Below are 72089 nucleotides of genomic sequence, written 5' to 3' on the forward strand. Positions count from 1 at the left end.
CTTTCAAAGTCTCCATTGAGAAATTGGGTGTTATTCTCATGAGTTTTGCCTTCATAAGTCACTTGGCCCTTTTCCATTGCTGCTCTTAATAGTCTTTCTTTATTCTATAGGTTTATTTGTTTAATTGTTATATGGCCAGGGGACTTTTTGGGGGGTCTAGTCTGTATGATGTTCTATAGGCTTCTTGTATCTTCATAGTTATTTCATTCTTTAAGTTGGGAAAGTTTTCTTCCATGATCTTGCTTAATATATTTTCTGTGCCTTTGAGTTGGTATTCTTCTACATCTTCTGTCCCTATTATTCTTAGATTTGGCCTTTTCGTGGCATCCCAGATTTCTTGGACCTTTTGTGTTATGACATTTTGGCTTAGGTATTTTCTTTGACTGATGAATCCATTTCCTCTATTGTATCCTCTACACCAGAGATCTTCTCTTCCATCTCTTATATTCTGTTGGTTATGCTTGCATCTGTGTTTCCTGTTAGTTTGCTCAGATTTTCTATTTCCAGCATTCCCTCTGTTTGTGTCTTCTTCATTGTTTCTATTTCCCTTTTCAGGTCTTGAACTGTTTCCTTCACCTATTTCATTGCTTTTTTGTGGTTTTCTTTAAGGGATGTATTCTTTCTTCTAATTTTTATTTGTCTTTTCTTCTATTTCTTTATAGATTTCTTCTAATTTATTTTGTTTGACTTTTTCTCAATTTCTTTATTGATTTCCTCCACTTTTGTGTTCATCTTTTCCTCAATTTCATTTGTTTTGAAAGGCCTCTAGCATCTTCATGAGGCTATACTTAAGGTTGCTTTCTTTTACTTCTTTTACCTTGTAATGTTCAGGTCTTGCTGCTGGAGGAGGGCAAGGTTCTGGTGATGCTATATTGCTCTCTCTGTTGTTGTATGTACTTCTGCCTTGATGTATGCCCACTCATCATCTAATAGGTATAAGAGGTACCTGTGTCTGAGCGAGTTGCTGTTGGTCAACTCTGTGCTTGTTGTGTCTGTGGCTCAGGGGGCCCTTCTGGGTCTAATCTTAGCTCTTGGTCTAATTGGGCAGGCTGCTTCTGTGTCTCGGGGAGCTGCTCTGAGGTCCACCCAAGTTAGTTGATTCTGTGACTCACATTTCATTCTTGATCTTATCAGGGCTCTTGGTCCAGTCAGGGCTGACAGATTCTGTGTTTCACAAAGCCTCTCTTGGTCCAATGAGAGGTGGCAGATTCTACTTCTCAGAAAGCCACTCTTGGTCTAATGAGGGCTGGAAGATTCCCTGTCTCCTGTGGTTACTCTTGTTCCAATGACAGTTCTTTGTCCAATGAGAGCTCTCTCTAGGCCCAATGTGAGCTCTTGCTCTCTGAGCTGGATGAGAGCTCTGGTTGGTTTCCAATGCTCAGGAAGCAGCAGGGGTTTGGTCGGATGGGTGTGGGGGCAGGGTCTAATCTTAGCTCTTGTTCTAATTTGAGCAGGCTGCCTTTGTGTCTCAGGGAGCTGCTCTTGGGTCAATGCAAGCTTGTTGATTCTGTGACTCAGGGATTTGTTCTTGGTCTTATCAGGGCTCTTGATCAAGTCTGAGATGACAGATTCTGTGTTTCTCAAAGCCTCTCTTGGTCCAATGAGAGATGGCAGATTCTACTTCTCAGAAAGCCACTCTTGGTCTAATGAGGGCTGGAAGATTCCCTCCCTGTTTGTAAAGGTTACTCTTGGTCCAATGACAGCTCTTTGTCCAATGAGAACTCTCTCTCTCTAGATCCAATGAGAGCTCTCATTCTCTGGGATATATGAGAGCTGGCGGTTGCTTTCCAATGCTCAGGAAGTCTTGGTAGAATGGGTATGGGGGCAGGGATTATAGATTTCAGGGTCCACTGAGGGGTCAAGGAGAAGGGGAACCTTGCTGCAGGAGCCCTGACTGCTGGGTGGCAACTGGTGCCAAGTTGGGCAGGTTTTACAAAGGAACAGCTAGGGCCCAGGCATGGGTCCTAGGGGCAGCCTTCCTGGGTATTCCCTTCCATCTCGTGTATTCTGTTGGTTATGTTTATATCTATACTTCCTGTTCATTTACCCAGATTTTCCAACATTCCCTCAGTTTGTGTCTTCTTCACAGCTTCTATTTCAATTTTCAGGTTGTGAACTGTTTCTTTCACATGTTTGATTGCTTTTTCATAGTTTTCTTGTCTTTTATTAAGGGATTTATTGATTTCTTCCAAGTTTTTGTTTGTCTTTTCCTCAATTTCTTCAAGAGAATTTTTCATTTCCTATTTGAAGGCCTCTATCATCCTCAAAATTATTTCTAAGGCCTCTTTCTTCTGATTCTTCCATGTTGTGATATTCAATTCTTACTGTTGTAAAACTACTTGGTTCTGGTGATTCCATATTTCTCTTTATGTTGTTCTATCTAATGTTTTTGCATTGGCATCTTTCTATCTCTTCCTCCAATAGGTGTAAGAGGTGCCTGAGTCTGAGTGAGCTGCTCTTGGTCCATTACATATTCATCACAGTAAAGATGCACCATGATGAAATCTCAATTCTGATCATGTATGCCCCAAATACAAGGGAACCCACATCTGTAAAAGAAACATCACCAAAGCATAAGTCATACATCAAATTCCATTTCAACACCTGACTCTCACCAATGGACAGATCTTCCAGACTGAAACTTAACAGAGAAATAAGGGACCCAATAGATGTCGTGACTAAAAATGGACTTAATAGATATCTACAGAACATTCTACCCTAACTAAAAAGAATATACCTTCTTTTCAGAACCCCATGGAACTTCTCTAAAATTGACCATATACTCAGTCACAAAGCAACTCTCAACTGATTGAGAAAAATTGGGATAAACTCCTGTATTTTATTGGACAACATGAATTTAAATTAGATTCCTAAAACAACAACAAAAATTACTGAAAGCCTACAATCTCATGGAAACTGAATACTGCTCAACTGAATCATCAATGGATCAAAGAAGAAATAAAGAAAGAAATGAAAGACTTCCTAGAATTCAATGAAAATGAATGTACTCCATACCCACTCTTATGGGACATTATGAAAGCAGTGCTAAGAGGAAAATTCATAGCACTAAATGCCCACATAAAGAAGTTCGAGAAATCTCACACTAGCTTCTTAACAGTACACCTAAAAGCTCTAGAACAAAAAGAAACAAACTCACCCAGGAGGAATAGATGCCAGGAAATAATCAAATTGAGAGCTGAAATCAATAAAATAGAAACAAAGAGAACAATACAAAGAATCAATAAAACAAAGAGTTGGTTCTTTGAGAAAATCAAGAAGATAGGCAAGCTCTTATCCAGAATAGCCAAAAAGCAGAGAGAGAGAGAGAGAGAGAGAGAGAGAGAGAGAGAGAGTCCAAATTAACAAAATCAGAAACTAAAAGGGAGATATAAAAATAAACAATGAAGAAATCCAGAGATTCATATTTCAAAAACCTGTATTCCACAAAAGTGAAAAATCTAAAAAAATGGACAATTTTCTGGATAGGTAACACATAACAAAGTTAAACCAAGACCAGAAAAAAGAATTTAAATAGTCCCATAACCCCTAAGGAAATAGAAACAGTCATTAAAAGCATCCCACTGGAAAAAAAGAAGCCCAGAACCAGATGGTTTCAATGCAGAATTCTACCATATTTTCAAAGAACTAATAACAATACTCTTCAAATTGTTCCATACAATAGAAACAAAAGGAGAGTTAACAACTCCTTTCCTGAGGCTACAGTTACTCTGATTCTCAAACTACACAAAAATGCAACAAAGAAGGAGAATTACAGACCAATTTCCCTCATGAACATTGATGCAAAAATAATCAAAAAATATTGACAAACTGACTCCAAGAACACATCAAAATCTTTATCCATCATGACAAAGCAGGCTTCATCCCAGCGATGAAAGGATGGTTCAACATATGAAAGTCTGTCAATGTAATCCATCATATAAACAAACTTCCACTGCCTCCTCCCACCTGTGCTGGGGGCAGACCCTTGCCTTCTTGCATGTTTCTTTTTTATTTTTAGGGCAAACTCACATCATAGCTAAAGCTGAGAGAGACCACAGGACTGGCATAGATGAGTTCCCGCCTATGGACTCAGCTGCTCTGAACCAAGCTGTTGTTCTGACTCTCTGAAGGTCTGTCCTGATTGTATGCTTCTGCTGGTTTCTGCCACCCACCAGATTCTAGAGTCTGCCTCTTCCTCTAACCACTGCTCTCTCACTCCACTGTACAAGTGTCTCTCCTGCTCCTAGAGCCTTCTATGCCTTACACCTACCCGCCTGGACACTCACCTTACAATTCTCTACTCTGGCCTGCTCCACCCATCCAGGTTATGCCCACATGGGCACATATGTCTACTAAATACACCTAGCCTCTCCCTTTTCCCCAAAGCCTCAGCTGCTCTCTCCTGTCTGTCTCACTCTCTCCCCTCTCTAAGTCTGACTCTCTGTCTGTGCATGTCTGTCTGTCTCTCCTCTGTCCTCTGTCCTTTCTCTTTGTCTCTGTCTCTGTCTCTGTCTCTCTCTCTCTGTGCATGCATGTGTGTGTGTGTGTGTGTGTGTGTGTGTGTGTGTGTCTGTGTGTGTGTGTGTGTCTGTGCGTGTGTGTCTTTTGCTAGGTTAAATATCATCCCAAGTTGCCTACATTGTCTACTATCACTACAAATCCTTACCATTGTGCCAGGAATCTCCTCTCACCCCCACTGGGCCCCATCAAAAGGACAAAGGACTCCTCTCCTCTGTGACAAGTTTTCCATTCCACTTAAGGTTGCTCAGGTGGACATTCTTGTCACAAGGACACTTTACCCACCTCAGCTCTGCTTTTTCTCAACTCCTCAAGAACTGCAGTCCCACCTGAGACTTCCTAAGACCCTTTCCTCGTCTCCTCCCTTAGGAGCTGCCTGCAGTCCATACCCACTGTGCTTTCTATCTCACCTCCCTCTTGGAGCTTATAGAATTCCAGAATTGCCTTTTGTGACCATATCATCTCCTCTTTGGACAACAAAGAGCTTGGCCTCAATGTGGCTCAATTGATGGACAAAGATTGGAAAATTCTCAATGCCCAAGTTCTCTCCTATGGTAACAATTGCCACTCTACAAACAAATGATGCCAAATATCTTCTAACTGAACCTGCTCTGCCCTCCACTTCCAAATGTCTCTTCTCTTTAAGGCTTCTCTACTTCCCAGTCTGAAAAATCTTTCATCTCTATGATTTCTCTGTGCTCTACCCTCAAAATTCTCTTAACACTATGCTGTTAACTACACTATAAGATTTGTAAGTTCATTGGGTATGGTTAAAAAAAAATCTATAAAATCTGTAACAAAAAATGGCTTAAAATTGATAATAAAAGGATTATACTTAAAAACATCTATATACGGGTAATGTTAATTTACTACAACTTACTGTATATAGGATTCAAATCTTGTTTAGAATATACTGTATATAGAATTTGAATTTAATTGTTATTTAAAAAATAGATCTACTAAAAGATAGATAGTTTAAATAATAACTGCATAGTTAGCAGCCATCTAAACAAAGGTTATAAGGTTCACTATTAAAAAGTTAAGAAAGTCACCAGTCTCTCTGTGGATGGCATTTGCAGTTTAGAGTTCATTGCAGTGTGGGTTTAAAGTTGTACTGAGATGCTGAAGATCTTCAATTCAAATTTTGACCTTCAATTTTCAACTCAAATCTTTAAGGCTCAAATTTAACAGGCATAAAATTGTAAAATCCTAATCTTATAAAAGCTACTAACTTGTAAACTGTTATGTAATTCATTCCGTGACAAGCTTTATTGAGTCTCTTGTTTGTGTTTTCAAGATTAAGCTAAAGCAAGTAACTAAAAACCTCCCTCCCTGTCCTCTTACATCTCTGTCTTCCCTACAGAGGCCTCTAACCCCATTCCCAGGGCAGCCACTGCTATCTGTCTGTGTGCTAAATGAGGGTGATAAAAGTCTCTTGTCCCAGTGACCCAGAGCCTGTCCCACTCCACATCTGGCTGAACTTTTAGATTTGGGAAATGATAGTGAAGGGACACTACAGGTTCCTACCAGAGGAGGGAGGGGCTGGGGACAGAGCTTTCAGCATTGCAGGCCAGGGCAGAGCGGTTCTCTGGGTAAGTCAGAGCCTAGAGATGCTAGATACCATTCTCAGGAGGACACAGGCTCAGAAATTCTTTTGTCTTCAAGAAAATTAAACCCTGGCATGAACATTTGTGACCAGATCAACCACACAGAAGCTGAGGCACCTTAGAATCTTCCAGAAGCAGCTGTGTGGGGGACAAGTGTGGTTCTCCTGAGCACCCAGACAGCAGTAGGTAGGTCAGAGATAGAGACCGAGTCTGGGGGATGCTCTGGGACCTGGGAAGTTAGACCACCTGGGTTTCTTTTGACTTTGCCTGGCCACGTGGACTCTGGATGGGAAAAAATAGAGGTCCCTGTGTCCAAGAAAAATGGGGTGGGTGGGGTGGGTTTCATGGACATTGAAGGACCTAGTAGTCAATGTGGTGGTATTGTGTTCCCCAAACTATTGTGCAACCTAAAAAATTTACCTGGGGTCAGAGAGCAAACAGCCACTAGATACAGAGGCTAGAAAATGGTGGCGCTCACGCCTTTAATCTTAGCATTCCAGAGGCAGAAATTTGTCTGGATCCCTGTGAGTTCAAGGCCACAAGGATACAGCCAAGCATGGTAACTCACATCTTTAATCACAGAAAGTGAGCCTTTAATCCCAGGGAGTGACGGCAGAAAAAGAAAGGTATATAAGGTGTGAAGACCAGAAACTAGAAGCATTTGGCTCGTTAAGCATTCAGGCTTTCAAGCAGCAATTCAGGTGAGAGCCATTGGGATGAGGACACGGAAGCTTGATGTCTTATTAATAAAATCATACATGAGGCCACTTATTGGGGTGAATGCTAGATCAGAGAAGCAGAACAAGTCACAGTTTCCTCACCTTGCCATTTCCTCAGCTGGTTTTGTTTCTTCAGACATCAAGTTAACCCCCAAATAAAATTCTTTGATTATTAATAAGACCTGTTAAGATTCCTGCAACAGGTCACTGGAAAAAGAACCAAACAGAGACCCCTTCCCATCACTCTGCCTGTCTGTTCTCATAGAAGTTAGCCACATGGAATTGCATAGAGACTCTCCCCTGTCACATGGGGAAACATCACCTAACAGCTGCTCCAGATTAGTCCCTTCCTACCACTAGGCAAGAGCTGCAGCCAGGGTGGAAATCAGGGACTATGCACCAGGTGGAGTGCAAATCTCACAAGCCTTGCAGCCAGGACAGCACCCAGTGGTCCTCACTCTCTCACACTCCAGGGTGGCCTGCTCTGGACACCGAGTTTCTCCTCTACCCACAAGCCAGTGCTCAGAACATCTTCACTTATGTGAACACACCAAGCAGGCCCATCAGGGAAGGACTGACAGTGGTGGCCCTAGTGTGTGAGGAGGCTTCAGGTGGCCATCCTGTGGGTCATGTTGGGGAAGGGACAACTTGTCCTGCCTTCATGAAGCATAGAGAGGTTTGTGTTGAGAGCCAGGAGGCTCTGTGTGGACACTGGTGTGTGGAGAAATCCAGGTTTGAAAGTGAGATCCAGTCAGGGGTGATGTGGACAATGACAGGGTTGGTAGTGTTAAAAACTAAGGGCAGTACTTACAGGACATTTAAGGAGGCTTGAATATGTATATGCCCCACTCTGCTTGGTTTATCTGATGGGCCTGCTTGTGTGTGTGTGTGTGTGTGTGTGTGTGTGTGTGTGTGTGTGTGTGTACCAGTTCTGTTCCTTTAGAGAACCCTGATGAATACAGACTGGTACCAGGAGTGGGATCTTGTAACTGCACAATAAAGATATTTGGAAAGATGCTGCTGAGATGGAGGACTTTGAAACCTCAGACTCTCAAGGGTATATTTCATTTGAGGAAGCAGCCTCTCTCATCCTTTGAGACCATGCCTCCCCACACGCACTCGCTGCAATATTGCCTTTTCCACATTTGCTGAGGAAATTAACCCTTCCTTGTCTGTTATACCAGCAGTGACTTTCCCTGAAGGAAATGCCAGGCAAGACAATACTGCTGCCCCTCAGGGCCCACCTATAGTTGCCTCTATACCTGTAACCAGACTTAAGCAAAGCAGACTCCTAGAGGGGAAATAGAAAGTGTAGTCCATGAGGAGATGCACCACAACACTAATGAGCTTAATGAGTTTGCTACTTCATTCAAGGAAAAGTCTGGGGAATATGTATTTAGGAATGAATGGTAAGGGTAGGGGATGATTGTGGAAAGAATTCCATCAAGCTGAGTTTATCAATATGGGCCACGGCAATTCTATCTTTAATATGGCTGAAGTAAAAAAAAAAAAAAAAAAAAAAAAAAAGCAGTTCTTTGAAGGTGTCCAAAGTTTGACTGGTTGGCTGAAGTATTCGTCATAGGATGGTCTACTGAAAAGAGTTGGAGATACCTCTTATCTGTTGGCGTAGTGTTGAGGCTCAGGAAAACTGCAATGCTAAAGTGGGTATGCTGTGTAAACCTGATCCTTCACAACTGGAAGGCCCAGAAGCCATGCCCTTCACTAATTCTACAAATCCAAAATAGTGAGAAGGGCATGGACACATTTGAAGAGCTCTGTCATTCTTTTCCTTGTGCTGGACCTTCGGGTAGGATTTGCTGCTGCCCAGTTGAAAATTACACATGATGAGATTAATGGGGACATGATAGAGTAGGTGTTTTCTACTTCTGGTGTCTTTGTCCATTTCTCCCTTCAGTGTTCTGAAGTTATAGAGGTCTTTCACTTCTTTGGTTAGGTTCATCCCAAGATCTTTTTGAGGCTATTGTGAATGGTATTGTTTCCTTATTTCATTCTCTGTGTGTAAATTCTGGGTATACAGGAAGGCTACTGATTTTGGTATTAATTTTATAACCTACTATTGCTGAGCATGTTTGTAAGCTGTCAGAGTTTTCAAGGTACATAATATCTACAAATGAGGACACTTTGACCTCTTCCTTTCCTATTTATATTTCTTGTATCGTCATCTGCTGTCTTATTGCTCTGAGGCTGCAAGTATTACATTGAATGGGAGTGGAGAGAGTAATGAGATTAATCCACAGGGTCTATTTAATGATCAAAGAATTTTATTTGGGGGTTAACTCACAACCAGAATAAAGGTATTGGTCACAGAATCCTGAAGAGGTGAGCCATGTTCCAATGTAGTTCTCTGGTGAGTTCTGCCCTGGTCTGACCCAGCATCCAAATCCATGAGGTTACAAAGCCAAGAGACTGTGGGTACATGCATCCCAGGTCATAAGGATCCCCCAGTGGCATGTACCTCAAGGTCATAGGCAGGTGTAATAGCTACCTGCTACCTCACTAGGGGCAGTGCTCCAGGGCATGGCTCAAATGGCTTCCTACTACAAGAGAGTGGACATCCTTACCTTGCTTTGGTTTTAGTAGAAACGCTTCAGGTTTTTCCTCCACACACCATGATATTGGATGCTTGCCTGTTGTATAGGGTCTTTATTATATTGAGGTATGGTCTTGCCTCCATAGTCTCTCTAGGACTTTAATGCTTGTCTGCAGTTAATGGGATAAAGGTCTTGCAAAATAAAATGGATGAATCTTGCTGGGCTCAGTGGCACACCCCTGGGATCAAATGAGTCTGTTCTTTCCAGACCATCCTGAGCAACATCAGCAAAATTCTAGTCTTTCCTGAAAGTGATATTTCCAAAAGATCATGTTATGCAAAACAAGTCAAACATGAAGGAGCACTGTTTAAATGCCATTTCAATGCTGCCATGAATAGATAGGTGTAATTAATGTTGCTGAGAACTCAAACTCAGGGGCAGAATTAACTGAGAAGATATTCAGAGGAACTTGGTAGAGGAAGAAATATTTTACATCTTATTCATGGGGTTACTCCATTAATCCACACATTTACCCAAACCAACTTATGACCAGGTGTGGTGATGTGCTATCTGTAATTTCAACTACTCATAAGGCTGACTGGAGAGAGTTACTTGAGGCCAGTATTTTGAGACCATATTGAGCAACAAAGATAGACCCTGACCTCAATACAAAAATAATCAAATTATAAGGACTATAGATATAATTCAGTGATATAGTGTTCATCCAGCATTTGTAAGGCAAGGAGATCTAGACCAAGTATGCACACACAAGCACACACATGCACATACACACATACTTGCCCGTGCACATGTGCATATGCACACACACACAAAATTAGTAAGTATTTTTTATGAAAATGTAGAATACGTTTCATAATGTACTTCATAATGGGGTATTCTTCAGCCAAATGAAGGAAATTAAGACATTTGCAGAGACCTGGATGGAACTAGAGAACATCATGTTAAACAAAATAAGCCACACTTAGATGAGTCTCATGAGTTTTTTCTCCTATACAGAACTTAGGGCATGGGAAGGAAACAAGAGGGAAGGGGACTACCAGAGATATGGAGGGGTAAAGCGGGGAACAGGAAGGAGAGAGGGCAACAAGGGAAGGTGAGTTCATCAAAGCGTGTTCTCTGCATGTATGATTATAACCCACTACTTTATAGAACGCACAATGATCCTAGCATGGGGAAAGACTTAAGTAGATATGTCTCCAGAGACATGCAAATAGGTAGTTGGTACAGGAGAGGGCACTCAATATCATCAGTCGTTATGAAAATTTCAAGGGACCCTTCCTGAATAAGCACTAGGACACCAATGAGAATGGAAGAGAGGCGATGTCACCAGTGGACTGACCTCAGGACAGCTCCTGAAAGGTTTTGATGTCTGGTCTGATTTGTATTCTCATTTTACACTCTAAAACCACAAGGTGGGGTGGGAAGTAAGATTTTACACAATCGTGTGGCTGTCAGCAGATAGTTAAGGGGAGTGGCCATTGTTTTGGCTATTCCTCCAGGTCATTCCTTTTCAGGTAGCCAGTGAAGGAACACTTGCAAATAGGCAGTATAGGCAGTGCCTTAAGGAAATCAATAAATAGGGACCCAACAATTGGCTTTTTCTACCTTTTTCTACTTCAAATACACAAATCAGACTCAAATGAGACCCCACTCCACACCTAACAAGGTTTCTTTGATACCTCAAACAACTCAATGACAAACATTGGTGTGATGTGGAAAAAATGCACTCCTTGGCCATGACTTAAGAGAATCTGAAATGTGAGCCCCTGTAGGAAACACTACTGAGCTCCTAACAGCTGAACACAGACAGCCACCCAGCACTCCCACTGTGGAAAATATGCTCAAAATTGCACTAGAGCTTCATGTGCAAGCTGGATACTTACAGACTGCTGCTCACAGCAGTTTCCCCTACAATAAACCCAAGCTGGAAACAGCCCAAGAGTCCATCACCAGATGAACAGACAAGCTAACACACATTTCAAGATGAATCAGCCATACAAAGACAGAGTTCTCAGAGCCTGCTGAGATGGCTCACTATGTAAAAGTGCCTATCTCCATGCCTGGTGCCCTGGATTTGATCCCCAGGACCCACATGCTGAAACTAAAGAGCACTGTGGCAGCCCCACCCACCCACTCCTCTGCCAAATAAATGCAATTAAAAAAAAAAACACAAGACAAAGTTCAGATACAAGCCGCAAGTTGAATATATCTACAAACACCTGAATGAAATAAATCAGAAACAAAATAGGATTCATTGTATAATTACAATTAAATAAAAATTCAAGAATATACAAAGTCACATAAGGAAAGCAAATTCCAGGTTTACAGGGCGTGAGGTAGGGCAGCCATAAGGTGTCATCATTTATTGATGCCTGTTGAGATGACAAGTTTTAGAAATACTAGAGACAGGGAGACAACATTCTAATGTAATTAATACCATTGGTTTGTATATTTTAGTTGATTTAATTACATTTCATGTTACATATGCTATACAACATCTTCTACAGACCATAGGGAAGACTTATGAATACACACCCATCTACCCAGACAATCTTCAGACCCCTCATGAATGATATCATCAGCTGAGTCCATAAAGCCAAGCTGGTCCCCTTCTCTCTTCATATGTATTTTTTAAGCTTTATTTGCAGATGATACTATTTTACATATAAAAGACCCCACAAACTCCATCTTAACACTAAAAAGATATATACCCAGATTTTTCTTTGAAACCCTAGGGGCACAAAGCTCCTCTGATACCAGTCATCCCTCTAGTTCTCCAGCTCTGGACCAGTGATCTCAAGACAGCTAGCATGATCTCCCTAACTTTCCTTGCACAGATTGGAGCTCAGCAACTAAGGGACACCACAGTTAAGAGGGTCAGGATGACCAGGCCTGCAGTCTAGAAGCCAGAGCCCATCTGTACCAGGCAGGGTTCAGGGCAGGTCAGAGAATGGGTGCCTGGTCAGCATTCCTGCTGCAGCCCTTGACACCAGAAGGGGGTCTTCTGATGACATCAAGGGGGTGAATTAGGACACAAATTAATGTTCAGCAAGACATGAACTTGGCTTTGGATCAAGAGGTGGATTCACGATGGGCGGTGGTGGCAAATGCCTGTAATCCCAGTACTTGCGAGGCAGAGGCAGGTGGATCTCTGTGAGTCAGAGAACAGCCTGGTCTGCAGAGCTAATCCAGGAAAGGCTCCAAAGCTACAGAGAAAACCTATCTCTGTTAAAAAAAAAAAAAGAAAAGAGGTGGATTCACATTCACAGCCTGGTTCCCATACTTTGTCCTAACAAACCACATGTCCCTCAAAGGTTCCTACTCTGCTCTTCCTTTTCTTTCCCTGAGCTGTGCACTCCATTACCTTCAAGCATCACCCACGGGAGAGATTACAGGAAAGTCACCTGAGCAGAGGACCGAGGTTTCCCATAAGGTCAGAGAGGGGATGAGCAAACCTGAGACTCAGTTCAGCCAATACACAGAAAGGGTCTCTCTGCACCTTCTACTGAGGATAGTAGAGCCTGGTTCTACCAAACTGCCCACCACCATGTTCTCCCATTTCTAGTATATCCAGGTCACCTCCTCTTGCACTTTTAGGACATGAATCTCTTTCTGTTCCTAAATTTCTGTCCAGGAACATAGACCAATCTGATGACAGATAAAGGACTGGTCTCTCAAACCAGTCATGATCCAGACAGCCCATTTGTCTTCCCTAGAGCCACCCTCTAACACCTTCCTGCTGAGAGTAAGTCCCACTGTCCCAGAGCACTAGATGACACTGAGACCAGATGACCTGCTGGGTTTCTGGGTCACAAAAGGAAACACACCCTTAGTTTGGGGCTCCAAGGCCTCCCTCTGTGATGAGGGCAGCCCCCAGACCAAGGACACAGCGGAGATCCGTGACTGGGTGGACAGTTGACAAGGACTCTGATCAGTGTGTGGGGGATGGAGAACTGAGAACAAATGAGGCAGGTCTAAATGGGTAGGGGACAGGCGAGAGTCCTAACAACAGGTCCTGTCACCAGCCCATGTGACCTGAAAGGTCCAGCCCCATAATGAGCTCAGGTCAGAGAGACAAAGGACAACAGAACTGACATCAGACCATCAGGCTTTGGAAGAAGTTCTGAAGCCTGAGCTCTTTTCCATAGAGGCAGGACAAAGCAGACAACAGACTATGGAGACCTTCTCAGCCCTTCTCCCAACACGTGTCCCCTGGCAGGGGCTCCTGCTTACAGGTGAGGGGAACAACCTTGGGAGTTTGCGGGAACATGAAAGACTGGCTGTGCCATTCTAGCACAGCTCCAGGGATGGACCAGACTGGGATGGAGAGGGAATAAGGAAAAGACAGATGAACACACAGACACACAGGAAAGCTGGGATCGGGTGGACTAGGATCTCTGATGGAGAAACTCCAGCACTCAGGAGCACAGTGTGTTTATTATATAGAATTGAACAGAGAAGCGGGGCTATTGCATACTGCTGATCAAGGAGACGGGGTTTGTGGAGAACAGTTGAGTCAAGGCAACAGTAATCTAGGAGCAGTCTTTTCAGGGAAGCAATCTTCAGGCCATAAACATCCGTGGGGGAGAGAAGGAAAGAATGAATGGCTCTGATTGGTTGGCTGAAGAGTCAAGGGCCCCAGCTACCAGAGTTAGAAAGTGTCTTATTAGAAAGAAACCAGGCCTGGAGAGACAGAAAGATGGTGGGAGCAGAGCAGGGAGGAAGCAGAAACAAAGAGGTGGGGGTCCACGTACGACTTTTTAAGGTGGAGATTGTGTGATCACACGGCGCCCATGCCCCCTGAAGACATTAGACATTAGACTTGGAAGAGTGAGAGCAGGATCCTAACATTTCAGACTTTTGCTTATTGTAAAAAAGCAGGTAAATACAAATAAGGTCATCGCTTCTCCCAGAAAAATTGCTTCCAGCTGACTTCTTAGGTGTCAGTTGGCTGTTAGGGGGAATAAGGAGGGGGTCTTTGGGGGTACACTGGTGTTGTGGAATGATGGGCTGTCTGTTGTCCATTGCTCTGGAGCTGTCTATCCCTCTTGGCTTGGCACTCTGGCTGCTTTTGTATCTGACAGGTTGCTGGTGAGACAGGAAAATCCTGAAGTAGATCCAACCTGTCCAGATTCTGGGTTCTGGAGCTTGGGGAAAAATTGTACATGTTAAGAAGCTTCAATGAGAAGATTAGTGACCATTTGTGGTATTTAGTACTCTGCTTGTATTGGTTAGTGTTTATGAGAGAGACCGGGAGATTGGAACATGTTAAACTTTATCAGAAACAGATTGTTTAAGGCACCTGTTTCCTTTACTTTTTTGGCACCTTGGAGACAGGTGATCAATTGTTGAAAAATATATAATAATAATAGATGATTATATTAAAGCCTGTTTTTGCAGAATCCAAGTTAAAGTCTATTTTTATAAGGCCCAGACACTTTTGGGTCTGCTGCTGGAGAAACCTTTCAGCTGTTGCAGTTTCTTATTTGATGATCTCTGGACTCCAGTTCTGTGGTGATCCTCTAACCATGAGCTGAGTAGTGAGTTAGAACAGGGAACTGGGAGGAGAAGCTTGTGGTGCACGAGAACTTACATCTTTGGAATTAGGGACAAGGCAGAGGTCAGGGCCCTGTCTGTGTGCATGAGGAGGAGAAGCACAGGCGGGTGGGTCTCGAGCGAGGCGCATGGAAAGAGCAATGAAATGAAAGCTCCTACCTTAGCTGGAAATCTTTTCCCATTAAGTTACTCTGAAAGTACAATTAAGTCTGGTGAGGTGGGTAAGGCTGTCCTCCCTACCCCGACAATAGGGAAACGAGGAGAGGTGAGACCCCAAAACTCCCAGGACCGGGTTAGTGGCTCTGGTGTCAAGAAGGAAAGAAATGGATCACTTCCTTGCTGCGTTCTAGGTTCCCTGTGAGCCTGTAGACAAGCCTAGGTCTGCTGGAGTTCTTAGCTTAGCTAGATGTACCCATGGGTCTTGGTGCCTGGGTGCAGTCAGCTGACCAGTTGTCTTTCTAGGCAACACTTTTAGCAAGGCTATTGATGGCCTGGTAGGGTGCTCCCTAGCCTGAGTGGCCTTTTTCCTCACTTAAAACAGGGACCCAACAGCTTTTGGGAGCCAGGGTGTGCCAGCACTTGGCAATTTTGTCCTTAGGCTTTCTCAGGCTTTTTATCTCTTCCCTGGTGCACCTTGAATACCACAGATGACACATTCACCTGTGGGGTCAGGAGCCTTGCTCTTTGGATGCTTAAGTTTTAGTTGGGGAGAAAGAGATGGATTTTACTCTGTGCCTTGAATTTTTTTTGATGTTTGCTGGCTTGGGGACAGCTTTTGGAAGCCTTGCCTGGAGGCAAACTATAAACTGATCCCTGACTCAAGAGCCATCCTGACTATTGTAAACTTTGCATGGATCCTAGCCTGCTTGCAGACTGGTCTGTGCCTCTCACTGCAGCTAGAGAATGAGTGGAAGGAGTTAAGGTGAGGTTCATTAGAAGCAGCCCACACAACAGTAGAGAGCCCACCCACTGCCAGAGCAGAAAGCAGAAGTCAGATAGATAGAAATGGTTGCATGTGGCAACGAAAACATCAGAAGTGGGAGGGAGAAGGGTTCAGAGCTTTAGCAGAAAGCTTTGGGATAAAGTAACTTTTTATTTACCTGTTCACTGGCAGAAGTTTTCATGAAGCTGTTTTGTAGTCAAATTTACTGGTATCTGCCCCTTTGTCGCATGGCTGCAGCTGAGAGAGAAAAATAAAAAAAATAAAATAACAAACTGGGATCTTAGGCTGCTATCTCAACCATCCCTGAGGTAGAGGAAGGATCTATGAATCACCAAAATTTAGGCCCGCCCACTTTTTTCCAGGGAGCGGTAAGGGCTGGGATGTACATACCCATAACACCCCATGGGGCCTGGACAGCATCCCATACTTTGTCAAGTTAGAATGTGTCAGGTATACAGCCGAGGACACCTGGCTACAGTGGTGGTCGCAGGATCATAGTCCTGACGTGTACTGCAGTGATGGTGGCAGCGGTGGCAATGGACAGTCACAGGCCCTCAGTATAGGGTTCCCCACAACATTCAGTCCCAGATGCTGAGTGTGAAGAGTACTTCCTGTCTGAGAACCAAGTCATGGCACCAATGAAAGGATGAACGGTGCTGGTTGGTTGGCCGAAGAGTCATAGGCCACAGCTACCAGAGATAGAAAGAGCTTTATTAGGAAGAAACCAGGCCTAGAGAGACAGAAAGATGTTGGGAGCAGAGCAGAGAGGAAGCAGAAAGAAAGAGGTTGGGGGTCCACGTGTGACTTTTTAAGGTGGAGATTGCATGAGCACATGGCAGTATGCAGACGCCTGTGACCCACAGATGATGTATGTCTTTAGACAGGGAAGAGTGAGAGCAGGATCCTAACAGAGAGAGCTATGGTGGACATTTTGTACATACAATGTCAATATTCCCACTTAATACCCCTGAGGAAGGATTTGCCACCCTTCTGAGCCTGAAGTTATGCTGTCCTTGACATGATCATGCCATGTCAACAGCACACATTCACTCAGGGCTTTCTCTGCTCCCTACCTGGCTGAAGTGTCAAGGAGAATATAGGACCCTAGGAAAGGAAAAATGGCTTCTTGTTAGTCCCGGGGGGAAAGGACAAATAGAGGGACAAGACTCAGCAACAGGAAGTGCTCAAGACTGGAACTAGTGAGGAGAGGAAAGACTCCCCTGTCTCTATTCCAGATTAATCCCCAGTGGCCTCTATATTCTCAAGACTGGAACTGCTGAGGAAAGGAAAGACTCCCTGTCTCTATTCCAGATTAATCCCCAGTGGCCTCTATATTCTCAAGACTGACTCTCACAAAGTGTCAAGACTGTAGAGGGTAAAAGTCCTTGTGCACACAGATGAGCACTGGAAGAGCAGGAAAAAGTTAAACAGGCATGCTTCTCTCTTCAAAGGAAGGAGACGTTTACCTGTCTTCCTCCTGGAATGCTGGGGAAAATGTAGTTTGTGACCTAGTGATTTTTGATATCTCCAAGGCCAGGCTTCAACCAAATCCCCCAGGATATTGAATATGTTTATACCAGATTCTCTTCCTAAGTCTTGAGCATTGTTTCTCAATCCATAAACCTTTCCTTGTGTGAGATGTCACTTGTATTTTATGACAGCCTAAATGACTTGTGAGTTCTCTTAGGGTGAGGACAATGTTGACTCCCACAGGCATTACGTTTACGTCAGTCAAGCTCCCTAGACCTTTGTATCTTGAGCATCTTTTCTGAGTCAACAGAACCCATCTTTATGGAAGAAACCATATGTACTTTGTACATGATCTCAACATAAACATGCCTTAAGTTTGTTGTACAGTTGGGACTGAGTTAATTGCCATCAGGAAAGTTTTTTCCCACAATTGTGCTATGCTTAAATATGGCTAAAATAAACCATCTGGTGTCAGACTCCAGAAGTTTGGCTCAGCACCAGCTAACTCAGTTTCAGCTGAACCAAGTTTCATTCTTAACTCACCCAGATTGTTTCCCTGCCAGCTGTGATACTTGCAAGGATGACCACACAAGGTAACTAAAAACAAACAAACAAACAAACAAACAAAACAAACAAACAAACAAACAAAAAAACACCTGGCCCAGTAAATACTGCCCACAGCTACAAAGTTAAACTATCAACATACAGGGTGCTGGGAACATTTCTTCATTCCTACAGAGGTATCTGAGCCTATTATTGGCACTAGGGTGATAGCTGGATCAAATTAATCCCCATCCTTATAGAGACATTATTCTAGGCAGGAAGACAAACTAGCAAAGGCATCAAGAAAGTGAGCTCCATGATTGGCAAAAGACATGGGCTGACAGAGCAGGGAAAGGTCATAATGTAAAGACTCAGAGCAGCATCCCACAAGGCAGAGGCCTGAAAACCTGACTAAGGTGAGGAGGGCATGAAATTGGACAGACACACAGATACATGTACAGAAAAACTGGCATATGGTGGGCCATGTGCTCTTATGGAGACATACTAGCAGAGGCCTAGAGTTTCTTATGTTATACATCTGAGTTGAGGAGGCAATTTTATCATGTATAGCAGGACAAGGAGGCAGATGGGTTGGTTCATCTCAGCAGAAGGAAGAGTCTCAGGAGGAGGAAGCCATGGTTGACAGTGTCTACATACACACACCGGCTTCAGCTAAAAAGGTCAATCATTTGGAACATCTATATATGGACCAAAATATTTTGCCATCTCTCAGCATACCCCCAGAAAGGTATTGCCATTCTCATGGGTCTGGGGCACTGGGGTCCTTGATATGCCTGCGGTCGTGTCAATAACATACATTTACTCAAGGATTTCATCCACTCCCCACCATGTTTGGTCAGTATAGAATGTGAGTATTCATCTTAGGATAGAGAAGAGTGAATCAGTGAAGACACCTAGCAAAAAATTCTACTGCAGAGAAGATGGAGAAAAGGTGAAGGAGCTGAAGCAATAGAGATAATGCTGATGACCTCAAAAGTGGCAGGGGTGAAAGAAACACACACACACACACACACACACACACACACACACAGCACTCACACACATACACATTACACAAAAATAAACACACACTGTACACATATACATATACACACACCACACATACCACACCCATACCACACACACATACACATACCACACACATATACACACCACACATATACTACACACACCACCCACCATACAACCTATATATCCGTTCTGCAGCGTCTAACCAAAATCAATGCTTGTGGAAGTTTCCATATACTGTAAGTGATTCCCACAATTCCCTGTGGTCTCTAGCAGCTGAGTGGGGCTCATTGTATTACATACATAAACACACACACACACACACACACACACACACACACACACACACAAGCTTTCAGTCATCTTCTCTGCATCATGGTCACTTACTAGGCTTTGAGCACTTAGTGGAGGACACACATGGTGAAAACAGACTGGAAAAGAGGAGACTTCTTCCCCTGCATCCACACTTCAGAGAGCAGCTAGCATGAAGGGGAAGTCTGCCCACATCTGGTCCCCATCCCAGAGACCATGGCTCTGAGGAAGATCCTGAGGACTCAGTCAAGGACTGGTTAAAGGACCTGGGTCCTCACACAGGAGGTCTTTTTACCAAGATCAGGTGACTGTGAGCACAGTGAGGGTCATCTATAGACAAGACAGTAATCCCCACCACAGCCACCCTGGTTTTGGAAACAAAGAATGGCAAAACGCAGCTGCTGAATCTGGGCCACAGAGGGCATGAGTGATGGGCAGAGGATGAGATGTTTGCCAACAGCACAGCCCTCATCTATGACTGGGTTTCCATTTCCTCTGAGGCACCTGTGGAGCTGCTGGGTCGGGTGCTCTTCTCAGACAGGAAGCTTGGAAGAGACTGTTGTGTGGGTTAGAGTACATACACAATCCTTTTTATTCTGCAACAGACGCACAAGAATCAAGAGAATGTCTTGGCCATCTCCTCTCTTGGCATCAGGCACACACATGGTGCACATAAATACATGCAACACAGACATTCATACACATTTTTAAAATAACAGATAAAATAAAGTCCATGGAGAAGTAAAACTCTTCCTAGACAAGCACAAACGACATCCATTCCAGACCACTTAGTGCTGCAGACGACACTAAAGGAGCCAGACACACAGGAGAAGGAGCAAGTCTCAACCATGACGGCACTGGCAGGAACATCTTTCTTGAGAATAACTGATGAGCAAAGGATAATTATGGAACATTCAGCCATGTCCAACTCAGCAAATGAGTAAATTCCTAATCTAATGGAAAAGAAAGAGAAGAGTAATTGACATTCTGTCCAACAAGGAAAATAACATAGCAAGTTTACAAACACCAGCCAAGTAACCTCATCCATAGCTCCAGGAAAATGGCCCCAATGCTCTACTTGAAGGAGGACTAGCTGACTGTATTTTTAAAATGCACGCACACATGCACATACACATATGTGCACACAATACATACACATACACATCTTTGAGAACACACATGCACTCACACACATAAACAAACAATCCAACTAATAATCATATGAATCATACCTCCCTTGGGAGGCAGAGCCAGGTGGATTTCTGTGAGTTTGAGGCCAGCCTGGTCTACAGAGTGAATTCCAGGAAAGGCACCAAAGATACACAGAGAAACCCTGTCTCAAAAAAACAATAATAAATTGGGAATCGATTTATCTCAAGACCCAGCCATACCACTCTTGGGCATATACCCAAGAAATGCTCAAACATACCACAAAGATACATGCTCAGTCATGTTCATAGCAGCGCTATTTGTAATAACCAAAACCTGGAAATGACCTAGATGCCTGTCAACTGAAGAATGAATTAAGAAAATGTGGAACATAAACACAATGGAGTACTACTCAGCAGAGAAAAACAATAACATCATGAAATTTGCAGGCAAATGGATGGAACTAGAAAATATCATCCTGAGTGAGGTATCCCCCAAAAAAGTATGGTATGTACTGACTCACAAGTGGAAACTAGATATAAATCAAAGAACAATCAGACTGCAACCCACAGAACCAGGGAGGCTGTAGAGCAGTGGGAACCCTAGGATGACTGTGGCTTATAATAATTTTGGTTTTACTCAATTACTGGGCAAGTCTCAATGAAACATTTCACTATTAGGATAAGAATTTATACTGTATCAAGCTGATAATAGAAAAATAAATATAAAAAGTAAGCAAAAACCAATAATAATAATAATAATAATAATAATAATAATAATAATAATAGAGTAAAACCCAGGTCTGCTGGATCCCCAGGTAAGATGGTTGCCACCAAGCCTTGCAAACCTTAATGCAACTGCCAGCACACCTTAGAAGAGCACCAAGTCCTGCAAGTTGTCCTAACACATGCATACCATAGGGTGCACATGCACGCGCGCGCGTGCGCACACACACACATACACACACACACACAGAGATATTAAATTGATATGCAATTTTAAAAGAATGTTTTAAAAAAGAGAAAGAAACCCAACACAGTATACATTAAATCCTATGGGTGGCATTATTGGAGCTCCAACAGTCCTGGTCACCCTGGAATCTTGAGTTCTGTATAAATATTACCTCAGCATGACTCCAAGTTCTGCTGGCTGCCAGAGATGTGTAGCCATCCCCACCAGAGCAGGACCTGTCACAGCTGCTTCTTCTCTGCTCTTTGCTTCTCACTGTAAACCTGACTTCCAATGGAACCCATGCTGCTGAATGAATGCTGTCTTCCCTCCATTTCCTCCCCACCACAGGTTAGTCCATTCTCTAGACACAGCTGGATTTTCCCACTCATCCCACAAACCAGTTCCAAAAGCTGGCCACACACACACATGGTCAGGTCAGGTTTGTGACAGCAGTGACCACACTCATACTCCCAGCTTTCTCTGTCATTTGTTCACTGGGTGAACGTGTGACAGGAGCAACATAAGGAAGGAGTTCTTTTGACTGGCAGATTCAGGGGAGCTGTTCATCATGGAGGACTCTTCATTTATTCTCTCTTTAATAAAATTCCTTGACCCAAAGCCACTTGGGGAGGAAATGATTTATTTCAGCTTATAGTTTAGAGTCTATCCCAGAGGGAATTCAGGGCAGGAACTCAAACAAGACAGGAACCTAGAGGCAGGAACAGAAGCAGATGCTATGAAGAAATGCTGCTTACTATCTTTTCCCCCATGTTATCTTGCTCAGTGTGTGTGTGTGTGTGTGTGTGTGTGTGTGTGTGTGTGTGTGTGTATTCCTGGCTGTCCTGGAACTCACTCTGTAGACCAATCTGGCCTTGAACTCACAGAGATCCACCTGACTCTGCCTCCTAAATGCTGGGATTAAATGCGTGAGCCACCAAGCTGCCAGGCCTCAGCCTGCTTTCTTATACTACAAAGGATCACCTACTAGGAGTGGCACTGCCCATAGTGGCCTGGTTACTTCCACATCAAGCATTAATTTAAAAAAATACTCTACTTGCTAATCTGATGGAAGCCTTTTCTCAATTGATGTTCTCTATTCCCAAATGACCCTAGCTTATGTCAGGTTGAGAAAAATCTAACCAGCAAAACAGGGAATGTATGTTAGGGATGTTTTGTTCAAGATGGTGGGTGCTTGTATCTTAGCTTGTTCAAATCCTGGCAGGTCAGAAAGCCAAGAGAGGTAGACCTTCTGGGATTTCAAGGGGCTTTCAAAGGCGTGCCATGACTGGCCTATGTCTGCTAGCTAGAGAATATACCTATCCTAAAAATCCACAACCTCCAAAACAGTATGACTAGATGGGGACCAAATATTTCAAACATGAGACTTGGGGAAGATTTCAGATTTACATGACAACATTCAAGGGGAAAAAACATGAAGACATTTAAAAATAGAAAAATGTTACTATATCATGATTGACAAAATTATTCCAAACAGGGCTGTGTTCCCAAAAACAAGCTACAGATTCAGAGAAATCCCTCATCAAAATTTTTATTACTCTTTTTACTACAGAAATAGTTTTTTAAAATCCAAAAATTTAGGTGAACTTGCAAGGATCCAGAATTCCTGGAGTAATCTTTAACAGAAAAAGCCATCCTGGAGCCATCACATAATTGACTTTAATTTTCACTTCAGAGATGCAGTGACTTAACAGCGGGACAGGAACACAAAAAGCAGACTTGGCCATCAAAGGGATAGAATAGAAACCAATTTCCCAAGAAGACAATACAGCCTAAGGGGCTCATGAGAAGATTGGCAACAGCAAGTGGTTTCTGAACGTGCAACCACCAGACATCAGTGCAGACCCATGCAGGGAATGAACCAGACGTGTTCCTGAGGCGCAGGTGCATGCCCCTTCACTGTAAACTTGGTTCCCAACATGCAGTGCGCACACTTTGTATTGCTCATGCGCACTGCATGGCCCCACCTCATACTCAGCTTACAGGACATGACATGTGCTCCCAGCCCTTTACATTTCATTTTTGAAAACCATTCATTAAATTTAAAAAATAATTTAATTACTTTCACATGAAATTAAAAGTTTTTTTTAAACAATTCCCAAAATGACCATTTTGTGCAAGTCACTTATGTGACATGGTACCCATCAGCACATATACTAAAACTGGAATGACAGAGAAGAGATTAGCATGCCCCTAACCAACGATGAGACCCAAATTCCTGAAGTGTTCCACATTTTTTGATCTCTTGTTTGGTGTTAAGTTTTCAATAAAGTTAAGTTATGGACCAAAAAACAAATAAAATAATCATGTCATCTATAAATAGGCAAGTGAGTCGAGAAAATGCCTCTGATGAAGAAACAGGTGGCCACAGAAGCATGCATGGAAGACATACAGGACTTTAGCAGCAGGGAAATGCAATGCAAACTACACTGGGATTCCATCTTACCCCAGTCAGAAAGGAAACAAATAGCAAATACTGGAGAAATTGCTGGGGGCAAGCATCTTTGCATACTGTGTTTGGAGATTTAAGCTACTCTATGGAGCTGTGGAATCAGTAGAGGGTCTTCAAAACACATAATTGAGTGTCTACTCCAAAAACCTCTAAGTCGGCACACCACAGAGTTACCTGCACACCCATGTCCACTGTGACATGGATAACAGACACCCATATACACTCGTTTATGTGTGCGTATGTTTGTATATATGACTATGAGAAGTGAAGGGAGACAATTCAGCAGGATGGAGTGACCAGCAAGAAGGGAGGGGACAAATGAGAGTAAAGTAGAATGAGTGTGAGCAAAGTATGACAGCTATGTCTCAGAGGTGTCATAATGAAATGTACTATTTTGTATGGAAATTTAAAATTAATGAGCATTCAAAAGGAATCAAGTATTTTCTAATGGTGAAAATGTTGGACATCAGAGCCTAAAAGAGATTCTTGATATGAAAGATAGAGACGTGCCCTGGGGTCAAGTCAGGGGACACAGTAGATGATTGGGAATGTAAGTGGGTCCCTGGCTCTTCCTATAGACTGTCTACTGAACTGAGACAACTTGGAGACAACTACTGGGCCATCTTGCACTGTACACTCTGGCCCCCACGAGCTGGCAGAAACCTTTTCAGAAAGACTCCTCTAGTTGGCGCTCTCTTCTATTTGTTCACAGAGAACTTGCTGAAGCCCCATATCCAAATCAGAAATAGAACTGTCCTAGAAAACCACTTGGTGGACCTGACCTGCATGTCAGAGAATACCAGCATTTCCATATTGTGGACGTTCAATAACGAGAGACTGAAGGCCACAGACAGGGTGATGTTCTCCTGGGATAATAAAAGGCTCACCATACGCCCAATCACAAAGGAAGATGCTGGGGCATACCAGTGTGAGGTCTCCAACCCCTTCATTTCCAAGTTGAGTGACCCAGTCAGCCTGGATGTACTTTGTGAGTCACCCAAGTTCTCTTCCTCCCACATCTTACAGGGGACATCTCACACTTTTATTTTACTATAATTGGGTAGAGCACAGTACCATGATACATGTGTGGAGGTCAAAAGACTTCATAGAATAAGTTCCTTCCTTCCATCCCTACCTGAGTTATAGGGATCCAACTCAGATAGGATTTTTTTCCATTAATTAAGCTTTTGAACCCTTTCTAGCATCTCCAAGGCCTCTTAGTGGGTGATTCTTTATTAATACTGTGCAAAATAGACAGACACAGGAGGAGACTATCACCTGAGACACCAATATAGTGAATCAATTAGCACCCACCTATTACCCTACACTTAGGGGGCTGAGGCAGGAGGACAGAGAGTAAGGCCCTGTCTCCAAACTGTTTGAATGCAAATAAAACCAAAGCTGTAAACCCAATTACAAAGTGGTTAAGGGTTAAGCTCTGAGTCAGGCATGTGATCCTTGGTATCCATGGGTAAGTGGCTCCAGGAAGCACACAGATATCAGAATCTGTGGATGCTCTAGTTCCTTGCAAAAATATCAGTGTTTCCATATAAGTCTGCATGCCATCCCACATAATGTAATCATGGTCAGATTCCAGTGCATCATACATCGCCAGCACGAGGCAAAGTGTGGGAGTTCCCACTTTGAGCCTTACTCAAGGTCAGAGAATCTGTGCTTGCTTTACCCAGCAGGACTGTATAATGGGATGATTTGGCCATGGGCATGGCTACCAGGTGTTTTGAAGGGTCTACACTTAGCTGTACATTGTGCCTTGTTCTTGAAAGGGGGAGGTTTTTTGCCTCTCCCCTTGGCATTGTATAAAAAGTCCTTTGAAATAGACCTCAGGGCGGCTGGGTATTGACCTAGGGCCCTCCCAAAGCTATTCTGTGTCTCTGTCTTTCTTGTCCTCTCCTATCTTTCTATCTAATATTTCCTCATTCCTCTCTCCTCCCCACAAGAACCCTTTGATGGATCGGAGCTGGTCCTCTGACAGACTCCCACACAAAAAGCCTTAGTCTGTTAGTAAGAGATGATGCCAGGAAATGTCCATGCAGTTTTCAGTCCAGAGATAATTGTTCTGGAATGTTTTATTTCGTTGGAGTCTTTTTGTTTGGGGGGTACAGTACCCCATGCAGCCCAGGCATCTTCATAGTATATAGATGATGATTGTCTTGAACTCTTGATCTTCCTGCCTCCACCTTCCAGGTGCTGCTCCTACAGTTGGGCACTCCACATCTGAATTCTTCTGAATATGTCTAACCTGTGTTTGGGTTGATCTAGGGCTCTGGATGAAATCTGTGAATGGAGAAGGCATCGTTTCCTCTCCTGTGTCTGACATTCACAATGTGACCTTGCACAAGATTCTTTTCTGTATGTTGTTTTTGTGTAAAATATATATTAGGTGTTTCCTGTTTTAGCTAATTTTAAGTGGTGTGAAGTACATTTGTAGTCCTGTGTAGCCAGGGTCCATTCACATAACTTTATCATTTAACATGCAAACCTTTAGATCCATTCAGTGTTAACTCTGGGGACAGACAGTGACAAGCATGTGTGTGGCATAACCAGGTGTGGTAAGAAATGGCAAGGCAGAGATGGAGGATTCCTAGTGCTTTCTAGCCAGCCAATGTAGCCTACTGGTAAACTACAGATTTTGAGACTCTTTCTCAAAAAAAGAAGGAGAATAAGAAAAGCAGTGACCAAGTGGTTGTGGAGGATCTCAACATCAGCTTTTGGTTTCCACACAGATGTGCACACATGAATACATGCAGTCACATATAAAAACAATAGTCCCCCATCTCTTCCTCTTTCAGCCCCTTTACCTACCATTCTACAATTTATGCAGCTACCCTGCTCACATGAGCAGAGTAACACAAGAACAGTCCTTTTATTTCTGCTTCCCTTCACATAGCATAATAGTTTCAGAGTTTATCCATTATGTTCCATGTATCAGAATTTTACCATTTTGGTTTGTTTGAGACAGGAATCTGATTATTTTTTGTTTCAGTCTAGCCTTGAGTTCTCACTACTCTTGCTCCAGCCTCTTGAATGATAGAAATAAAGGCATAAGCCACCACGCTCAGCTCATTTTTCTTTGAAACAATAGTATTCTATTTTATAATTGTACCATTGTGTGGATGTGCTGCATTTTCTTATTTTTTATCCATCAATGTGTGTCTTTGTGTGTGTGTGTGTGTGTGTGTGTGTGTGTGTGTGTGTGTGTAGAGGGGTGTGGTATATGTGTGATGTGTATGTATGTGTGTGTGTTTGTGTGTTTGTGTGTGTGTATGTGTGTGTATGTGTGTGTGTGAGTGTGTGTGTGGTGTATGTGTGTATGTGTGGGGAAGGGTGTGGTGTATTGTGGTGTGTGTGTATGTGTGGGGAGAGGTATAGTGATATTTTATTTGTACTGAAATGTGATTTTTTTGTATGTTAATAAATAAAGTTGCTGGGTGTCAGAGCTAATAGCAAGCCATAGCAGAAGCTGGGCAGTGGTGGCGCACGCCTTTAATCCCAGCACTTGGGAGGCAGAGCTAGGCAGGATCTCTGTGTGTTCAAGGATACAGCCAGCATGGAGACACACGCCTTTAATCTCAATACCAACCATAGAAGACCTGGAGGTCTGTACAGACACCCAGTGATGAGGAGGTCATGTGGCTGGGTTTACAACCAATAAGAAGGCAGAACAGAAAGTCAATAAAAAGGACAGACACATGGGAAGTAAGCCTCTTGTGGAGAGGAAGGACAGCATAGGTAGTGAAGAGTAAGGTTTTTTGCTCTTAGCTATTGCTCTGACCTCTTGGGCTATTAACTCTGCATTTGGCTCTGTGTTTCTTATTTAATAAGACTGTTTATCTACAGAGGGGTGTAGTGTTTGTATGGTGTATGTGGTGTGTGTGTGTGTGTGTGTGTGTGTGTGTGTGTGTGTGTGTGTGTATGTGTGGCATAAGTGTGGGGTGTGTGGTGTCTCAGTTACTTATCTATTGCTGTGAGGACACAGTGAGCAAGGCAACTATAGAAAAAAGTTTATTTTGAGCTTACAGCTTCATTTAGAACTCATGGAGGCAACATGGTGGGAGTGATAGAAACCCTCAAGTCTGACCTTTAATATGTTTCAGCACCCAGAAGGAGCTTTAATAGAGGTTCAGTACAAGAAACTATGATGATTGTTGAATACTCAGCCCCTCAAGTGCTTGAATTGGGAAATGTTTTTAAATAAACAATGAAAGCACTAGTCAGAGCCTAGATCATGAGGATTCTGCCTGAGTGTGGAGGGATCGGTCTGAGTACCATGGAAATGGAGAAACTGAGCAATGTAACCACCTACCTGTCCTGAGGGACTATGGCAGAAATCAGTCTGGGACTGACTGGCTGATATGAGCTATTAGGACACTGTTACCAAAACACAAAGCCCCCAGCAATATCAGGACATGGAATATGACAGGACAGCTGTTGCTAAGAAAATTGGGAATGCAGAGGCAGCATTCAATAGCCAGTTTACTGAGCCACAGACAGCTGTGTTCAGGAAGAAACTCCCGATAGGCAGAGGGCTTTATGGCTTTGCAGAGGTCCACAGTAGGACCTACTCTTCATGACACAGTTATTCCATCTTGTCTGAATGATTTGGGCAAGCATGCAACTAAAGCCTGTAAAGTACAAAATCAGATGATTGACAAGCCCTTGATGCCCAGAAGTCTTCTGTTTTCAGGGTGCCTAATTTATTGTTTGGCTGCTGTTGACACCTCTGCTTTGCTGGCATAGTCAAGAAAGCACAGCCAAATCCAATGCCAAGAAGCTTTTACCTTTTTCTAAAAGCTTTAGTGTTTTTAGTTCTTTAATTTAGGTCTCTGATCTGTTTAGCACTGTTTTTGCAGATGGTACTAGGGGAAAGCTATTTGATGCTAATATTCAGTTTTCTTTTTTCTTCTTTTTTTTTTTTAGGTGGGGGTTTGAGACCGGTTTTCTCTGTGTAACATCCCTGGCTGTCCTAGAACTCACTCTGAAGACCAGGCTGGCCTTGAACTCACAGAGATCCACCTGCCTTTGCCTCCCAAGTGCTGGAATTAAAGGCGTGCACCGCCACTGCTAGATGGATATCCAGTTTTCTAAACATTGCCTGAGGAAAGGGGATCTCTGGGGGTAGAGTTTTCCTGACTGGCCCACAGTCAGGACAAATCTCTCTTACCCACCAATCCCACAGTCACTCAGACCCAACCAAGTAAACACAAAGAGACTTATATTGTTTAAACTGTACGGCCGTGGCAGGTTTCTTCCTATCTAGTTCTTATATCTTAAAATAACCCATTTCTGTTAGTCTATAAGTTGCCACGTGGCTCATGGCTTATCAGTACCTCACATCTTGCTTGTCATGGCGGTGGCTGGCAGCATCTCTCCGCCCAGTCTCCACTTCCCAGCATTCTCCTCTTCCTTGTCCCACCTACCCTATCCTTCCTGCCTGGCTACTGGCCAACCAGCACTTTATTTATTTTAACCAATCAGAGGAACACATTTGACATACAGAACATCCCACAGCACTTCCCCTTTTCTTTTTTTTTTAAAAAGCAAGGTTTTAACTTTTATATAGTAAAATTTCAGATAATAAAACAATTATCAAGCAAGAATTACAGTTACAATATTAAAGAAGATATCCTATCTATCTTATATTTGTGAGTCTAAGGTTTGATATCTAACTTATCTTTTATCATAACTGAGGAAATTACAACTATCTAGTCTTCAACCACATCAAAAACCTCAGAAGGATATAATATTACCTGAGAAATGGGAGAAGGATGCAAGCAACTTTCGGGAGTCTTGTAGGGTAGACAGAGAGAGCTGGCAGCTTGGACAGTTGCCTAATGTTCTTTGTAAAGTTGGGGCATTTGTCTTCAGCCTACAGGGCTAGAGTCTCTCGGTCACTTCTCTCAGTGTCCTGTAGAATGTCTGACAGTTTCCTCTGTGAAGCAAAAACCTGAAGGACCATTTTGTCAAGCAAAGTTCAGTGGTCACCTTTCCATGGGTCCTGCATGTCCAGTCGATCAAGTAGTCCAGGCAAGAACCATTTCTTGCCCAAATGGCTATTTTTGCCAAGGTGAAGATAAACTCCATATGAAGTGTCTTCAATGCCCATCCTCCTCTCTGAATCAAATTGGTGCTGCCAGGAGCAGATATGCCTCACCATCCAGAAAGTCTAAATTTAAAAAATATTTTAAATGCCATATTCTGTAGACCTTTGAAGTGTTTGAAGATTACCTGTCTATCTGAAATATATCTATGCACACCTAGAAAACTTAACATGACCATAAGTCTGACCATCATAGAAGACTAATTGATCTGCACTTCTCAATTATCCACTACAATCTAAATGAGTTGCATGAACATAATATCTCAAACGAGAGTAGAAATATATATACAGCATATATATTTATATATATATTATTATATATACAACAAAATTAACTTTAAGTCTGTATCAATAGACAAAAATCTATACCAATGTAAGACATTTTAAACAAGTTGTTCTTTAAATGTAAGTTGATTAATCTACCCTTTTATCCTATTATATCTATATCATATGCACTTTTTTATTTTAGAAAGAGATCACATTTATAATCAACCTGTTTTAAATAAACATAGTTTTTTTCTGTCCCACATCAGAGGGCTCTTCTGATTTGGGACACAAAAATCTCTTAACCTTTTCTTTTAGCAATATGTTTGTGTTTAGAGAAGAAGTGAGCCAATTCCATCTCCAAAGCCAGCTGGATAATTTTGGGAAATTGGGTGTAGTTTCTCTTACTACTTCCTGCTGGAGGGGGGCACTGTATCTTATGGGGACACAAAGAAAATTTTAGGATTATGGAGTAGTCTGTGAGGGTAAACCTCTGAGTCAGTTGCCTTGAAACCATTCTGGATGTTGGATCATCTGGGCCATGGTGTCATCGGAGACCTTTCAGGTCATCTCTCTACCCAGCCTTCACTTCCCAGCATTCTCCTCTTCCTTGTCACACCTACTCTATCCTTCCTGCCTGGCTACTAGCCAATCAGCACTTTATTTATTTTAACCAATCAGAGCAACACATTTGACATACAGAACATCCCACAGCCGATCTCTTCCTGAATTCCAGTCTCAGACCCCTTGTCAGAAGTAACTGAGAAATGATATGTTGCTTCAGCAGACAAAGGTGCCTGCTGTCAAGCATAACCACCCAAGTTCAGTCCCCAGGACCCACATGGTAGAAAGAGAGAACAGACTCCCACAGTTGTCCTCTGATGTCCTCACACAGTCCATGGCACATGCCCAAACACACACAGACACACAAACACAAAACAAATAAATAAATGTAAAAAAAATCATTTAGCTACAGGGGTGCAGTTGGACCAAGGAATATTCTGGCTGAGGGTTCTTGATCTGGTTTGAGACAGTGTTTCTCTCTCTAACCCAGGCTGCTCTAGAGCTCACTTTGTCATCCAGACTCATGCCTCCCCTCACCAGAAGAAGCAACAGAAAGAGAAAAAGTAAATGAAGAATTAAGTTTTGATCCCCTCAGATAAAGTCTGTTGGGTGTGTATGCACTTTCAACAACACTACACCTCCTCTCCTATCTCTCTGTCTTGCTGAAAGCTGGTTCTCTCAGCAAAACTGTCCCTGTGGATACTTTGGCATGGTCATTCTTGTGGGACTGTCTGCACCTTAGAGTTGTTTGGCATTATGTCTCTGTGAGAACTGCCACTTGGAGGGAGTGACATTGTTAGTGCCCAGAGCTCTGGAGAGGGAAAACTGTCCAGCATCCAGCTGCAGTGGCTGATGCTCAGCTCCACACACATGACTCCTGGCTATTGTTACAGCTTTTCTGTAAGCTATACCCATGCCAAGGGCAAGTCAGAGACAGACTGACTCATTTTCTCTCCAGTTTGTCCACATCTGTCTGGGGTAGGTGAGACCTGCCTATGGCCATCCTTGTCTACCTCAGCCTTCTGCAGGGACAGCACCAACTCAGAGCCAAATGCTCAGCTGGAGAGCTGAGAGAGCATGTGGAACATCAGAGCCACCAGCTCCCTCCAGTCCACAGCAGAAGACACACACACAGCCTATACTTCTTGAACGATGTTTCCAGAGTTGGAGCTCCAGGCCCAGCATGCCCCAGTGTACTCACCCTGCCCAGTCGTGCTGTCCAACAGAGGTCATAAATCTGCCAGAGCATCTCTTCACATAGCCCAAGGCCTGTAGAGATGAAGCTGCAGGGAGAAACATGTGGTAGGGATGCAGAAAGACCAATATGTCAAACTGCCAAAGCTCAGCCTGGAACCCACATCCACTTCCCAGGGAACAGCAACTTCAAGGTCCTGGATGCCTTAATGGAATGCAGTCTGGACACCACAACACCCCTGCACAAAAGACCAAAGATAGCATAGCCTCTAAAATGCTCCTGGCCTTGGAGAGATGGCATCCATAAAGAACTGTGGAAGTACAGTTTTAAAAAGACAAAATAGAATATTCAAAATAATTTTGAAAGAGAAAAACAATATTGGATACACTTTAAAGATATCAGGGCAACAATCCCACGTATAATAGCCTAATAAAAAAAACAAAAAATTTAAAAATAATTGAAAACTAATAAATAAAAATAAGAAACCTAAGCAACAATGTGAGAAAATTCTAATTCAAAACATAAAAGCGCAGCTGGAGAGGTGGCATGGAGAGTCCAAGCCCTGCCAACCAAGCCTGGCAACCTGGGATGAAAGAGGAGAGCTGGCTTCCAAAACATCCTCTGACCTCCACATGTGCACCATGGCGTGCAGACACATCATACACACATATGCATACTAAAAATAAATTTGAAAACTTTATAACACTGAAGAAAGGAACTAATGAAAACACCAGAGAGAATGGAAAGAAGTTCCACGCTCATGAGTTGGTAGAACTAAAGTGTGAAAATATCTATGTTACCAAAGGTGATCTAAACATCAGTTCAAAATGGGGATCAAAATTCCAAAAATGTTTCTGTGAAGAGTAATAGAAAACACTACATTTTCACGGAAGCAAATGAGATGCCAATGGCCTAAGCAACCCTGATCAGAAAGTAGAATTTTGGAGGAATCACCATGCTCCATGTCAAATATCCTTAAGGGCAAACCAAACAACACGGTATGGTTACTGGCAAGACATAGACATTCAAACCAGTGCAACAGAACATAGGATCTAGAGATAAACTGAGCAGCCACAGCCAATCTGTGACCAAAAATACATTGTCAAAAAATATATCCGAGTAAAGACAGCCTCTTTGACAAATTTTCATGGGGAAACTGAATAGAAGAACAGAACTAGGTCCCTATTTGTCATTTGCACAAAAATCCATGTGAACCTGAAACTTGGAAACTTCCAAAGGAAGAAACATCAAGATATCTGCAGCAGCAAGGACTTTCTGGAATGGATTCCACTCCCTCAGAAATCACAACAAGAATTGGCAGATGAATCTGGGCAGTGGTGGCACATGCCTTTAATTCCAACACTGAGGAGGCAGAGGCAGGAGGATCTCTGTGAATTCAGGCCAACCTGGTCTACAGAGTGACTTCCAGGAATGTCAGGGCTATACAGAGAAACCCTGTTTTGAGAAAAAAAAAAAAGGAAAAAAATAATTGGCAAATCGGATTGCTAGAAGCTGAGCAGTTTCTGCACAGCAAAGGAAACAACAGAGTGAAAAGCAAGTCAGAATGGGTGGGAAGGCTGCCAGATACATTTCTGACAAGGAATCAACACACAGTCTATAGAAAGAGTTCAAAGAGTGAATCTGATAGCAAGAGAGGCTCAAATCATCTGGGCAATAAGTAGACAAAGTACAGAGCAGAGTCCTGAAAAGAAGTGCGAATGGGGAGTAAATACTTGAAAAATTCAGTGTTCTTATCCACTAGGGAATTGTGAATCAAAAGTGTACATGACAACTGTCAGGTGATTCTCACCTACCTCCAAGTTCACTGAGAAAGCCTGTGTCACACACACACACACACACACACACACACACACACACACACACACACAATAAACCAATATGAAGAATCTGCCCACAGAAGAAGAGACTCATGGAGAAGACCTGTCCTCCACTTCCCAGGACCCTTCCTTTTTGCAGCGCCCAACCTCCCCACAGCTGCTTGCTAGGAGCTGCTACCTCCTCTGGCTCTTCTCTCTCCCTTTGAGACTCACCACTGCTCAGCCTGCTCCCCAGGAGGAACTCTCCAACCACCACACTGGCTGGGAGATCCAGGTGACTTTATTCTTTGGGACTCACCAGTGTCCTGTCAGCTGTCTAACTGGGACCCTCTAGTTTTCCTACCCAGCCTGAGACCCAGGACCAGTGCACACTGCCAGAGAAACTTCTTCCAACTTTCTCCGCCAAGGTGATGCAGACTTTAGATTATAGCTGACAACCAGAAAAACTGGGTTAGAGGCTGTAGCCCCAATACCAGATAGAGAAAATCGAAATCCTAACCTGCTGTGAATCAGCTCCCTCCTGAACACTGTAAACACCTCTGCCGAAAAGAAGAGGGCCTTAAACAAAACAGAAAAAAATAAACTCAACCAATAACCAACTCCAGATGCACAAATCCCAACTTTGAAATGAAAACAACACAAATAAATGAAATAACACATCTCTACCAAAAAACAAAAACATAAAAAAAATCCAAAATTAAATGGTCGAGAGAAAGCCCGAACTGATCTACTTTGATGATCAGATGGTCAAACACCCTAGCTGTTGTGCTAGAACTCTCATCCAATGACTGATAGAAGCAGATGCAGTGATCCACAGCCAGGCCCCAGGTGGAGCTCCAGGAGTCCAATTGTTGAGAAAGAGGAGGGATTGTATGAGTGAGAATTGTTGAGACCAAGATTGGAAAAAGCACAGGGACAAATAGCCAAACTAGTGGAAACACATGAACTATGAAACAATAGCTAAGGAGCCCCCAACTGAATCAGGTCCTCTGGATAAGCAAGACAGTTGATTAACTTGAACAGCTTGGGAAGCCCTCAGGCAATGGGACCTGGATCTGTCCTTAGTGCATGAGCTGGCTGTTTGGAACCTGGGACCTATTCTGGGACACTTTGCTCAGCCTGGGCTAAGGGAGGAGGGGAATGCACCAACCTTGATTGAATCTACCAGGCTGAGCTGAATCCCCAGGGGAGTCCTGGCCCTGGAACAAATGGAAATGAGGGGTGGGGTGGGGGGAGGGCAAGGTGGGGTCTGGAGGAGGGAGGACAGGGGAATCCGTGGCTGATATGTAAAATTAAAATAAATTATAAAATAAATTTAAAAAAAGAAAAAAAGATACAAACCTTACAGTAACAGATCATTTTGAAAATGACTTTGAAAGACTCTCAAAACAGTCAAAGACTAAAAGAACAGTGAAATAACAAAGTCAATAGAAGATATTAAAGTAGAGTTTAAGAAAATCTAAACAGAAATGATGCTGGAGATGGAAAACTCAATAAACTGTTTAAAAAGCTCAGTGGAGTCAGGCATGATGGTGCACACCTTTGATCCCCAAACTTGGGAGGCAGAGGCAGGAGGATATCTGTGAGTTGGAGACCAGCCTGGTCTACATAGTAAGTTCCAGGACAGCCAGAGATACATAGTGAGACCCTGTCTCCAAACAAAATGAAATGAAACAAAACAAAATTCCTTGTAAAGCCTCACCAACATAATGGGCCAGGTAGAAAACAGAGAGCTGGGGATGGAAGACCAAGTAGAGAAATTGTGTCATTAGGAAAGGTCAAGGAATTTAACCAGAAGTATGAACAGGACATGGGAGTTTGGGGATACGACAAAAACACACAAAGTATCGGTGTTAGAGGATAGAAGAAAGAGAAGAACACCAAAGCAAAATACTACTCACCCAAAAAAAGAAAACAAAATCTAATTTTAAAATGGGCAAAAGCCACTTGTCATCAGAGAGGCATCATCTAGCAAATGCAGAGACCCACAGCCAAACACTAGGCAGAGCCAGAGGGGGAGGAAGGATGTAGGAGCCAGAGGGGTCCAGGACACCATGAGAACACGGCCCACAGAAGCAAGTAGACAGGGCTCATAGGTGCTCCAGAGACCAAAGAGATAAACATGGACCCTGTGTGGGTCTGAGCTGGGTTCTCTGCATATGTTAGGGTTTTGCAGCTTGGTGTTCTAGTGGGACTCCCAGCAGTGGACATCGGGGTGTCTGACTCTGTCCTTTGTGGTTGGGGCACTTTTCCTCCATGATATGAGGGTTCATGCCCCGTCTTTTGTATCTTGTTAGGTCATGTTTGCTGAATGTTCCTGTGCGGTGGATATTGCTCTGTATAAATAAAATGCTGTTTGGCCAGTGGCCAGGCAGGAAGTATAGGCGGGACAAGAGAGAAAAGAATTCTGGGAAGTAAAGGCTGGGGCGGAGAGATAAGGCCAACCACCACCATGACAAGGAAGATGTAAGGTACTGGTAAGCCACGAGCCATGTGGCAAAGTATAGATTAATAGAAATGGGTTAATTTAAGACAGAGGAAGTAGATAACAAGAAGCCTGCCACGGCCATACAGTTTGTAAACAATATAAGTCTCTGTGTGCTTTCTTGGTTGGGTCTGAGCGTCTATGGGCCTGGCGGGTGAGAGAGATTTGTCATTACTGTGGGCCAGGCAGGAAAACTCTAACTACATTCCTGGGAGGCCTGCTCCTTTTTTCCTTCCTCCTCCTATTTTTTTAAGATTATTTATTATGTACACAGGCCAGAAGAGGGAGCCAGATCTTGTTACAGAATGTTTGAACCACAGTGGTTCCAGGGAATTAACTCAGATCCTCTGGGAGAATAGCCAGTGCTCTTAACTGCTGAGCCATCTCTCCAGCTCCCTCCTTTCTTTTTAAAAGGGGAAACAAAGGTGGAGTTGATCTGAGGGAGAAGGGAGATATGGGGAAGAATGGGGAGGCATGTAGGGAGGAGAAACTGAGCTTGAGGTGCAATGTATGAGAAAAGAATAAAAGTTTGTAAAAAAGACAGCAAAAAAATGTGGGGAAAGGCTTCAAACAGATGTATTTCCAAAGAAGATAAAGAAATAGTGGATAAAAACACATAAATAAAAAGTTCAATGTCATTAACCACTGTGGAAATACATATCAAGATCACAGTGTCATCTCCACTGCCATGACCATTTCTAATGAAAGCTATATAGATATTCAAGGGTTCCCTGGGCACCTTACAGACAGCTATAAAAGCCCACACAGCATCTGGAGCCTCCTTGACACCACACAGACCAGCTGAGATCTCATAGGGAACGCCAGATGGAGACTTTGGGACACACAGAAGAATATTTCCCACAGACACACAATCTCAAAGCCTGGTGAGCTTGTTATGTTTTTGTCAACTTGACAAAATCAAGGGCCATTTGGGAAGAGGGAATCTCAATGAGAAAATTGAGAAGCACTAGGAAAACCAGGGAAGTTAATCATGATGGATAGTTGTAACCTGCTTTCTGCCCAGAAGTTTGGGAATGGAGGTGTCCCATAGCCCAGGTGATCTCTGCATGATCTATAGGTCCAAGCCATATCTACCTCCCACAAGCCCCAACAAGCAGGACCAGAAGTTGTTAACAGTCTAGATGACCTCTGTGCTATCTACATGGCCAAGGTATCCCCAAGATACTCATATATAGGACCAGAGATGGTTAATAATCTAGGTGACCTCTGTGCTTTCTATACTACAGAACCACACCAGATACTCTCCTAGGTTCTTAAGATAACACATGTGGCCTATCTACAGAGCCCAGTTTCATGGAAGAACTGACATGTGCTTTGAGAAAAGTTTCTATGTAATCATGTCTCCTTGTACACACAGAAACTTTTTTAACCAAATTGTACTGTATTTAAACAGTCTCAAATAATCTGACTGGAATCAGAGTCTTGAAGTCTGAACCATCACAGCCTCCTGAGTTCTTTTGAACAGGATTTCCTTCTTGCCAACATTGATCATTACTGTGTGGGCCATGGCATTTGCAGAAATCTGACAGCCTGTAGATAAGTCTGTGGCACATTTTCTTGATTTAAAATTGATGTGGAAGTGCTAAGTCCACTGTGAGGAATGCCAGCCCTGAATAGGTGGTCTTGAACTGGATCAAAGAAAAAGTTGAACAAGCCTTGGGAACAAGCTAGTAAATAGCAGTTCAACATGGCCTCTGTTTCAGTTCCTGATATGACCCCCATTCATAGGACTCCATACTGGAAGACAAAAGAAACCCTCTCCTCTCAATGTTACTTTGGTCATGGTGTTTCTCACAGCAATAGAAAGCTAACTGAGACACCTGATTCCAACCAGTCCCAACACCTAGAGGTTCCTCCCATAGGCCTACTCCAACATTCCATCTTCTTCCCATGTCTCTAAGGATGCTGCTTTACCTCCTGAGTGCCCCTTCCCTCCTGGTTTCACTCAGAGGGAAAGACGGGGTGGTCACAGGGGAGGAACATAGACAGATGACATCCCAGAAAGGTCAAGAGGACATTGTCAGACCACAGTCATAGCTCAGCCCACACAGGAAGTTAGTGAGTCTTCCTGAGACTATTCATAGAATGATGAAACCCACATCCTCTCTTTAGGACACACAGATCAGCCCTTCCTGCATACCCAGCACATGAAACTTTTGATTCCTGGATCAGACACTTGATTGGAGACACCAGTAACAGTGGTTCCATCCCCTTCCTAGTCATCATTCAGCTGGTTCCTTTCCAGTCCTCACAGACATCTCTGTCACCTTCCTGCTGGGAGTAAATCCCACCTTCCCAGAGCAGTGAGAACAAATGGCAGATGGGCTCAGTGTGTTTCTGTGTCACAAGAGGAAAAACATCGTTGGGTTTAGGAAGCACAGGGTCTCTCTCTGGTTCTGACAGGGACAGGGACAGGACATGGCAGAGGTCAGTCCTGTGGTGACCTTTGTTCTCTCAGGCCAAGTGTTCCTGATTACCCTTTCTACTCAAAGACAGTTCTAGAGGACTGGACCATGAAGAGAGAAAGGGGGAGAGAAACAGAAGGCCCACATAAGAGGGAAGACGAGGGGCAGAGTCAGGAACACAGATCTTGTCCTCAGCTGAAGTGACCTTGGAGGTGCTGCCTCTTGCCAGGAAGCTCAACTTCAAAGGACAACAAAGCTGACACAAGAGCAGCAGGCCGTGGGAGCCATGCTGGAGTTGAAGCTCTTCTCCATAGTCAGGGAGAATTGAAGTTCCTTTCAACCTCATCATGCACAGGTGTGTCCCTTGGTGGTCCCTTGGCAGGGGTTCCTACTCACAGGAGAGGGGACCATTTCCTGGGAGTGGTCAGTCTGACCAACAGGTAGGATGGAGGCAGGATGGTCCAGCTGGTCTCTCCCTGGGGCTGAGATGGATAAGTGTCTGATCTAGACTGGAGAGAAACACACTGGGCTGGAAGTCTTGTCGAAGGAGTAACTTGCTTTAATTGCATCAGGAGTGAACTTATATAGGTTGGGGTGATGGGGGAGGTGGGGTGAGGATAGCGGGCCAGTGAGATGATGCCATCTCAGCAGTTACTTGACCGATTCTAGGTCAGGTAGTGCTGAGTCACTCATATTTGGAAGTCATGTCCCAGGACAGGTCACCAAACTGGAGTTAGGCTTGGGAAGTTACACTGGACCTCATGCCCGGGCCTTATAGGACCCTACAATACAGAGAGAGAGAGAGAGAGAGAGAGAGAGAGAGAGAGAGAGAGAGAGAGAGAGAGAGAGAGAGAGAGAGAGAGAATTGCAGCTCCTTTCAAACCCATCATCTTGGTGGTCCCTTGGCAGGGTTCCTACTCACAGGAGAGGGCACCATTTCCTGGGAGTGATGGGAAGAAGGAAGCACAGGGAATGGCTGGGTCTCCTGGGGAGGACAAGAGCCTGGAAAGGGACACAGGGCTTCTCGTTGGGGCATCAAAGGAGATGACACAGAGGGACAGAGGCTCAGCAACAAGCTCTCCCTGAACAGGAATTAGTGTGGACAGGGAGTGACTTTGTTTGCTCTCTTTTGCTGTGATAAAGACCATAACCAAAAGCAACTTGGGGAGCAAAGGGTTTGCTTGGCTCATATATCTCAAGTCACAATCTATTGAGGGATGCTGAGGCAGGAGCTGAAGCAGAGACCACAGGAAAGTGCTGCTTACTGGCTTGTTTCTCATGACTTACTCAGCCTACTTATACAATCCGGGACCATGTGCCCTGGGGTGGCACCACCCACAGTGATCTGGCTCCTCCCATCTACATCAACTGTAAGTCAAGAAGATGACCCCACAGACTGCCCTACAGGACAATCTTATGGAGGCATTTTCTCAGTTGACATTTCCTCTTCCCAGATGAACCTAGTTTGTGTCAGGTTGACAAAAACAAAACAAACAAACAACAAAGAAGTGACCAGTACAAGGAGGACAAACATAAGTGATCCCATTCTAAGTTGACCACCATTGGCCTCTGCAGTCTGAAGACACAGTGCACAGCTGGGTCTGGGCAACTCTCCACATAAAAACAACCCAGGCATTAAACATTGTCCTTGGCTCCTAGCAATGCTCTGGAACACTCATTCATTCTCCCACAGTGAAGATCAGACTAGTCCTCTCCTCACAAAGCCAGAGTTCCAGGAGACAGGAAGACAGGACAGGAAGGACATCTAGAGGGGGAGGTCAGAGGTTGAGAAAAGCCATGGTGGGAAGAGCAGGGAATGGTCAAAAGTGAAGAACCATGGTCTAGATGAGCATGTCAGGGAAGGTATCCCCCAAATTATATATACCCCAAAACTTCTGAGTGTGCGCAAGGATCTGAAGATAGTGAGGGGTTGAGATATATAGACATCTAAGGAGAGAGTTCCATTCAGAACAAATTATAAGACTAAAGACTGAGTGGATAGAGACCATCCCACAGACTTCAACCCAGTAGCATGCAAATGCACACACACACACACACACACACACACACACACACACACACACACACACACCAAAGCTCAGTGGTGAACATACCTGCTTAGAACCTGCAGCCCACCTTTCTAAAAAATACATAAGCCCTAATGTTTTTGGGGTTTGGGTTGTTTTGAATTTTTTTTCTGTTTTGACAGCATTTTTATTCTTCTTTCTCCTTTTTTATTTATTATATTTGTGTTTTAATTTTACACATCCACCATGGGTTCCCCTGTCTTCCCCCCTCCCGCCCCACCCCCACCTTCCCCCCATCCCCTCCCCTTCATTCCCATCTCATCCAGGGCCAAGACTCCCCTGGGGATTCATTTAAACCTGGTGGATTCAGTACATGCAGGTCCAGTCCCCTCCTTCCAGGCTGAGTAAAGTGTCCCTGTGTAAGCCCAATGTTTCAAACAGCCAGCTCATGCACTAAGGATAGGTCCAGGGGCCACTGCTTAGGTGCCTCCCAAACAGTTCAAGCTATTCAATTGTCTCACTTTCTGGAGGGCCTGATCTAGTTAGGGGCTCCACAGCTTTTGGTTCATAATTCATGTGTTTCCATTTGTTTGTCTATTTGTCCCAAATCTTGGTCTCAACAATTCACACTCTTACAGTCCCTCCTCTTTCTCGACAATTGGACTCCTGGAGCTCCACTTGGGGCCTGGCTGAGGATCTCTGCATCCACTTCCATCAGTTATTGGATGAGAGTTCCAGCATGACTGTTAGGGTGTTTGGCCATCTGATCACCAGCCTAGGGCAGATCTGCCTTTCTCTCGACCATTGCCAGCAGTCTACAGAGGATGTATTGTTGTGGTTTTCTGGGGACCTCTCGAGCACTTTGCTTCTTCCTGTTCTCATGTGGTCTTTATTTATCGTGGTCTGTTAGTCCTTGTTCTCCCTTTCTGTTCTTGATCCAGCTGGGATCTCCTGCTCCCCTAAGTTTTCTTTCCCTCAAATCTTGCCCTTCATTACTCCCACTGTCGTCCAGGTTGTTCATGTAGATCTCATCCATTTCTCTGTCATTGGGCGATCCCTGTGTCTTTCCTAGGGTCCCGTTTTCTAGGTAGCCTCCCTGGAGTTGTGTAGCAGTCTAGTCATCTTTGTTTTACATCTAGTATCCTACTATGCTTGGGATTTAGCTCAGTGGTAGAGCACTTGCCTAGCAAGTGCAAGGCCCTGGGTTCAATCCTCAGTTTTTAAAAAAAGAATCAAATTATTTTTAACAAGAAATTTTCTACCCACTCCTAATACCATTCACAGAGACCCCCGACTACCTCCCCCAGACCCCCAGCCCTCTTTCCCAAGGCACCCCACATCCCCACATCCCCCAAATTGAGGTTTCCCATGGGGAATCCACAGAGGCCAGCATACTGAGCCTAGGCAGGTCCAAGTTCCTTCCCACTGCAGAAAGGATTTGCAAGGCATCACACCACAGGCACTGGATTCCCAGAAACCTGCCCATATACTAGGGACAGATCCTGACCCCCCTGTCTGGGTGTCCCCCCAAAACAATTCAAGCCAAACAACCATCATCTGAATCCAGAGGGCCTAGTCCAGCCCCATGGAGGCTCCACCCGTCCACAGTTCATGGGCTTCCACTAGTGTGACCTGTCATCTCTGCACATCCTCCCATCATGATCTCGATGTCCCTTGCCTGCAGAATCCCTTCTCTCTCTCATCAATTGGATTCCTGGAGCTCAGCCTGGTGCCTGGCAGTGGATCTCTGCATCTGCCTCCATCAGTGACTGGACAAAAGGGCCCTGATGTTGATTGCTGTTTTAGTTAGGGTTTCTATGGCTGTGAAGAGACACTGTGACTATGGCAATTCTTATCAAGGTAAAGCACTTACTTGGGGTGGTATACATTTTCACGGTTGAGTCCATTATCATTATGGTGGGACACAGTGAATGCAAGCAGGCATGGTGCCGGAGAAGTAGACGAGCATCCTACATCATGACTTGCAGGCAACAGGATGTGGTCTGAGATCCTGAGCGTGGCTTGAGTATATATGAGAATCCCACAAAAGCCTGCCTCTACAGTGACACATCCTCCAACAATGCCACACCTACTCCAACAAAGCCATACCTCCTAATAGTGCCATTTCCTATGAGCTTAAGGGGACCAACTACACTCAAACTGTCACAATGGGTTTCTCTGTTTTCACTGTTAGTTTCACTTTTAACAGCCCTCTCCCACTGCTGCCCTGCTCCTTACTAATCAATGCCACCTCATGCTGCTGAAGAGAAGAACATGCTTCTATTTGTCCACAGTCAGAGAGTGATGTGTATGCTTTTACTGGTACAATGGGATAATTCTAGGCAAAAGCCAAGAAATTGCATGTTATTAAAACTACTCATTCAATTAATCCAGGACCTGAACACAATGGGAGAGAAACAATATTCTGTAATGCATGCTGCTGCAGAACGTCATCCAGAAGGACATACTACACACAGAGATCAAGAGACACCTGTGCGGTTTCATGTACACCATGAAGAATGACTCTCTGTGACCTCTGGATGCAGGTGGGATTAATTCCACCTCACACACAAGACTGACAGCTTGGACACTGTCCAATTGCTCCTTGCATTTGTACTCCCATGTTGGGGTTTGAGCATTTAGTGTTGTGGTGGCCACAGAAACTCCATTTTATGCTAGGCATCCATCTTGGTACCCACTAGCCATTTGTCTCTGACTTCAGTCCCTGGAAGATAAGTTCCTGGAAAACCTGTCTCAGTGAACTGCCCCTCTCCCCGAAATCTACAACTGTGACTTTCTGCTTGTTATGACTGAATGACTTAACTTACAGAACATACCACTGTTTGCTTTCTTGAGTAGATACTGAAGGTCTTCTTCTGGTTTTCGTCTTTAGAAATCCTTCCCTGACCTCCCTTCTCACCACAGCTCTAGTTTGGCACAGAGATTATTGTCCGTCTAGCAGCTAAGGAATAAATATTTTAAACATGATTAGACTTTTCCCAGGTGCCGTAGACTCCAGACACTTAGCAGACACACTGCAAAGGTCAGAACCCCCATGAGAATCTATCCAGTGAGAGCAGGACCTGTGGAATGGTAACTCAACAGGGAGACTATCTTCAGCCAGACACTTGGGGTTCCCCCACCAGCATGGCCCTCAGAAAGATCCTGTGGGTGTCAGGCAGGGCCTCTCTGGGAGATCTATGGCTTCATCACAATGAGGTGAGAATCCGGAAGGCCTGGCTCCAGACCTCTGTTCCAGCTTCAACTCCAGGTGACCATGGAGAGCTTGTATCCAGGGCTAGAATTTGACTTCCTGTTAGAGATGACAGGAAACAAGTCCTTACTGACTGTCCAAGACTCATAGAGTGAAAAACCAGCTGTACACTGCCAAGGCATCTGCAGTTCATAGGTCACCCGGGCATCTCCTTCTCCTGAGTCTCAGTGGACAAGTGCCAGGATGTAAGCCAACTCTTCTGATGGGTTTAGGAGACTTCACAGGAAGTTCACGTTTATGGTCATGATATAGCCATAAACTCATGAAATCACAGCAGCACAAGACCAGTGTAAGCCTGGCCCATCAACAGCACACTACAGACCAGAGAGGGGCTCGAGAGGCCACAACCCTTCCTCAGAACCCATTGGTAATTAATGGCCACTGACGGATGGGAAATTATTTTCTTCAGTGCTTAATTTTCTATTCTATAGGAACTTCACAGGTGTCCCTTGATCCATGTGTGTAGAAATTAACCACCTCACCATCCGTGCTCGTGTAAGAAAGCCTAAATAACACAATGTTGAACACACAGACAAAGATGGAGGCCCAGTGAGATAGCTTGCCTACTAAGAGCACTTGCAGCACAAGACTGATGACCTGAGATTAACTTCCAGAATTTATGTAAGGATGGAAAGAGAGGACCAACTGAAAGTTACCATCTGACCTCTGCATACTGTGGTGTACACCCACACTCATTCACATCCACCCACCCCCCCCCACCCCCACACATATGTATATTTAGACATATAGACATATATATATATATATATATATATATATATAATAAATTAATATGCACACATGAAACACGTAGGAGGGGAGCATTTTAGGAAGAAGAGGTCAGCAGGACTGGGAAGTGATGAAAGAGTAATGGGGTTGTATATGACCAAGATACATTTACATGTATGTGTATGTGGGCTTGTATCAAATAATGAATTTTAAACGTGTTTTAAAGAAAGTGTCTGCAATTCTCTTCACTCTATGAAGAAAAAGAAAGATACTTAGGACACAAAATAGACTCTCTCGACCCTTCATTTGAAATCTCGAAAAAGAAAAAAAAGAATAGAGAATTGGTTTACCTCCTTAGGCTTTCTGAGAAGCAAATGGACACAATATTTTTTGATCTTTTAAAGGACATAAAATATTTTAAAAGATTTTCAAATATGGAAAATTAGTTTGTTTTTAAATTCTAAAATAATTTCTTATGAAGTGCTAAAGTTGATTTTGTGATGAGTATTGACCTTAGTTTAGTCAGATTTAGTATGTGTGCTGGATAATTCTATGTCAACTTGATGCAGGCTAGAGTCATGTGAGAAGAGGGAACACCAGTTGAGAAAATGCCTCAATAAGATCTGGCTGTACATCTTCAACAAATGATGCTGGCATAGCTGAATGTTCACATGTAGAAGAATGGAAATAGATCTATATCTATCTCCCTGAACAATACTCAAATCCAAGTGCATCAAAGACCTCAACATAAATCTAGTGACACTAAATTTAATAGAAGCAAAAGTGGGAAGTAGTCTTGAATGCATTGGCACAGGAGACAACACCCTGAATATAACACAGTTAGTACAGAAACTGAGATCGAAAATTAATAAATGGGACATCCTGAAACTGAAAAGCTTTTGTAAGGCAAAGGACATGGTCAATAAGACAAAGCAACAACATACAAAATGTGAAAGATCTTCACCAACCCCACGTCTGACAGAGGGCTGATCTCCAAACTCAAAAACTAGACATCAAAATAACAAATAATTCAATTTAAAAATGGGGTACAGATCTAAACAGAGAATTCTCAACAGAAGAATCTTAAATGGCTAGGAAACAACTTAAGGAAATGTATCAACATCCTTAACCGATCAGGGAAATGGGAAATCAAAACAACTCTGAGGAGGTTGGGAGTTTAGCTCTGTGGTGGAATGCCTTGCCTAACAACGGCAAGGCCCTGGGGTCAGTACTCAGCTCTGGAAAAATAAAAAGAAAAGAAACAACAACTCCTGAGATACCATCTTACAACCTCTCAGAATGGCTAAAATCAAAAAACATTGATGACAGCCCGATATTGGAGAGATGAGGAGAAAGGGAACACGCCTCCCTTGCTGGTAGGAGTTGCAAACTGTACAAACCACTTTGGAAACCAGTTTGAAGGTTTTCTCAGAAACATGGGAATGCAAATCTACCTCAAGAACCAGCTATGCCAATTTTGGACATATACCCAAAGGAAGCTCAATCATCACACTACACTTGCTCAACTATGTTCATAGAAGACTTTTTTGTGATAGCCATAACCTGAAAACAACTTTGATGCCCTCAACCAAAACATGGATAAAGAAAAATGTGGTACATTTCCACAATAAAGTATTCAACAGTATCATGAAATTTTCAGGCAAATGGATGGAACTAGAAAAAAATCGTCCTGAGTGAGGTAAACTAGACTCTGAAAGACAAACATGGTATGTATTCACTCATAAGTGGATATTAGATGTAAAGCACAGGATAATCAGACTGCAATCCACACCACGAGAGAAGCTAGGTAACAAAAAGATCAATAAGAGGAACACATGGATTTCCCTGGGAAGGGGAAATACATGAGATCATCTGGGTAAACTGGGAGTGGGGGTGGTGGGAAAGAAGGAAAGGGATGGAGGGATGGGAGCATGAAAGAACATACTGGTTGAGCTGGGATGGGATGGAGGGGGACAGTAAAGAAAGAAATATCTTGATAAAGGGGCCATATGGGAGTTATAGAGAAATCTGTTGCAAGGGAAACTCCCAGGAATCCACAAGGATGACCCCAGCTAAGACACTGGCAATAGTGGAGAGGGGCCTGAACTGGCCTTCTCCAGTAATCAGAGTGGTGACTACCCTAGTTGTCATCCAAGAGGCTCCATCCAGTAAATGATGGAAGGAGACACAGAGATCCACAATCAACAGCTGGCCAAGCTCCAGGAGTCCAGTTGAAGAGAGGGAGGGGGGATTGTATGAGCAGGGGAGGTCAAGATCAGGATGTGGAAACCCACAGAGACAACTGAAACTAGCTAGTGGGAGCTCACAGACTCTGGACCAACAGCCAGGGGGCTTCATGGGACCAACCTAGGCCCTCTAAATGTGGGTGACAGTTGTGTAGCTCTGTCTATTTGTAGGGCCTTGAGCAGTGGGATCAAGTGTTCCTGGTTCTTCAGTTGGCTTTTTGGAACATATTCCCCATGATAGGATGCCTTGTGAAGCCTTGATGCAGACACAGGAACTAAGTCCTGCCTCATCTTGATATGTGATGCTTTGTTGACTCCCATGGGAGGCCTGTCCATTTCTGAATGGAGGAGGAGAGGATGGATGTGAAGGGGGATGGGAGGGGAGGGAAGGGAATCGGAAGTGAGGAAGGAGGGGAAACTGTGGTTGGTATGTAAAATAAATGGAAAAAAATAACAACAAAAAAGATTGGTCTGTAGGCAAGCCTGAAGAGCATTCTTAATTAGTACTTGATGGGGGAGGGCCCAGCCCATTGTGGGTGGAGCCATTCCTGGGCTGGTGGTCCTGGTTTCTATAGGAAAGCAGCCTGAGTAAGCCATGAGGAGCAATCCATTAAGCAGCACTCTTCCAGGGCCTCTGCATCAGCTCCTGCCTCCAGGTTCCTGTCCTGACTTCCTTCAATGATGAACAATGATATGGAAGTGTAAGCTAAATAAAACCTTTCTTCCCACAATTTCTTTTTGATCACGTTGTTTCATCACAACAATAGTAACCCTAAGACAGTTAGTTTATGAATTAAAACTACAAACTGAAATGACAACCTACAGAACAGAAAAACATACTTGGTAGTCATCTATACGGTACAGCTTTTGTGTTCAGAAAAAATAAATGATACAACTCAGAAGAAAAAGTGATCCCTAGTCATCAGGGAAATGGAAATTAACTCTACTGTGAGATATCAGTACACCCCAGGCAGACTGGCTCTAATCAAAATATCTGACAACAAATGTTGCAGAGGATGTGGAGAAGAGAAGTCACTGCTGGTGGGTGTGAAAATTAATACAGTCATTATATAGAACTTGTGGAAGTCCCCCAAGACATTGGAAATACCACACAACTCAGCTATTTTACTGGGAATATACCCAGAGATCCTGCACCCTACCATAGAGATATTGGCACCACATGATTGCTGCTGCTCTGTTCAATATAGCAAGGAGATGGAAACAATCTAGATGTCCATCCACAGACGAGTGCATAATGCAAGTCTAGTGCATGTACCAAATGAAATATTATTCATCTCTAGAGAAAAATGAAATCACAAAATTTACAGGGAAGTAGATAGACTTAGAATGTACACTGTTAAATGAGATCACCCAATCTCAGGGAAAACCACATGTTCTTTCTTGTGTGTGGATCCTAGCCTATATACTGTGTGCATGTACATATGTAATTAAATATGCAGAGGTATGGTACAGCATTTAGTAAGAGGAACATGGAAAGGGTAATTTCAAAGAGACAAAGTACTCCCTAGTGAGTTCACACACATGTTGCACTTTGTGTGGGTCCTCTGAATGCTTGCTCTCTCAACATGGAACACAGTTTTGATGTAAAACAGGTTTTTTAACAAGCAACATTCACATGTAAATCTGTGCTGCCACCTTAATGGGAGCCCAAATTTGAAGTTATGTTTTTCATCTTTTTTTTTTGTTGAGCTGAGGATCAAACCGAGGGCCTTGTGCTTGCAAGGCAAGTGCTCTACCACTGAGCTAAATCTCCAACCCCATCTTTTAAATGTCCCTGTACAATGCAGTTCATGTAAGTGCTACCAACATAGGGAACATTATTCTTTAAACAAGAAATCCAGCTATAACAATTACAGTGAATGAAGGCATCCAAAGGAGCTTAAATCATAACAATAGGGGAATTTTTGAAAATTCCAGGGAATGCTGACTCACTGCCCCTGAATCTCAAAGACTAGCACACCAGGAATTACCAACACTGAAAACTTTGCAGTGTTTGGTTTGGTTTTCATTTTATGTTGTAAGTCTAGAATGTGTTATTGTTAGTGAATGAATGTACTTTGCTTTAAAATTTAAAGCTGGAATAAGACAATTTTAGAGTTAGCAAAGGACTTGGATATTCCTGCCCCGAACAAGATACACACACAAAAAAATCTAATAAAAATTCATGGGAAAGGGGGCTCACCATCATCAGTACTCCTGGAACTGCAGATCAAAATGGAAATGAGTCTCACCTCAGCTATTATGGTCTCCAGCAAAAATCTACCTAGATCTTCAAAGGCAGCTGCTCACTGGGACCTTCCTGGGAAACTTGGTTCTCAGCTTGATTCCAGCATTTGGAGCTTGGCTACCATCCTCATAGTAGCCCAAACATGAGCTGCAGGTCTCCTCATGAACAATAGGAGGCAAAAATAAACCAAATATTCAACAGGGAAACTCTCCTTGAGGTGTGAACCTATCTTGCAGCCTTGTTTCCATTCCAGGTCCAACAGACCTGGAGCTCCCTCACATAATCATTTCACTTAGGCCCCCACTGTGCCAGGAGACACTATGTAGTCCCCTCCCTCCTCTCATCACCCATGAGGAAAGACAGGGAGATCACAGGGCAACCACCAAGGAGAGCAAAGGCAACCCAGAAGGACAGGGAGGGCATGGGCAGACCAGAATCACATTCTGCCAGCAAAGGAAGCTGGGGGTGGAGGAGTCTCCCTGCTGCCCTCCATAAGAAGCTGAAGCACAGGGTCCTCTTCCTAGCACATGCAGGTCACCTCCTCCTGCACAGCAGAATCTGAACCCCTGAGATAACAGGTATTCCTTCATCAGACACCTGACTGGTGACACCAGTGATGACAGGTCTGGGCCCTCCATAGGCATCACTCAGCTGGACCTTTTCCTGCCCCTAGAGTAGATGGTCTCTCTCTGCTGGGAATAAATCCCACCCTCGCTGAGCATTGAGATCACAGGGCTGACTGGGTCTGCTAGGATTTGGGTTCTCAAGGAAATACACTCTTGGCTATAGGAAGTTCAGGGACAAGGCCCTGGGGTGAGTTGCTGTTCTTTCAGGACACAGGACTTCTCAGCCTTTTGGCTCAAAGTATGTTCTAGAACACTGAACAACAAAGGAATAGAAGGATGGGAGGCAGCACTCACAGAAGAACAGAGCATTGTACACACACAGACTCCACCCCCAGACCATCTGACTCCAGTAAGTGCCCTCCTCTGGGAGGAGGCTGAGGTCTAGGAATAAAAGCAGAGCAGACACCAGGAGAGACAAGGTTGGCAGCAGCCTGAGAGACAAACCTCCTCTCCAGAGGAAGAGCCTAGCCCACAGCAGAGACTATGGAGCTCACCTCAGCCCCTCTCCACAAAGGACAGGTCCCCTGGAGAGGACTCCTGCTCACAGGTGAGGAGACATTCCTCAGAAGTAGAGAGTTGGGGAGCTCAGAGACTGGATGGGGTCTTCTGGGAGAGGGAAAGAGCCTGAGAAATGGCATCTGGCTCTGCTTGAAGCCTGAGATCATCAGGAAGCTCACAGTGGATGGGAATTGGGAAGTGGGGAAGAAAAACTCAGTTGCTCCCCACTGTAGATTTGTCAGCACTGGCCACTGTATCCTGAAGACTCAAGTTGACATCTCCATCAGGGTGACTCTCCAAGGAAAACTCAAAGTGGGCGAGTAAACAACATCATTATGTAGGACCCTGAGGAATCTGCAAATAAACCTCAGGATCTGAGACACTCATTTGCTCACAGGTATTTGAGCCAGTTCGAGGTAGAGAGGTTTAAACTAAAATCAAACTAGTCCTCCTCACAAAGCCCTGCTACTATTGGGCAGGAAGACAGAGCAGCAAGGACATCTAGAAGTTGGGCCCAGGGATTGACAAGCATTTCAGAAGAGACAGAGCAGGGAAAGGTCAGAAAATGAAGGCACAGGGTCTTTTAGAGGAGGAGGTCAGACAAGACATGCTACACTCACCATAGATTCTGAGTATGAGTAGGGATCTGAGGGCAGCGAGGGGTAAGCTGTGTAGACACTATGAAGCCAGTATCATAAAGTGGAAAGGTTCAAGGGTACTGATGAATGGGGGTGATGCTGCTGACCTCCACTCAACAGGACACACACACACACCAAGGCTGAGAGTTAAACACCCTCATTTCAAATTTCTACCAAAAGCAAAGGTCATAATATTGATTGATTTTTTTTTCTCTCTTCCCTCTTAGTCTCTCTATTAACCTACTGGAACTCTCCAATCGCTGCCCAAGACTTCACTCTTGAAGCAGTTCCACCCAATGTTGCTGTAGGGAATAACGTTCTTCTAGTTGCCCACAGTGTGCCACCGCATATCAGTATCTTTAACTGGTTCAGGGTATTTAGTGGTGATATGAAGTTAATTGTAGCCTCATATTCTAGAGACTTGAATTCAACAAAAATTAATCGTGCATACCGTGGTAAAATGACAATGAATGATGATAAATCCCTGCTCATCAGGGATGTCAGTAAGGACGACGCAGGAGAGTACGGAACAGTACTGGGATTTAATAACAAAACTGAGAAGATTCAATCTGTGGAGTTACATGTATACTGTAAGTAATTCATTGTAACCTCTGGGTCATGGGTGGAACTAATCCTACTTCACCTGTAGAGCTGTCATGGCTGGATGACTCTGTGTTACGGTCCCCTCATTATGATACAAACATTTAGTAAAAGACACACAGTGGAGAAAACGGCAATAAATCAGGATGCCTCACTTGAATCCACCCTCAGAGAAGAGGGGGTGAGGTAACTGAGCCCAGGCATGTTAGACTCTGCCCAGAGACTTAGCTACTCATCATGAACATAGGACCGTTTGGGACTCAGGCAGAGCCTGACTGAGGAAACCCTGAGAGTCTCACAGAGAGATGACCCCCCCCAATAGCTTTGCTCAAAAACTCCATTCCAGACTGGACCAGGAATCCTGAGAAGCTTGTAGACTGGGTTTGAATTTGATCTCCTGTTGGAGCTGACAGGGGACAATGATGGATTGTAGACTGGGAGCCTGCTGACAGTGAGCCCCTGAGAGCCATGTCTGAGGTAGGTCACCTAGGCATCTCTTCTCCTGAGACACACTGTGCTCAGCATAGGTGGAGAGGTAGGAAAGGCAACCAGCCAGCTCTTCTGGTGGTCTTCTGAGACCTCCTAGGAAGGTCAAGATCCCTAAAGAGATAGAAAGAAAAGTGTACAAATGTCAGTTCCTAGCCTCTGGGGGTCCAGTCTAGGGATTATTTCCTGCAGGCAAACATTAATAAACATTGCTTGGTGGAAGGTAAGGTTGTTGTTCACATTTAAGGTTAACTTTCAGGCATGGCAATGATCATTTACCATGTGTCCTTTTATAGGGAAACTAATACAGGAAACACAGTCACTGAGTAAGAGTCACATAGGTTGTGGATAGCAACCTTTGCTCTTCTAGATCATTTCATGGGATCAGGAATCCCTGATTCATGTCAATCAACATCAAACACCTGACAAGAATGGCCCAAATGTGGCCCAGCATGACCTAAATGTCAGCAAGATCCTGAGCTGTGTGAGATCTCTGATAGGCTGTCAGGTTTCTCAGGAAAGCTCAATGGGAAGACTAATAATAAATATCTGTAGCACAGCCCTGAACAGCAAAGGCTGGGAGGGCTTTAGTTTACACTCAGCAGGGGAGGTCAGTGTAGATGCAGGGACTCAAACCTTATGTCTCAAGGCAGCAATGGGTCTGTGAGGACCAGAAGATAAAATGAGGTCTCTGATTGCAAGTCTTGAGTCTGACCATCACCAAACACTGTAGTTCAGTTCACTCATGGGAAATTCTTTGCTCTTTCCATACACAGTACAGGAGGCCCCATTATCTCTGAGCACTCAGCCTCTCCATCTGCTTTTAATTTGCTTCCTGCCTGATTATTTGAGGATCTGGGTAGGCGGGAAGTTAAGAGACTGTCTCTTGTAAGAGGCCTTTGCAAGAACCAAAATTACCACACATGGCAATCATTTCTCTGTGGTCAGCACAGCACTGCTATCCAAGCCCAGCAGCACAACCAATGATTTCAATCCCATGGAGGGTGAGGATTCAGTAGCATTAATGTGTGATCCTGAGACTCAGAATACAGCCTACATGTGGAGAATAAATGACAAAAGCCTCTTAGAAGAGGACAGTTTGAAGCTGTCTGAGGACAACAGGACTCTTACTTTACTCAGTGTTGTGAGGACTGACACAGGGCCCTATGAACGTGAACCTGGAACCCAGTGAGTGCCTTCCCAAGTGACCCATTCTCTCTGAACATTACCTGTAAGTATTTTCTGTTTCATCCTGGCCCCATCTGCCTAAATACAGAGGTCTAGAGCTACCACACTTGGTCCCAGTCCCATTAGGTTCATGACAAGGAAGTTTCATACAGATAGCAAGACTGACAGGGCATCCTGGCCCAGCCCAAGCATATGTGCACAGGCCAAGCATTGAGCTTAAATGGGTTGCAGGGACTTCTGCCTAGAGAGATGAGGGTGATGGAGACAGGGGACATGTCAGACTCAGGCTCAGTGCACACATGAGTGTGCAGTGGAGATATTTGTGTTTTGTGCTTGAGATAGATCAGGGCTTGTGCATACTGAATGAGTACTCTTCTGCTAATCTGCACCCCAACTCTAGGTGAAATCTGCTCACCTAAGGTTAAAGCACAGCTCAAAGAGATACTATATCCTTCTACAGACCAGGATTTCCCCTTCCCTCTGCTGATATCACACGTGACTTTATTCTGTTTGCTACAGATGGTCCAGATGACCTGATCTGAGCTCCCTCAAATATTCATTTACATTGAAGGACAAATCTCACATATCCTACCACACAGATGCTAACCTACCTGCACAGTACTCTTGGTTTGTCAATGGAGAGCTCCAGTCATCCTCCCAAGAGCTCTGTATTCCCAACATCAATACTAATAATATTGGATCATATACCAGCCTTGTCTATAACTGCCACTGTCCTCAGTAAGACCACAGTCAAGAACATTGTAGTCCTTAGTAAGTGGATCTCTGAAATATCAGCACCAGGTTTGGAGTGGAGTGTTTTAGCTTTCTGGGAAGATACAGAAGCATTTAATTTCCAGGCTATATCTATGTGAACAAGCAAAACTCAGTCTGCCCCCAAGATTCCTGCTCCATCCCTCTGTCTAATGGCCTCCTGGTTCTCTGGTTTCTGGCTGATAGGGATGGAGCATACAATGTGAGGAGGAGGTTCTCCCAGCCTTGGAAAGCCTTAAGTTATGTGAGGGACTTTCCATGGTTAGGAGAGCCTGAAGGTCAAGATTTCTTTCTGTACCTAACACAAGTTTTTCTGTGACCTCCATTTGCATTTTATGACCTCCATGACCTACAAGGAACACCCAGGGCTTTCAACTGTGCTCACATTCTTATTCTCCAAATTGGAGGAGAATATTCCCCACAGATGGGGACTAGACCTCTGCTCATATGTCTGCTCCTGTCTCATGGGTGGGGTCGCTGGCTTGGCTCTGACTCCATGGGATGAAAAGATTTGGTGGAGAAGGTGTCTGGGAGCCCTGTTCTGAGTCAGGGTGAACCATGTCTCTGAGAATTGATGATGCTTTTTTGCTTACTCTTCTCAAGGTTCAAAAAACAAATGTCAGCTGAGCGTGGTGGCTCATACCTTTGATGCCACCACTGAGTAGGGAGAGGCAGGTAGATGCTATGAGTTTGAGGCCAGCCCGGTCTACCTAGCAAATTCCAAGCAAGCTAGGACTGTACAGTGAGACCTTTTCTCAAAAATTATCAGTACTGAGGATTAGAGTGTCAGGCTGTGGTGAGTACTGTGACTATTCACTTTTCCTCTGTAGTATTTAATCCATATTCATGGGGCAAGAAATGTAATTTTTTTTCTACAAACAGAAATTCTTTAGTTAGGGATTTCTCCCAGTCCTGTGGTCTAGCCTTTAAGATTAGTCCCATGACATCTTATTTAACTAAAAAGAAACACCTTAACTCCATGACAAATTATTTAATGAAAAAGAAACAGAAGGTATTTAATAAAAGAGGGACCTGACTGTTCACACTCACAGAAAGTGTGAGCAAGTATTCCCACAAAAATCACTGGGAAATACATTCCCCCCACAATGAGATTTCTAGACATGTGGGTTGAAGAGGCTCCCAGGGTGGAATCTACACAAATACCCTGAGTCAAGTTCTCTGTGACTGATCTTGAGGGGGGTAAGATTCAGCTCTCTTCTTGCAGACCATATCTTCAACCTAAACATGTGATCTTGCAGAGGGCCACTTCATTCTATAGACCCTGGGAGTTCTCTGAGATCTCTGAAGGTGATGGAATCTCATCTGGCCCCATCCCTTGTTTATCCACAGATCCAGTGACTATACCCTTCATCCAAGTCAACCAAACCATAGACAAAGACCTAGTCTCTGTGTTCCTGAATTGCCCGTCAATGGACATTAATAACTCCATTCATTGGTTCTTCAAAGGCCAGAGTCTGAGAATCACAAACAGGATGAGACTGATCGAGAACAACAGCACCCTTGAAATATTCCCTGCCAGGAGGGAGGATTCCGGGAACTATAAGTGTGCAGTATCCAATCCACTCGGGTCCAAGAAAAGTGACCCCATCCAGCTGGACATAATAGGTGAGTGACCATTTTTCCTCCTCTTACTCCACGGTGTTGTGGGGTGGGGGCGGTTTCTTTATCAACAGAGTGCAGACTGGGTCAAAGTCACAGGGAGAAAAACTTGGTTCAAGTTACAAATACAGCCAGCTTGCTGATGGATGCATGTTAATCTTAGGATACAACACCAAGCAAGGTGAGCACAGTGCTGCATGCCTTTAACCCCAGTACACTAGAGGCAGAGACAGTTGGATCTCTATGAGTTCCCAACCACTCTGGTCTTTGTAGCCTGTTTCAGGTTAGCCAGAGCTACATAGTGAGACCCTGTCTCAAAAGAAAGAGAGCATGAAGCAGGAGACATAGAAGTATAAGGCCACTCAACTGAATGGACCAGGCTCTGCTAACTCCACATGAGAGACCTTGCCTTGGAGGAGGTGGGAATTGGGGGTGGATTGGAGGTGAACACTTTAGGGTGGGAGGAGGTAGGACAAGGGAATCTGTGGTTGGTATGTAAAATGCATAGAAAGTCTCTCTATTAAAAAAGGCCAGCACAGATTACATTGTGAGACCTGGTCAATAATAACAATAGATGTCAATATAGCAAATATAAAATACAAATGCAAAGTGATTAAGAGTTTAGGGTCTGAGTCAGACACACAATTCCACCCTCAGAATCTAGTAAAATATTCATGTCACACTATACCCCATACCACACAAATTTGGTTTAGATTATTTTCTTTTTTTGTTTTGTTTTGCTTTTGCTTGTTTCTTTTCTTTTTTTATTATTATTATGTGTTTTAATTTTATACATCAGCCATGGGTTCCCCTGTCCTCCCCACTCCTGCCCCACCCCCATCTTTCCCTCAGCCCCTCCCCTCCATTCCCATGTCCTCCAGGACCAAGACACCCATGGGGATTCATTATAACCTGGTGGATTCAGTACAGGCAGGTCCTGTCCCCTCCTTCCAGGCTGACCATGTGTCCATCTGTAAGCCCAAGTTTCCAAACAGCCAGCTCATGCACTAAGGACAGGTCCTAGTCCCACAGCCTGGGTGCCTCACAAACAGATCAAGCTATTCAATTGTCTCACTTATCCAGAGAGCCTGATCCAGCTGGGGGCTCCACAGCTGTTAGTTCATAATTCATGTGCTTTCTTTTGATTGGCTATTTGTCCCTTATGCTTTTTGCAATCTTGGATTCAACAATCCATGCTCTTGTAGTCCCTCCTCTTTCTCAACAGCTGAACAGCTGGAGCTCCACCTGGGGCCTGGCTGAGGATCTCTGCATCCACTTCCATCAGTTATTGGATGAGTGTTCCAAGACGACTGTTAGGGTGTTTAGTCATCTGATCACCAGACTAGGTCAGATCAGGCTTTCTTTCGACCATTGCAAGCAGTCAACAGAGGATATATCATTGTGGATCTCTGGGGACCTCTTGAGCACTCTGCCTATTCCTGTTCTCATGTGGTCTTCATTTATCATGGTCTGTTATTCCTTGTTCTCCCTTTCTGTTCTTGATCCAGCTGGGATCTCCTGCTCCTCTAAGCTTTCTTTCACTCAAACCTTGCCTTTCATTACTCCCCTGTCGTCCAGGTTGGTCATGTAGATCTCATCCATTTCTCTGTCATTGGGTGATCCCTGGGTCTTTCCTAGGGTCCCGTTTTCTAGTTAGCCTCCCTGGAGTTGTGTAGCAGTCTAGTCATCTTTGTTTTACATCTAATATCCTCCTATGAGTGAGTACATACCATGTTTGTCTTTCTGAGTCTGGGTTACCTCACTCAGAATGACTTTTTCTAGATCCAGGCATTTGCCTGCAAACCTCATGATGTCATTGTTTTTCTCTGCTGAGTAGTACTTCATTGTGTATATGTACCATATTTTCTTTATCCATTCTTCAGTTGAAGGGCATCTAGGTTGTTTCCAAGTTCTGGATTTTCAATACCAAATATGAATACTGCATAGACACTAGTCTTATTCTGTTGCATACAGGATAAATATTGGACGAAACAATACATTTTTCATTGTAGACATACTTTTCCAAGTAGTTTGTTTCCAAGGTTTAGAACCATAAATATAATATCCACAGATAGAAAGGACCCGTATTGAGTTCCTTACTAGGTTTGCTTATTTATTCATTTTGTATGGGTGTTCCCCACCTAGTATGTGGAGGTCAGAGGACAATTTGTGGGAGCCTGTTCTCTGGGGACAGGGAATTGAACTTAAGTAGGTGAGCAAGCCCTTTATCTGGTAAGCCATTTCACTGGCTCACATTTGTTGGTGCATTTATTTCTGTGTGGCATTTGGGGGTAGGTACTATGAGGGAATACAGCAGGCACTCTTTCCAACTGAGCCATCTTGGTGGCCCATATGCTGAATTTCTTATCCTCATGCTAACATTGACAGCATGACCTCCTTGGACAAGACTCTTTTTTTTTTTCTGACAACTGTTTTTTGTGATGTGTTATAGTGTGTGTATGTGTTTGTGTGTTTGTGTGTGTGTGTGTGTGTGTGTGTGTGTGTGTGTGTGTGTGGTTTATGTCACTGGAAAGTTATCTCAATAGTTAAAAGCCCTAGCAGCTCTTCCAGAGGACAGGAGTTCAATTCCCAGCACCCACATGGCAACTTCTTACTGTCTGTAACTGAAGTTCCAAGGAATTCAACACCCTCTTCTGTCCTCCTCAGGTACCAAACATGCTTGTTCTCCAGAGACATATAAGCAGCCAAAATGCCCATATGATGCATCTGTCATCATTCAAAGACATCATTCGAAATCCAATTTCAAGATGCTTTCATCCTGCCTCCTAAAAGTCTGATGACTTTCAGCTCTGATCCATTTTAGGTCTTTGATCCATGTAGTGTTGATTTGTAGATGTTGTTAGGTGAAGGATTAACTTCATTCTTTTACCTGGATATCACATCTTCCCAACATCCCTTGTTTAACTGATTATTCATCTATCATTGAACAGTCTTAGCAGCCTAATCAAAACTCATCTGGACACAGATGTTCAGATGGACAGCAAGAATGCTATCCAATTTCTGTAACTCAATAGAACAACTCTATTTCACACCAATAAATTCAAAACAGATAGGAGAAATGAATGTTTTGAACAAGCCTAAAAAGAAAGAGGTGAAATTCTGGATATGCCAACTGCTGAGATCAGACACACGCATTATAATATATATGCAAAACTGTGCCCCATAAATACACATATTGATTGTTTCAACTAATCTTTTTTTAATTTAATCATGGACGGTGTGAATGAGCTTTCCAATTCTGTGTTCCTGATGTGTATCTCTGCCTTTTATGTCAGTAGTAGACTATTTTTATTGTTTCAGCTCTGTACTAAAATTATGAAATCATGTAGGATGTCCTGCAATTTTATTCTTGTTTTATTTTCAAGATACTTTTAAGGCCAGGTATGGTGGTGCTTGCCTCTAAACCCAGCTCTTGAGAGCAGAGACAGGTGGATTTCTGGGAACAGCTAGAATGGACATTTCTATTTCTGTTCAAAATGCCACTGGGGTTTTCAACTGATGTTCATAGAACTGATAGACTACATTCAGGGATATTATCAACTATTTTTTTTTAAAAAAAGTCTTTTAGGCAAGCTGGCTTATGCCTGAAAGAAGCGGAGGCAGGGGAAACAAACTTCTAAAAGTGCCTACCATAGCCAATTCAAGGCCAACCTGATTAATAATAGTGATATTCTGTATCCAAACAAAAATTAGAAGGCAGAGCTTAGAGTATCGCTCAGTGGTAGTGCTGTTGCTTACCATGCACAAAGCCCTGGGTTCAATCCCAGTACTGCAGAACAACAGTAATAATGAGATTAAGTCTTCCAACCCATCAACCTCAATGGCTGTCATTTCTTGTCTTCTTTCATCATCTCTTATTTGGTAGTTTGCTGAGTGCAAGTCTTTTATCTCCTTGGTGGAGTTAGTTATAAGTATTTTATTCTTTATGGTGCTTTCATAAATAAATACTTTCTTCATTTCCTTTCCAATTGTTCACTGTTAAGGCTGGGACTATTGCTCAGGGACTGAGCATTTTCTGGGGATGCACTAGGCCCTAGGTTTAAGCTCCACTACTGCCAGGAAAAACAAAGTCAAATTGTTCAAGGTCAATAGTAGTATACAGAAATACAGCTCACTTGGGCATGTTCATTTCATTAGCCAACCAATTTACTAGTTTTGCTCATTTAGTTCTGAGATCTTTCTGTAGAATGTTAAGGATTTTCTATGAACAAGATACTGTCATCTACAGATATCTTTAGCACCTCATAGTTGGGCACCTTCATTTCATTGTCTAGGCTAATGGCTCTGTGTAGCACTCCTAAGAGTCTCTTGAACACAAGTGGTCACAGCAGCATCCTGTGATCTTCCTGATCACAGGGTATTAGTGGTGGGATATACTTGTGAAGGTAAGCCTGAGATAACCCTCAGGACATATGCAGATATGATCTCTGTGGAGGCAGAGAAAGGAGGCAGGTCTTAGATTGCAGAGCAGTTCCAACCGAGTTTCTCCAAGTTTGAGGCTGAGTTCTCCACAGTCACCAAGCAGAGGGGAATGGGGTCTTACAGAGTCTGCCTTGCTTTCCTACCCCAGTGCAGAAATCATGGTCTCTGTAGAGGAGCTGGTACATTGAGAGTCAATATCCTTGGCCCTCTGTCACTTAGATCACAGCCACAAGAGACCACTTACTCATGGCTGCCACAACTGAGACCCTGATGTAGACATGGGAACACTGGATATTCAACACACAAAATCACAGTCTCTGTGTCTCACATTCCCACAGCTTCACGTGATTGCCTGGATGAAACTGATGGAATTCGAGGATTGGAAGAAAGAGGGAGAACTAACCTAGAAACACAGTGTTTTATTGAGTATTTTGCATCAATGTTCATGAGGGAGATTGGTCTGTAATTCTCTTTCTTTGTTGCATCTTTGTGTGGTTTCTTTATCAGGGTAACCATAGCCTGATAAAAAGAGTTTGGCAATATTCTTTCTGTTTCTACTGTGTGGAACAATTTGAAGAATATTGGTATTAGCTCATCTTTGAATATCTCATAGAATTCTGTGCTGAAACCATCTGGTCCTGGGCTTTTTGGTTGGGAGACTTTAATGACTGTTTCTATTTCCTCAAGGGTATTAGGTCTATTTAAATTGTTTATCTGGCCTTGATTTAATTTTAGTATATGGTATCTATACAGAAAAGTGTCCATTTCTTTTAGATTTTCCAATTTTGTGTAGTACAGGTTTTTTAAATATGACCTAATGATGTCTCCCTCATTCCTGATTTTGTTTATAAGGATGCTCTCTCTTTACCTTTTGGTTAGTGTGGACAAGGGTTTGTCTATCTTGTTGATTTTCTCCAAGAACCAACTCTTTGTTTTAGTGATTCTTTGTAGTTTTCTCTTTGTCTCCATTTTATTGATTTCAGCCCTCCATTTGATTATTTCCTGCCATCTATTCCTCCTGGGTGAGTTTGCTACTTTTTGTTCCAGAGCTTAAGGTGTGCTGTTAAACAGCTAGTGTAAGATTTCTCCAACTTCTTTTTGTGCACACTCAGTGCTACATTTTCCTCATAGCACTGCTTTCATAGTGTCCCATAAGTTTAGCTATGTTGTACATTCATTTTCATTGAATTCTAGGAAGTCTTTAATTCTTTATTTCCTCCTTGACCCATTGGTGATTCTGTTGAGCATTATTCAGTTCCCATGAGACTGTAGACTTTCTGTAATTTTTTTTGTTGTTGAAATCTAACTATCAGCCACTGTTGTCCTACAAAATAGAGGAAGTTATGCTCAAATATTATGAAGGAACCATCTTAATAGTATTCTTCCCAGAGGCCCAAAAGAGAAGTTATGAACAGTGACAATTATTTTTGAAAATGAACCTCAGGAAACCAAGCTCTTTCTGGGATTAAATCCTGTCTGCAGAGCTACAGTCTGTTCTCCTTCCTAGCTCCTGTCTTGCCTGATTTCTCCCTATATTTATCTACTGTTCCCTCTAAGTTCTATCTTAATTCTCTCATCTTAATTCTCCCTCTTCAGGGCCTTCTTATCTTGTCCTTATCCATCTAGTACTTCCCTATCTGGCTTTTCCTCATCTTCCATCTTTTCCTTAAGATATCTTCTCAAAATATTCCTCTAAGTCTCCTTATACCTCTCAGTTTCCCCAAGTCCCTGAGGTATTCAGTCACAAACCCAAGCTATAGTAATTCCCTGGCAGAGAAAGGTCATCAGGCTTGAATTCCTACAGGGTCATAAAGGTCAGTGAGAATTTTTCTCACACAGTGCTTGTAAGGCTCTGTTTTCTAACCCAAAAGGGCGTGGTACAAGAAGAGGTCAACTGAGAGTTAATAATTAGTTTCTATATCAAGAAAATGGGATTTATGTGCTCAGTCTACATTGCTAGAAATGGTTAAGTAAGAAGTTAGGAGTCTATAATGTTAATAAGGTTGTATAAAAAAGGAAGTCGTCTCGCATTGGCACAGGAGACCACTTCCTAAATATAACACCAGTAGCACAGACAGTGAGAGCAACAATTAATAAATGGGACCTCTTGAACTGAGAAGTTTTTGTAGGGCAAAAGACATGGCCAATAAGACAAGGCAACAGCCTACAAAATGGGAAAAGACCTTCACCAACCCCACATCTGACAGAGGACTGATCTCCAAAATATATAAGGAACTCAAGAAACTAGACATCAAAATATTGAGCAATCCAAATAAGAAATGGGCTAAAGAGCTTAACAGAGAATTCTCAAAAGAAGAATCTCAAATGGCTGAATGACATTTAAGGAAACGCTCAACATATTTAGTCATCAGAGAAATGCAAGTCAAAATGACTCTGAGATACCACCTTACACCTGTCAGAATGGCTATGATAAAAAACATTAATGACAGTCTATGTTGGAGAGGATGTAGAGCAAAGGAACACTCCTCCACTGTTGGTGGGAGTGCAAACTTATAAAACCACTGTGGAAATCAGTATGGTGGTTTCTCAGAAAATTTTAATTGATCCACCACAAGACCCCCTATACCACTCTTGGGCATATACCCAAGGAATGCTCAATCATAACACAAACATACATGCTCAACTATATTCTTAGCAGCATTATTCATAATAGCCAGAACCTGGAAACAACCTAGATGCCCTTCAACTAAAGAACGGATTAAGAAAACATGGTAAATATACACAATGGAGTACTACTCAGCAGAGAAAAACAATAACAGCATGAAATTTGCAGGCAAATGGATGGAGCTAGAAAATATCATCCTGAGTGAGGTAACAAGGACACAGAAGGATATTGTTTAAGTCTGATTTTATCATGGAATATTTTGTTTACTCTGTCTATTTTGATTGAGAGTTTTTCTGGGTATAATAGTTTGGGTTGGCATCCATGGTCTCTTAGTGCCTGCATAACAGGACCTTCTGGCATTTAGATTCTCCATTGAGAAGTCAGGTGTTATTCTTATGGGTCTGCGTTTATATGTTACTTGGCCTTTTTCCTTTGCAGCTCTTAATATTTTTTCTTTATTTTATATGTTTCGTCGTTTTATTATTATGTGGTGAAGAGATGTTTTTTGGATCCAGTCTATTTGGGGTCCTGGAAGCTTCTTGTATCTTTATAGGCAGTTTTCTTCTATGATTTTGTTGAATATATTTTCTCTGCTTTTGAGTTGGTATTCTTTTCCTTCTTCTATCCCTATTATTCTTAGGTTTGGTCTTTTCATGGTGTCCCAAATCTCTTGGATTATTTTGTGTCATGACTTTGTTGGCTTTAGTGTTTTCCTTGACTGATGGATCTGTTTCCTCTATCATATCTTCAATGCCAGAGACCTTCTCTTCCATCTCTTTCATTCTTTTGGTTATGCTTGCATCTGTTGTTCCTGTTCACTTACTCAGATTTTCCACTTGCAGCATGCCCTCAGTTTGTGTCTTCTTTATTGTCTTCATTTCAGTTTTCAAACCTTGAACTGTTTCCCTCACTTATTCAATTGCTTTCTCTTGGCTTTCTTTAAGGGATTGACTGATTTCTTCCCATTTTTTGTTTGACTTTTCCTAAAATTCTTTAAGAGATTTCTTTCATTTCCTCTTTAAAGATCTATATCATGTTCTTAAGGTCATTTTTAAGGTCTGTTTCTTCTGTGTTGGGATGTTCAGGTCTTGCTGATGAAGGTTCTGATTGAGCCATATTGGTTTTTATGTTGTTGACTGTATTTTTGCACTGGCATGTCCCTATCTCTTTCTCCACTTGGTGCAAGTGGTGTCTGTCTGAGAGAACCTCTCTTGGTGTGATCGATACTCTTGGTCAAGTGGGAGCGGTTGGTCTAATCAGTGCTGATGGACTCTTTGTCTAAGGGGGTGTGTCTGTGTCTGAGAGAGCCTCTTTTGGTCTGGTGGATACTCTTGGTCCAGTGGGAGCTCTTGGTCTAATCGGTACTGATGGACTCTTTGTCTCAGGGAGCAGCTCAGTCCAATTGGCACTCATGGGCTCTGTCTCAGGAAGTAGCTGCAATCTCAGCACATGGGTGGGTTTGGAGGGGTGGTGTAGCTGGAGATTTCTCCAGTCTTTTCCAGCCCCATGGACCACACAACCACTTATAAAATAATGACTCAGAAGCTCATATTAATTGAACTGCTCAGCCATTAGCTCGAGCCTACCATTGTCTAGCTCTTACACTTAAACTCAGCCTATTTCTGTTCATCTTTATGTCACCAAATTGTACGTGGCTTTACCTGCTGCCTTTACATGCTGCTCCCTGGATAGCAGGCTGGCATCTCTTCCCTGGAGCCTTCCACTTCCCAGACTTCTCTTCTCACTTTGTACCGCCTGTACTTCCTGCCTGGCTACTGGCCAAGCAGTGCTTTATTTATCAATCAATCATCCACAGCACTTCCCCACCCTTTTTTTTTTTCAAAACGATGGTTTTAACTTTAACATAGTAAAATTATATATCACAAAACAATTTTCAAACAAGAATTACAGTTACAATATCTAGTCTATATATATAATATCTAGTCTGTTTATATTAGGCAAAATTAAAGAAGATATCCTATCTGTCTTATATTTGTGAGTCTAAGGTTTCATATCTAATGTATCTCATATGAAAACTAAGGAAATTATACCACTACAGAGTGGGGCTTGTCAGGCTGGAGAGATGGCTCAGAGGTTAAGGGCACTGCTTGCTCTTCCAAAGGTCCTGAGTTCAATTCCCAGCAACCATATGGTGGCTCACAGAGTGGGGCTTTTGTGTTGCAGGGTCTGGTGGGGAATGGTGGTAGTCTGACCTGTCTGTAGTACATCTGCTTGCAGACTGGCCTGAAACTGGGATTGCAATGGGTAGTGGGGTGGGTGTGCAGGGATGAGACCCTGGGCCCAAAGCCTAGTGTCTGGTGTGTTTGTGTATGAGGATAAAAACTCATCTCCTATCCAATTGGGTGCTGGCAGGCACTGTCTCAGGGAACAGTTGCAGTCTGAGAGGTTGGGTGGGAATTAGGGAGGTGGGGCTTTTGGATTTCAGGGTCTGGTGGGGGATGGTGGTAGTCTGACCAGTCTGTATGAGGCTTGCCTATTGGCTCGAGACTGGGACTACATTGGGTGGTGGTGTGGGCACACAGGGTTGTGTTCCTGGGCCCCACCTAGACAAAGATTTACCTCTTATTCCAATCGAGTGCTGACAGGCTCCTTCTGAGGGAACAGTTGCAGTCTTGGAGGGTAGGTGGGATTTGGGGGAGGTGAGACTTTTGGGTTACAAGTTATGATGGGGGTTGGTGGTTATCTGATCTGTCTGCAGGAGGTCTGCCTCCCGACTGGCCTATCACTGGGACTGCAATGGGTAGTGGTGTAGGGGTGCAGGGTTGTGTCCCTGGGCCCAAAACCTAGGGGCTGGTGTGTTTGAGTATGAGGATAAAGACTCCACCTCTTAGTCCAATCTGGTGCTGGTGGGCTCTGTTTCAGGGAACAGTTCTGTCTCCAAGACTCATAAGTTTTATAGTTTGATATGAATATAATATCACCTGTGCAATAAATGTATTGCAATATACATTTACATACATATATTATGATTGGTTTGGGGGACTGTGAGGAAACTGTAATTGACAGTTAGTTCTGATAGTTGATCTGTGTATATAATGAGGCACTCAGCTCAATAAATGAGTTCTGGATAAACAGAGCTCATATTTCCTACTCTGCATGTCAGCTTTTGACTTCCATTGTGTCAGGGTTAGGATGCAAGCTGAAAGTGAAAAGCTGATGATCTATAGGATGAGGAGGAATGATCAGGAAGCAATCTTGGAAGTCTATGACAATTATATTTTGAATTCTAAGAGTGGCTGTGGGAGATGACAAACTAGATTGTGAAGCTCCCCTTGGCTTCAATAAAGTTCATTTAACTTTTTAAGGTCTTGTAACAGCCTGTAAGTCCATTACTTAACCAAGATAGGAAAATCAAATTTCCATGTAGTGGGGTCAGCAGTCAACAGTGGCCCCTTGGATAAATTTTGATACCCTAGGCCTTGTCTATCATTTATAATTTCTAGAATAATGGGCTCAATTGTGCCTTTGGTTTGTTTACCCAAGTTCTTTTAAGTTTAACACTCACCTATAGCATTTGAGCTGATAATAGTCCATAGCAGAGATTATTGATACACCAATTAATTCCAGCCTGTCTCTTCCTCACAGAGTGTTCGGTATAAAGGGGATGACCTGTGGGCAGAATATGCCATAATATTATCTATCTGACCATTTTAATATTTCTGAGCTTTTGGTTACAATATTAGTTTGACCTAGACCTATAAGAGATGAAGGAGTAATAATCCTCTTAAGTACTTGGCCAATCACTTGCTGAAATGTAAGGAATGTCCATGCCTATGTTTAGCAAGTCAATTATTTTCTTTCCCTGTGTTTTAAGGGTTTAGTTGGTCTTGAATATTTAGTTTACTGAACCCAGAAGACCATAACATTGGAATCCAAACTGGCAGTTCCCTTAGGCACTGCCCTGTAGAATCTGAATTGTTTTTATAGGAGGTTTACAATATTCTTAACTTTCCCAGTAAAGTCATCAATCATTCCTGGGACAATTATTATGCCTTCTACAGCAGAGAAACTATGCCCTATTATTAGACCCAGTGTCCCTCCTGGGGGAGGTCTGTAGATTCCTCTAGTAAGGCACACATAAGTCTTTTTCTAAAGCCTATATATCTCAGATATCAATAAAAACTTTATCCATAGATCTAACTTAGGCTTACATCCTCAGTATCTCTAGGTTATTTACTAAGACTTGGGTATCATTTATACCATATCTAGATGTTTATATGTTATACTTATCTATCCCAATAACTGGTAATTCATATATCATAAGTTATTTTTTAACTTTCATAAATGGTCTCTATATCTAAACTTTCATACCCTTATAAAAACTTTACATCCAAAAGCATTTATGTATTTAATTAGTAAGGAGACATAGGTGATTAATTATTGAGAGCAGCCAATGTAAAATTAATTTCTTTTAATGAAGGAATAGTAAAAGCTTATTCTGAAATCTGTTTGGTGAGCTCTCTTTCATTCAAAATTGGAGAGCAAGGCAAATTATCTTCAGACCTGGTAAATGGAAATATAATCTAAATGATCTCAAAGTATAATTTGACTAAACCCTGGCAGTAAGAGGCATGGTATAGTTCAAAGTGGGAAGCTTAAAAATTTTTAAAAAGTAAGGTTGGGGATTTAGCTCAGTAGTATAGTCCTTGCCTAGCAAGCACAAGGCCCTGGGTTCGATCCTCAGCTTTAAAAAAAATTTAAAAAGTCATGAGTAAAGTAAGGAATTTATTCTATTAATACTCAGCATACTTAGCCTGTTTCTAAACATAGTTTTGTATAGATAATTTGATCATTTATAAGATTATAAAGCTTTAACTTGTATCTTAATATCTCTGTTTAATAGCTTATAAGTTACATACCACTTATCCTTAAGAATGTACACTTTAGGTCGGCCAATCATGTGCATTTTTACAATGACTACTGGTGTTAAGCATGTTTTTGTTTTTTGGTTGTGAGACATGGTTTCAATATATACTCCTGGATGGCCAGCCTGGAATTCCCAGAGTACTGGGATTTAATGTGTGCACCACCATACCTGGCCAATATGCATTTCTGTTTTCTTTTTTCATTTTTAGTTTTTTGAGACAGGGTTTCTCTGTGTATCCCTGGTTGTCTTGAACTCACTCTAGAGACCAGTTTCCCATGGAACTCACAGAGATCCACCTGCACCTGCCTCCTGAGTACTGGGATTAAAGTCATGTGCCACTACATGTGACACCATAGAATTTCATTTCTTTTCTTTACTTTTCTTTTTCTGTTTTTTATCCAGAGAGGGATTCTCTGTGTAGTTTTGATGCCTGTCCTGTATCTTACTCCCTAGACCAGGCTGGCCTTGAAATCACAGAAATCTGTCTGCCCCTGCCTCCCAAGTGCTGGGATTAAAGGCATGTGCCACTACCCCCGGATTCCATAGGATTACTTTATGTGTTGTTCTAGTTAGATTTCCAGTTACTGTGATGAAATGCCACAACCCAAACCAACTTGGCAGTTAGGGGTTTATTTAGCTTAAATGTCTTGATCAGGGTTTGTCATTGAGGTAAGTGCAGGCAAGAACCAGGTAGAAAGCTTCCTGGCTTGCTCCCACAACTTGCTCAGCTGCTTTTCTTATAGATCCCATAAGAAAGGGGCTATCTGCAAGGGGATAGCACCGGTTCCTCCTCCACCAAACAGTAATTAAGAAAATGTCTTGATGGCCATTGTGATGGAGGTGATTCCTCAACTGAGGTTTTTCTCTTCCCATGTGAATTTAGTCTGTCAAATAAACAAAAACTAAGCAGCATGTCTTTATTGGTCATCTGTTCCTCTTTCTTTAAAAGGAATGTCAGGTATTTTCCTTCTCTTTGGATTGATCTGCTTGAGGTTTTATTGTTACTATTGTTGAACTGTGAGAGTTCTTTATATCTTTTGTCCCATGTTCAGATGTATAATATGTAACATTTTTTGGCACTTGAAAATGATCTTTCCACTTTCTTGATCCATGGTCTATTACTTGTTAATAATGCTTTAAATGGCATCCCAACTGTATGTAATCTGTAGAAATACAGTGTGATCTTTGATGTCTGTGTACAAGAAAAAATGTTCAACTCAACTATTTAAAACCCACTACACTTTTATCTTCCATTTGTTATGGTGAGACATTGGAAATTTGTCTTGGCTACTCTGAAATATACACTGCCATTGACTACAATTGTCTATGGATTACTTCTGACCTGCTCCTCTTTCCAATGTGAAATTTACATATTGCTACCAACAGCTCCTTGGTGTTTCCTTCCCACAGTCAGTTTAGCCTTATTTATTTATTTGTTTATTTGTTTGTTTGTTTGTTTATTATAAAGTGTTCTGCCTGCACACCAGAGAGCAACACCATATTTCATTATAGATGGTTGTAAGCCACCATATGGCTGCTGGGAATTGAATTCAGGACCTCTAGAAGAGCTGCCAGTGCTCTTAACCTCTTAGCCAACTCTCCAATCACAGTTCAGGTATTATTTCCTGCAGGAAAATACTAATAGACACTGCTTGTTGGGAGGTCAGTCATTGTTCACATTTAAGGTTAATGTGCAGCCATACCAATGATCATTTATCATTTGTGCTATTATAGAAAAAGCAAGACCACAAACACAGTCATTGAGTCAGGGTCACATAGGCCATCAGTGGCATTAGGTATCTGTCCAAAAACCACATCTCCAGGTCTCCATAATGGAGACCTACTAGGTGGCCTTCACTCTTCTAGATCATTTCATAGACTCAGGATACTTACAGAACTCCCAGATTCATGTCAATCAACATCAAACACCTCACAAGAATAGCCCACCTGTGACCCAGCATGATCTAAATGTCAGGCAGATCCTGAGCTGGGTGAGATCTCTGACAGGCTGTCAGGTTTCTTGGGGAAGCTCAAAGAGAAGACTAATCATAATCTATCTGTAGGACAGCCCTGAACAGCAAAGGCTGGGAGGGCTCTGGTCCTCACAAACAGGAGAGGTTAGTGTGACTGGAGGGACCCAAACCTTGTGTCTCAAGGCAACAATGGGTCAGTGAGGACCAGAAGATAAAATGAGGGGAACCTCTGTTCCCCTCTTACTCCATAGTGTTGGGGGGTAGGGGCAGTTTCTTTATCAACAGAGTGCAGAATGTGTCAAAGTCACAAGGAGAAAAACATGGTTCAGGAAACAAATACAGCCAGCTTTGTGATGGATGCATGTTAATCTCATGATACAACACCAAGCAAGCTGAGCACAGTGCTGCATGCCTTTAACCCCAGGAAACCAGAGGCAGAGACAGTTGAATCCCTATGAGTTCCCAACTACCCTGGTCTTTGTAGCCTGTTTCAGGTTAGCCAGAGATACATAGTGAGATCCTGTCTCAAAAGAGAGAGACCACGAAGCAGGAGGCATAGAAGTACAAGGTCAGCTCAGATTACATTGTGAGACCTGGTCAATAATAACAACAATAGATGTCAATATAGCAAATAGAACTGCAAAGTGATTAAGAGTTTAGGGTCTGAATCACACACACAGTCAACCCTCAAACTCTAGTAAAAATATTCATGTTTCTCTACACTTCTTTCCACACATTCATATCTTCTTTAGATTATTTCCAATGCCTAATATGAATACTGCATAGACACTAGTCTTATTGTGTTGAGTACAGGACCATGATAGGAGGAAATAATACATTTTTCACTGTAGACATACTTTTTCAAGTAGTTTGTTTCCAAGGTTTGATCCATAAATATAAAATCCATAGACAGAAAGGACCTGTAATGAGTTTCTTACTACATTTACATATTTATTCATTTTGTGTACAAGTTCTACACCCATGAGTGGAGGTCAGGGGACAATTTGTGGGAGCCAGTTCTCCAGGGACATGGGATTGAACTCAGGTGGCAGAACCAGCCCTTTATCTGCTAAGCCATTTCACTGGCCCACATTTGTTTGTGCATTTGTTTCTGTGTGGCAGTTAGGGGTAGGTACTGAGAGGGTGTACAGCAGGCATTCTTCCCAACTGAGCCATCTTGGTGGCCCATATACTGACTTTCTTATCCTCATGCTGATATTTGAAGCATGAAATCCCTGCACAAGATGCTCTTTTCTAATAACTTTTTGTGGTGTGTAATAGTATGTGTGTGTATATATATGGTTCATGGGACTAGAGAGATAGCTCAATAGTTAAGAGTCCTGGAAGCCCTTCCAAAGGACAGGGGTTCAATTCCCAGAACCCACATGGCAACTTATTACTGTCTGTAACTGAAGTTCCAAGGAATTCAACACCCTCTTCTGTCCTCCTCAGGTACCAAAAATGCTTGTTCTGCAGAGACATATAGGCAGCCAAAAGGCCCATATGATGCATCTGGCATCATAACAAAGACACCTTTCAAAATCCAGTTTCAAGATGCTTTCATCCTGCCTCCTGAAAGTCTGATGACTTTCAGCTCTGATCTTTGATCCATGAAGAGCTAATGTGTATATGTTGTTAGGTGAAGGCTTAACTTCATTCTTTTACCTGGATATCTGTAGGTAGAGTTTTCCTGCCTAGTTTTCAGGACAAATCTCTCCTACCCGCCAGTCCCACAGTCGCTCAGACCCAACCAAGTATGCATACAGAGACTTACATAGTTTACAAACTGTATGGCCATGGCAGGCTTCTTGTTATCTAGTTTTTTATCTTAAATTAACTCATTTCTATTAATCTACTTTGCCACGTGGCTTGTGGCTTACCAGTACCTTACATCTTCCTTGTCATGGAGGTAGCTGGCAGTGTCTCTCCCACCCAGCCTTCTACCTCCCAGAATTCTCTTCTCTCTTGTCCACCTATACTTCCTGCCTGGCTACTGGCCAATCAGCATTTTATTGATACTGAGCGATATCCACAGCACTTCCCCTTTTCTTTTTTTAAAAAAAGGAAGGTTTTAACTTTTACATAGTAAAATTACATATAACAACACAATTATCAAGCAAGAATTTCAGTTACAGTATCTAGTCTATTTGTTTTGGCAAAATTAAACAAAATATTCTATCTATCCTTCATTCATGAGTCTAAGGTTTCATATCTAACTTATCTTTTATCATAACTAAGGAAAATTATACCTATCTAGTCTTCTACTACATCAAACACCTCAGAAGGATATAATATTACCTGAGAAATGGGAGAAGGATGCAAGCAACTTTCGGGAGTCTTGCAAGGTGGACAGAGACAGCTGGCAGTCTGGACAGTCATCTAACGTTCCTTTGTAAAGTTGGGGCATCAGTCTTTAGCCCACAGGGCTAGAGTCTCCCAGTCACTTCTCTCTGTGTCCTGTAGAATGTCTGGCAGTTT

At 43.0% G+C, this 72089-nt stretch overlaps 1 protein-coding gene and 1 pseudogene across 1 annotated transcript; both read left to right on the plus strand.

Moving 5' to 3' along the window:
• Positions 1 to 23525: 23525 nt before the first annotated feature.
• LOC118576842 lies at positions 23526 to 23626 on the plus strand (annotated as a pseudogene).
• Positions 23627 to 50363: 26737 nt separating this feature from the next.
• On the plus strand, positions 50364 to 55695 carry LOC118588918 (carcinoembryonic antigen-related cell adhesion molecule 1-like). Its single transcript, XM_036195636.1, has 3 exons — positions 50364 to 50427; positions 51244 to 51606; positions 55412 to 55695. Exons 1-3 carry the CDS (start codon positions 50364 to 50366, stop codon positions 55693 to 55695), a joined length of 711 nt encoding a protein of 236 aa, XP_036051529.1.
• Positions 55696 to 72089: the final 16394 nt, after the last annotated feature.

Source organism: Onychomys torridus, chromosome 1, assembly GCF_903995425.1.
Source record: "Onychomys torridus chromosome 1, mOncTor1.1, whole genome shotgun sequence".
Lineage (NCBI taxonomy): Eukaryota > Metazoa > Chordata > Mammalia > Rodentia > Cricetidae > Onychomys > Onychomys torridus.

Excerpts from the sequence above, each read along its gene's own strand:
- LOC118588918 (XM_036195636.1), top strand. The coding sequence starts at position 50,364 with ATGGAGCTCACCTCAGCCCCTCTCCACAAAGGACAGGTCCCCTGGAGA. Across the intron at positions 50,428-51,243 it reads GAGAGGACTCCTGCTCACAG|TCTCTCTATTAACCTACTGG; the intron begins GTGAGGAGACAT and ends CTTCCCTCTTAG. Across the intron at positions 51,607-55,411 it reads TGTGGAGTTACATGTATACT|ATCCAGTGACTATACCCTTC; the intron begins GTAAGTAATTCA and ends GTTTATCCACAG.